The sequence below is a fragment of the Tachysurus fulvidraco genome, chromosome 23 (assembly GCF_022655615.1).
Source record: "Tachysurus fulvidraco isolate hzauxx_2018 chromosome 23, HZAU_PFXX_2.0, whole genome shotgun sequence".
Classification (NCBI taxonomy): Eukaryota; Metazoa; Chordata; class Actinopteri; order Siluriformes; family Bagridae; genus Tachysurus; species Tachysurus fulvidraco.
This window is the reverse complement of record NC_062540.1, coordinates 10561570-10633658: the sequence shown is the minus strand read 5'-3', so window position 1 is coordinate 10633658 and position 72089 is coordinate 10561570. Positions and strand designations below refer to the sequence as shown.

Below are 72089 nucleotides of genomic sequence, written 5' to 3'. Positions count from 1 at the left end.
GAGCTGTTACAAGCTTAAAACCTGAACATTCAAGGATTTAAAAACAAATAAATCTAATAACCTTCTAAAGTAGGTTTTGTCTCCATCAAAACAAAACCTTGTTGAAAAGTCCACATACTTCAGCTCTAACTTCTGCTTGAACAAGAATGGGTAAAGGCTGATAGTATAGGCTGATAGTTAAGCTATCCTTAAGCTTAAGCAAGGATAAGCTATAAGCACTGTTACTGTGTTGCTTTCTGACTGAAGATTGTGTATAAAGGAGGATATGTGAGTGAACAAGGAATGCACAAAAGCATCAGAGACTCTGCACATCAACACAGAGCATTATGTCTGAGTTGAAAGAGAATGCTGAAATGGTAAATATATGAAACATGAAATATTTGTAACCATAGTCTTCCCACCTTTCTGACACGAGAGCCACTGTGACTGGGACACTTGGTGAAGAGCTAGATATGATTAGAACAATAAAAGTGTGCTGCAGGAATGAGTCCTAAAACCTGGAAATAAGTTGACCTTGTTGCACTTAAGTTGACCTTGTTATTTAAAAACCTGAAATAAGTTTAATGGTTATAACAAGCTAAAGATATTTTCACATTTTATTCTACATCAAAAAATGTACCAGCAATACCTTGTAATTTTTAAAAGCTTGAAAAGATGGTTGCTTACAAGAGACTACAGAAACCCAGGGACAATAAACGTCATCCTGCTGAACAGCACACAGTAAGCCATCTTCTATAGTCTCTTTGTGTCCACACTCGCCTCCTTGCAGTCAGCACAAAATCATGTATTATTCATTCAGATTCATCCAGAAAAAAGCACAATTGATCTTTAACAGTGAGCATGTTTATTTCTTTTTTTTTTTTTAATAAGAATTTTTGGAAGCAATTTGCAATATTGTAGCTTTTTACTGATTCCAAAAGAACTCAGGGTTCAAAAATCATAGATACTCATAAAAGTTCCTTCGTAAACAGTATATGTAAATCAGATTACTGTATATGTGTAAGAACAATACACGTTTGTTGGTCACAGAGCATATTTTCTGCAGTAATACAAAAGCCATTAAAAATCCTATTGTCTTTTTGTTGAGGGAACCAGCATTGTTCTAACTTCTTAGTTGGCTTAAATATTATGTCATCCCTGAGCAAGATTCTCCCAATCATAAATCTATGCAGCCAAATTTAAGTCCTAAAGTAACAAAGGAAATGTTTTAAATGTTTGAATTACAACGAACAGTTTACTGTATGTTTTTATTTTAAAATACACATTGTTGTGGTCTGTAAATCGCCATAAAGCCTGATGTATAAAATACAATACAAAATCATTGGAATGGTTATCATTTTTTTTGTATTTTGTTTAAAGGTTCAGTAAACATTTCAATTAAAAAAATAGAATTTTCTGTTCATTATATCAGGATTCATGGAGTTAGGTGATATTGCGTGGGATGTACTCACTAATGTTCTCTACTTTACATTCATTTATCAGTGAATCCCACATCAGAAATTTGGATGTTCAAGTTGGCAAAAGGTCAAGTGAATAAAAATATAATGCAATGTAATCCACACTTAATCCCCTTGTGTCTGAAGGAATGAGTGTGTTTTCTGCCCCTTTTCCTATTTTGAACCTTAAAGACTTCTGAGAATTGTTATGATGTTTCAATCTTCACCAAACATCCAAAAGCCATTTATCATCCAAAATCATGTTATTGCTTAGACTTTGAGGTTATTCAAATGATCAAAATCATATAGAGTGTCTGGTTGTGTAATGGCCTGTGGAATAGTGTAGATCGTAGCGAGAAAGAACTCATTATGAGGTAATGATCAGTCATGGTGTATCCGTATGGTGAGATATTTATTCTCATACTGAACCCCTTATTCAGATGGTCATTCGGCTCCAATGGTATACCAAAAAAAGACAACATAATTTCAGATGTTTCACAGTCTAACATTTCAACGTTACACACACACACACACACACACACACACACACACACACACACACACACACACACACACACACACACACACACACACATACATGCAGTTTTGATGTGATATTTAAATTACATTTTATGTCTTTACATGAAAGAGGAAACAGAGAACAAGATTTAATAATTATTATGAGCAGACATCATAATTGTTATTGTATCTTTGATTGTAGCAGATGGCAGCGAGCTGTATTATTTGAAGGAAACTCATATGGACATGGGAAGAACATGCAAAAAATCTATTCAGTTCAATTCAAGTTTATTTGTATACAATTGACATTGTCTCAAAGCAGCTTTACAGAACATAAACATATAACAAAGGGTTATTGTAAGAATAATATAAATATTAATAGAATAGAAATTCAAGATTAATATTAGATAGATTTAGTTCACAATGTGTATGTATTTATCCCCAATGAGCAAGTCTGAGGTGACTCAGGCAGCAGTGGCAAGGAAAAAACTCCCTTAGATGGTAAGGATGAGAGGAACCAGGCTCAAGGGGAACCCATCCCCATATGGGTGATACTGGAGAGTGTGATTATAAGATGCAAAAGATCACATGGAGTTCACATCTTTTTAGTATAGCAGAATCTAAGTGTAGCCGGTAGATCTCTGGATGCCTCAGGGTTCGCTGGGTTGGCCTCATCTCAGTGGTCCAAAATGACTATGCTACCCACATTCCATCTGTATTTGACTCTCCATTATTGCTTTATAATTAATTGTTATAATCTTTATCAATGATGGAAATGCTAAACACATGCAATATGCTACCTCACATTCAAAACAATAACATGCCCTCGAATGCATATCGTTTCCCCTTTGTGACCTCCATTCCTCATGGTCAGTTATCTCCAGCACGTCTTATTTAAACTGTATAGTCTAACATTTTTATTTATAAAACTGATGTTAGTGTAAATTAAGAAGAGCAGCTTGGACTGTTGCAGATTGTAAATAGCTATGTTGCTTCACCATGAGAGATGGGATTCTATATTTGATATCTGATGGCCTTTCAGCTTTAGCACACAACCTGAATCTGTTTTTAGTTTCATCATTCGCTGAATGCCACTGTTGTCCCTTTTTGGCATATTAGCAAAGGAGTCATTTTCCAAGTGAAGGTCAATATATGCAAGAGAGTGGTAGGAGTTAAAGGTCAGAGATATGGAATCAATGCTACATGCTGTCTGATTCACATAAATCACCACCCCCCAAAAAATAAATAAATAAATAACCAAACAAATAGATCAATAAATAAAATAAAAATAAAAGATAAAATAAAATAAAATCTATTTAATAATTTTGTTGTTAAAAATACTTTTGATTGACAAAAAACATTTAAAGGCTTCTAATTCTTTGTTTAAACAGTAGCTATATGACAATGCTATGGTTCCCTTAGTGCTTCTGTAATACACTGTTTTTTATTTGTTTGTTACTTATTTACAGAGCCATAGAGCTGCTATTTATCATTTCCAGTTTAAGGACAACAAACATTTCCCTTAACAAGAGAGATATGGCACACATTATCCACAGATTCTTTCTTCTACTGTCATCCATTTGGGCTAGTCATATTTCTACTGCTTCTTGAGGCACTTTTCGAAAATCAGCTAATTGTGACTACAGAAAAAAAAAGAGAAAAAAGAACAAACATTCAAATTCTCTCCTTTATTAATTATACCACATAAATAATTCACTTGCCATAATGCTCTTTGACTTTTCACCAATAAAATGAATGGCAAATGCAAGGAGCAGCCCGGTGAGCATTATCCCTGAATTTATCATCCATACTTGAAATGTCATCTACAGTGCTATACACATGCATTAATCACAAGTATGATAAAAAAAAATGTAAGAGGTGTCCTGCACTGAACATCTGAACTTGTTTCAGTAGAAATTTATTGGTCAGTACTTTCAATCATTTAAAATTTCAATTATTTCTAAATCCTTAATCAAAAATCTATTTCTTTCTGCTTTTTTCGTTGGGGTCGCCACAGCAAATCATCTGTTTCCACCTAACGCTATCCTCTGCATCCTCTACTCTCACACTAATTACCTTCATGCCCTCATTTAACACAGTCATATATCTCTTGACCTCTTACCTGGCAGCCTGTCACAACCAGGCTGGTTCTCCTGACACAGCCCCATCTCCAAAATACTTCTACCAATATAACCAGCTCCCTCCTCTGTACATGTCCAAACCATCTCAGGCTAGCCTTTCTGACCTTGTCCCCAAAACAGCCAACCTGAGCTGTCCCTCTGATGTGCTTGTTCCTAATCCTGTCCATCCTCGTCGCTCATAAAAAGAAACTCAACATCCTCATCTCTGTTACCTCCATCTCTGCCTCATGCTTTTTCCTCAATGCTTCAGTCTCTAACACATACAGCAGAGCTAACCTCACTACTGTCTTGTGCACCTTTCCTTTGATTCAAGCTGACACTCTTCTGTCACACAACACTCCTGACACTCTTCTCCACCCACTCCAACCTGCCTGCACTCGCCTCTTTTCCACACTCCCCGTCACACTGGTCGGTTGACCCCAGATACTTAAACTCCTGCACCTTCTTGACCTCAGCCCCCTGTAACCTCACTGTTCTACTCCCCTCCCTCTCATTCATACACATGTATTCTGTCTCACTATGACTGACTCTCATTCGTCTTTTTTCCAAAGTGGATCTCCACCTTTCCAGGTGTTCCTCCACCTGCTCCTTACTCTCACTACAGTTCATAATGTCATCCTTAAACATCATTATCCGTGGAAATTCCTGTCACCATCACCATAGCAAACAAGAAGGGACTCGAAACCGATCTTGATGTAGCCCCACCTCCACCTTAAACTCCTCTGTCTGACCTACAACACATATTACTGCTGTCATACTCCTCTCGTACATATCCTGAACTACTCTGATGTTCTTCTCTGCCAATCCTGACATCCTCATACAGTACCATAGGCACCCTGTCATACGCTTTCTCTAAATCCACAAGGACGCACTGCAACTCCTCCTAACCATCTTGGTACTTCTGCTTTAAAAAGGTTAATCAAAAAATAATCCCCTCAATTGCTAGCTCCTAATCTACACATATTTACCAATGGTCATATGTATCAAATATTATCTTACAGATTTTAACATTTGAGCAAATAAAACACCCTCTATTTCTCCCAGGTCCCATATACCTCACACAAGTGACCATATACTAATTAAAAAAATAAATTCAATAAAATCTCTAAATGTAATTTGCATCCATCTCCTACTCCACAGCATTACACCATGGATTTACTTTCATCTTTCATGCTTTTACTAAGCAGATTGGAGTGTTCAACAGTGTGTCCCAGATTGTTCATTTTCATTTAGAAAATTCAGTTTTATTTCCATGCGGAACACAGGGATGATAAAAGATCTACCACAGCTTAATTCAAGTTGTCACAGAGGTGACTGTGGGTATGAATGTGTAACATTACTTGTCATTTGAAAGTTCAATTACAACAGAAAATTAGGTAAAGTCCACATTTGCCTCTCAAGAGCACACAATTGCTTGATTGAGCAGATGAAGCAGGGCTGGCACAGCCTTAAAAATGATTTTATACAGTGTTAAACAGATACATAATGTGATTTAAGGATCTTGGTAACGATGCTAATGACAATCGATGAAAACATCCCAAAGCAGTAAGAAGTTGCCTGAACATTCTGTACAAAACTGGTTTCTTTTGATAAGTAATAACTCTTTCAGTTGGAGACAGAAAACAGAAAATTCAGCAGATTGAGGTTTTTTGTAGGTTTGTATTGTAGGTTACATATCTGCACCTGTAATTACTTCAGATCAGGAGGTATTTGAAAGCTCTCATTGATTTCTGAGCTCACACCTGCTGAATCCAAAGCACAACTATGTGTATCACTACTATCTCTCATCATTGCATTTGGATCAGACACATTCAGATTCGAAAGCGAGCATACATATTTCAAAATGTTTTAAAAACCTATGTGCAATACTTACAGAGAGGCATCAGCATCTCAGGCATACTTAAGTGCTGGCAACATAGTTCCTCCTCTGATTCAGGTTAGGAAGTTCCAGGAAGAATCCAGAGATGGTACAGCAAAGGAGCTCTGACAGCTTTTAGGTCCTATGGACTATGTTGAGTAAGATGTGAGTAAGAGTAAAAAAAAGGAGAGCAGTGTCATATTCCTAGAGACTGTATGGAGATGGTTTGAATAATTGTTGATAAAATGAAGACTTGTTTAGCTTTCTACAAGATCAGACTACCTTTGTTGCCAAAATGGTTACATGCAACTGTTGAATGTTTTTTAATACAACAACATCTCACACTCTGTGTCACCTCACACAGCTCATGGAGATATTTTACTACCTACTTTATGAAGTTTTACAGCAAATGATTGCATTGTATTTATTAGATTCCATTTTTTCTGATCCCACAGAAGAGCTACTGTATCACAGATAGCTGGAAAAGTAAATGCTGTGCAAGATAAAAAGGTGTCAGGACACACAGTAGGTCACAGCTTGCTTTGTATGGAGGTACATACCTGCAGTGAGTGTCCATGAGCATCAGAACTGGACCATTGAACAATGGGAAGAAGGTGACCTTGTCTGATGAATCACGTCTTGTTTTACATCATGTGGATAGCCGGGTGCATTTGAGACGTTCATGTGGGGAAGAGATGGCACCAGGATGCAGCATGAGAAGAAGACAATCTGGCTTTCAGATCTATTATAGTGTGTTTTTTCATTTTTATTTATTTATTTATTTATTTTTTGATTTTGCAAACTGATCACTGGGCCTAGCTTTTGGTTTAAATGTTCTGGGAAAGATTTAACTACAATATAGGTAAGTTTAGCAAACAAGTGTATAAGTAGTTCCTGCAGTTGTGTTTTATATTTTGACTCTAATGCTTCTTTTCAGGTAATGTTTAGACTTTGCTGGGTGAAAAAACATGTCAATCGGTTACAAAAGTTGTTTAATCCAGTGATGATCAAATGTAGTCATGTAATCAACTCATCCAGTTATTTAGGACCTTCAGGATCACCTTTAGCTATAGGCATGTTGGTATTAATATTTGCCAGGGAATAGAATAAATAAATAAAATAATAAAATAAATATTAGTATTTGTCTGTATTTGAGTTTAATGCTTTTTTTGTAATGGAAAAATTTTTAAAATCCTTAGCTACTATAAAAATAACCGGTTGTGTATTGGGTTTTGTGTAAACGTAGAAGTATTTATTCAACTTTTCAGTGTTAAAAAAGCTTTTCAGTACTGCCTTTTTTATGATGACATAGATGATCTTACATTCGTAATAATACATACAGTATGGAATAGTTGGTGTTTACAGGTACAGTAAATACTGTGATGAATAAATTTACAGCTAGTTCTTGTAAAACAGAATTGCAGCATTATAATGCATTTATAACTAACCATACTTACTGTAAAAAACAGTAATATGTAGTTTGTTTACCAATACTTTGTTTATTATATGGTAGTACAGTGTATGTTTCCTATTTCTATATTGGCAACATTTTTGCCTTTAATTTACTGTAAAATTTCAAGAAACCCTTTTCCACTCTGGCAATAAACAAAGAAACAAACAAACAAAAATAAATAAATAAATAAATAAATAAATGAAAATGTGTGACCACTGCTTTGGTGTTGTGAGCTTTCCTTCAAAGTACACAAAAACTCTGCTCCAGGGAAAATGATTTACCCTGGGCCTTTAACTTTGTTCTTTTCTTTTTCATGTGAATCTAAACCCTCTCTCTCTCTCTCTCTCTCTCTCTCTCTCTCTCTCTCTCTCTCACACACACACACTCACTCTGTTCACATCTGCAAAAAAAGATGACAACATGATTGAATTTCACACTCAAAACCAATAGAGAGCTTTGCTGTTTCTCTGTACATTTTTGCTCTGTGAAAGCTATGTTTAAAATAAGAAGGACAATACTAACCGATTCATTACATTCATTAATTGCTGCTTTGATTACAGTAAGAGCTGGTAATTGTCCTTGACAATGAAAAAAAAACAATAATGTTTTATTGCATATAGTTCTGATTACAGAAGAGTCAGATGGTAGTGGAGCAGTGGGTAATATTGCTGCTTCACAACTCCAGGCTTTCCAATTTCCCCCAATGTTTACAAATTTCCCCTTGATTTTAATGAGTGTACATGACGGTAGGATAAAGTGGTTAGGATAAAGTGGATATTAAGGCTGAATTATAATTAAGCACAATTATTTATATTAATATAACCTATTTTTTTCTGTGACCTCTATATAATTACATCATTATATAATTATATAGAAAGGGGATAATTAGGAAAATAATGGTTGGCTCTTTGGTCAAGCTTTATAATTGCATGCAGTCATTTGACACACAATGGATGAAATATAGTGCTAATATTCAGAAGAGCTACAAAAAACATTTGTCCTTGTCAGGGTTGCAGTGTTTATTACAGTGCACCACTTAAGCTCAGTTTAGAGTAGCCAGTGAACCTACTGACATGTTTCCGGAAGTGAAGAAGAAACTTGTTTACCCAGAAGAAACACACGGAAAACATGCAAAACAAATACATAGATCACAAACGTGAAACACTCAAAAAATAAAAAAATACTTCTATAAACTATAAAATATCACCGTTTACTGTGTACTGCATACAACACCAGTGTGGTAATATCCAGAATTTAAAGTAGTGACCTCACAGTTTCTGCCTGTGACACTATAAATTGCACTTATTCTTGTAGCTCACGATGTCCATCAGACCAGTGCTTAAAATGATTCAGAAATGTGTCAGCTGCTAGTCTTTACTGTGGTTTTATGATTACTAACTCCAAGTCTCAAAGTCAACCAGTGTAGAGACCTATAAATATGTTAAATAATGAGAAGCTAATGGACTGAGAAACAAGATAGATTGGATGCTAAGCATACTCTAAACCGAGATAAAGGCTTATCTCAAGTGACTTCTCCTTCAAGCTCTTTCCTTAGACATTTATTTAAAAGGCTTTAATATGGTTTTCACCTAATAGCACATACGGTTAAAACAGCTTCTTTTAGTCCTTTCTTGTTTTTTTTTTTTTTTTTTTTTTTTTTTTTTGAGAAACAGACTATTACTAATAGATAGAATAAGTAATAATACATTTTTGAACAAAATTAACAAACTTTAATTATGGCAATTCAAAACCTCACAAAAATAATTCTACTTGCCCATCATTTGAGTTTGACACAACTGATATGCACAATAACTGGAGCGATGAGGCATGAACAATACCTGCTGCACCGCTCTGGTATCCTAATGACAATATTGTTGTTGTTGCATTAATTTTCAGATTATTTCTGTATAGTTGACTCATAATGGTTGCTGTTGGTGGTCTCAGTTTTTCCAAAAGTGCAGGAAACTACTTTTCTTTGTTTGGTATGTGATTTTGAAAACAGGAAGATTATGTCTTGCTTGCTGCTGAGAAAAGAGAACGGTTTCACAGTGTGAATCATTTGCTGATCACTCTCTCGGTTATGTTGGTGCGGATGAAATATGGGGTGTCGTGTGTTATTTTGCTAAACAAATCCATGGGCTCAGAAGTACAGTGAGTGAGTGAGTGAGGCCCCATTGCTTTCACAAAATTTCATTTTCTTGTATCCAAAAAAATATACTTGATGTGTAAGCACAGTAGCTATTACTCTGCTTTGATTTATCCACACATAAACACTATATACACTACATGCTTTCGAAGTGACCCACAGAATTATTGACAACATTCATGGATAAGAACATTTCCTCTAACAAAATCTTTCTCATAGAAAATGTATGTATCTAATAGTATTGCCCCTCAAATACATATATGACAAATACAGTGTAGGAGCCAAAATGGCGCAATGTTTATTTACTGTATAAATAATACTGAATAATTTTCTTGTGTGTTTAACCCCATCTAGTGGATGGCCGGAAAGATAAGGTCTGTTTACCTTGTGGGTGTGGTCACAACAGGAAGTGAGTCTTTCAACTCAATTCTCCATATGACTCCATTCTGCTGTCTGCTATTTTACTGGAAATCCACCATATACAGTACCTTTACGTTCCTTATTTCAGTTTAGGCAAACTAGTTTGAGATTTATTTTACATTTTAACTGTAATAAATGGCACTTCAGTTTTTTAAAACCTTGCGTATCCAACACCCATAGTGCAACCACCTTAATGTCTATCAATAAAATAAGAAATAAATTAATACCCACTACAGCACACCAAATACAATTGGAGATGATTTATGATTTATGATTTTTTGGAGATATTTATAAACACTTGGTCTGATTGGTTGGATTGCAGGTAAAACAAGATGATATCACAAAATAGGAGTAATGCCAAATACTGCAACAATAGATCGCTCAGTGGAAATGTAGTCCATGTGTATTATATATCATATGCTTTATCATTGTTTATACATGGCCTGTATTAGGAAATAAAAAAAATAATGAAAAGGGAAGTCAAGTTCTACCTCTCAAATATAGTTATGGACTCAAATGAGAATGAATATTTATTTAAATTAGGAAATACTTGAAAAACAAAGCTTGCACACTGAACCAATAGAACAAATATCATTCTTGAGTTTATGGAAGATGCTACATGTGTGAAGCAAATAAAGGAAAATTAGAGTATTTTCTAGTTGTTTTAAAATCTTTACATGAAACAAAACAAAAACGTGTGATAAAAAGAGGATTACAAAAGAAGATATATCTGAATGTTTTAAATCTGAAAGGTCAGACTTTAATACTTTTCTCTCTTTGGAGGCTGAATCTCTGTCTGGAGTATCTAAGGTTACTGAACTGCAGGAAATCGAATTTTGTGGAAACCTATAGACTGCATATTTAAGGTCTAGTGAGGAATTTAGGTCAAGGACATTTTTATTTTCATCTGTGAGGCTACAGGTGGAAGTGGAGTTTAAAGTGGGCATGGACATGGCGGCTGCACTGAAATAAAAACATGACCTTGAAGCTAAGAGAAGGCACTGAATGAGGAGAGACACACAATAAAATAAAAAAACATGAAGTTCAGGAACTGAATGCAGAACTGGACACCTCTTCAGTTGAACTGGCAGTCTGTTCTGGAATATCACAGAGCCCCTGCAACAAACCCAGCTGTAAAGCCACTTACTGTGAACCTTTAAAGCAAAGGTAAAGAAGCCACAAATACCTATTTTGCTGATATATCAATGAAAACAAATACTTTTCTTTCTTTAGATGAAATCTTTAATTTACTATGTCTAGTGTTCGCTTCCAGGATACTATCCAGTTCAATCCTTTCCGGTGCTGTCAAAAAGCCACATGTCTGAACAGCTTCCTTTTCAGTCCGATACACTTAAGGATAGTATTGGAAAAATCCTCCAATACCAAAAAAACATTTTTTCTAGTGAAGCAGCAGCAGCTTTTTGGCCTTCCCCAGAGAGAAATCAGGATCACTGGCTATATTTTAAAGTACAGTACATTTAGAATAGGTTTAGGAGTATGGGCTTGAGCTTCAAACTGATAGCAGTGCTGATAGGCTTTACTTTGTTCGGTGTTGAGTTTATACAGTATGGCCCCAGACAGCAGTTATAAAAGGGCAAAAGCTTTGCTACAAGAGCACTTTGGGGATTTTTTATTATTGTTATTTTTTTACTTTTCTTTGTAGTTTTATAAATTTTAGTAGAATGGCATTAGAATGACCTGCAATTAAAACTGAGGATTCTTAACGAGTTGTAATTGATATGCACTTACCTGAAATTAACTTGTCATCCAAACTGATACTCCTGATCTTAAACCTTCCCTATATGCCGAGTAAGAAATTGGAGATCCCATGTGAGGGAATTTAATGAGAGGAATTTCCAATGATCACTGTTAGTCTGCAACCATGTATAGAATCTCTGTTGCAAGCCTAGAATAATTACTGATTAATCAGTAAAAATATTTTAACGAAAATGCTTCAGAGGAAAGATGTGAAATGTCACTGTTGACATGAAGTCCCTTAACATTTGAAATAAGTCCAACTCACTATTATATGAGCATTGTCAATTAAAATTAACCTTTAATAAGGTGAACTGTTAATGCACAATAACTACTACGTACATTGCTATGCAATGCCTTCTGAGTTTTAAAAGGAAACTTAAGAGAGAGGAATCATTCAACTAAAAGTACAACGAGTACAAAGAGACCCATCTTATAATAAATGGATAGACTCTGGTATCTAGAGGTATTTTGAGTATTATTTAGAAATCACATGTGGTATGACAGTATTCCATATTTTCCGATTGAGGGTTTCTGGGAAAGAGATCTTAATATTGTGATTGATTGGGACAATGTCTGGGAAAATTGTTTTGCTCATTCAAAAAGCCCAGCTTACAAATTGATTAATTATAAATTAGAGTAGAAGGCATATGTCACTCCCTGTTCATTATATAACATTAAAAGAAAGCCTAACCACTTATGTCACAAGTGTAGCAGCTCAAGCCAAGGTACAGTACAGATATGCATATGCTCTAGGACTGTTCCTGAATTACGTTGCTCTGTTCCTTGGTGCAGGACTTACTGTTGGATTCTTTGATGACTCAGATCCAAAAGGACCCTCTGCTTTTTCTTTTGCTGGATTATTCATCACTGTCCTTTGCTAATCAAAAATCATTGTCTGCTGGTCTTACTGCTGCCAAAAACTTTGGTTGGATCTATTGACTCTAGTTAGATTTACTTGGATGTCATAAAAAAAGACTTTCTCAGTGATGTAACAGTTCACAGATATGCTGATGTGGTCTTACAGGAAGAGGTTAGATAAGCTGAAGAAAGAACCTGGTATATAGTAACAACACACTCAGAGTGGTGTTTGAATGTAGTGCAACTTTACAAGGTATGATGATCGATGGTAAGCTATTTGTTTCATCCACTTTGCACACTTTGCATCCATTTTGGCACCTCTCACTCCCAGCAAAACAAGTGTTACTACAGCTGTGTAATGAAGGATATGTATGGGATGACGCAATATCCCCAGATCAATATAGGTGATGGCTTAATTGAACACCGTTCCACCTGTGGAACACTACCGCTAGGGGCTGAAGCTGCATAATTTCATTGTAACTTTTAAGCATTAAATCCTCTAAAAACACGAAAAAACTTATGTTTCTAGTAAAGTTTATACTCTCAATATTTTTTTAAGCCCACGCACAAAGCATAATATGATTCATAGCCGTCATACTCTTAGAAAAAATTTTTGGGAGAAAACTGACCTAGGTGGCGCTAGACCAGTTTTTCCTTACCTTTAGACGCATCCCTTTCTTCACTGGGGTAATATATTCCAAAACAAATATTCCACAAAAATCCACACAGGTCCAAGGAACTGAAATCTGTAAGCCTTTTAATCCAAAACGCTTTGGTCGCGCCGCAAATATTCCGAAAAATTGGAAACAGTGGTGCGCCACCATCTTTGTTTCGGCTCTAACTTCTCATTGGGGTATTCAAAAATTCTAAATTTACGTCATATTTATAGCCCAGGGCGTAACGAATCAAACAAGCCCTCACTTAAGCCAATCGGTGCTTGTATTGCAGAGATAGACGGCTGAGAAGCCAATGAGGTCAGACATCATTTTTGGGAACCCGCCTTTGACTGACAATTACTCCTTCCAATAGCAATGAAATTGGCCGGGACCTATACAGCTCTTTAGCCAATAAGAAGACGATTCCAACGGTATGCCACGACCCGCCTCTCTAATGCTGGCTTCTGCGCGAAAATCGTGCGCGATGGGTTTATTGCGCAATCCTTGAACTTTTCACACTCTCACAGCTCAGGGTGTCAGGTTACAGGCCTCTTTACACAGCAGAATAGTAGAGAGAGAGGCTGTGCTGGTTTTTGGCCATTTAAACTGAGCATGCAGTCTTTTAATTCAAAGTTATACAGTAAACAAGTAAACAAGAAACACATGACCGGATGGACATGTCCGTAGAAAAATAGTTTTATTGAAGCCATTTTTGGGTCTTTTGACTTGATTTTTTTTTGGTGAAAGCCAAGACATGTGGCTATGACCCTCAGGTGTTAAATGTTACCTAACATGTTCCAGAGAAATAAGATAAATTAAAAACCTCAGGCGAAAATCAAAATTTTCCATTCTAGCCTCTGTAACTTTGTGTCAGTAAGGCCTAGAATCAATCTGACACTTGTATCTGAAACTAGAGAATCACTTCTTTCCAATGAGACCAGGCTCACCCCTGTGTGTTAAAGTATGTGGGAGCTGTATCACTTTTTGTTTTGTATACAATTTCGTCCGATCGTTCGTGTGCGATAACAGGTTAAGCCAATTTTTTGAACATGACCTTTCCATGTTGCAGACTTCAGTTTATTATGATGTGATTAACCATACGCTAAATCAGAATATCCAATGAGCAAGGTGAGATACACATCATCACATGTTCATGATAGGAAAGGCAACAGTCTGAGCTGCAGCTCCCTCTAGAGAAGTCCATATTCTGGACAGACAGACAGTGAAATTGCAATGCTACAGCATGCAAACACAAACTATACAGCTGTGTGCTTCCATGTTTGTGGTAACAGTTTGAGGAAAGTCCACTACACAAATAAAATTGCAATAAACAACTGGGAACATCAGATCAATGCTATGTGCCTGTCTAGATTTTGAACACCATTTAAACATGTGGTGTAATATAATAGGGTGGTGAGAGAAAACGAAAGAAAATAAACAAACTTCAATTGTTCAATTCAATTCAAGTTTATTTGTATAGCACTTTTTACAATTGACATTGTCTCAAAGCCACTTTACAGAACATAAACATAGAACAAAAGGTTATTATAAAGAATAATATAAAGATTAATAGAATACAAAATTCAAGATTAATATTAGATATATTTAAATGTGTTTGTATTTGTAATTGTTCTACATGTACGAGCGGTATAACATCTATTTAAAAGTGTTCTCTCAACCTTGTCAAAGTGCCGTAATTCTCTAGAACCGGCTTCAACAGACATTAATTAAAAACATCTTGATAATTTTTTTAATATATGTATCATATTCTTTTTAAAAATATAAAAATATATTGCACATTAACCATTTTTTTTGCCATTAAAATTGTGCATTTCTGTTTGTGATACTTATATAGCATTAGAATATAGATGACTTGAATGGAAAAAGCACAGTGATGTTTGTGTGCGTAAATTCCACCTAACTGATAAGAATATATGGCTTGTTAATGAGTTTATTCACTGTAGATTAATCTAACCATACATATACATTGTCCATACACAGGTCACCCTTTGGTTAATTCAGACATACACTGTTATTACAACATTTTTTATTTACCGACATTTGAAGCCCTCTTGAGATGGGCTTGTGCAAGGTTTTATGAGCTTCAGTTTGATCATGACTCCTGGCATTACTGAATAGCACAGATAGCCATATTAACTACAAGCATGATTCTGGCTTTAAGATGCACCTGAAAGAGCGATTGACTGTCCTATTACATCTGACAGCTGGGCAGTGCTGTTTATACTTGCGGGGGTGTAGTCCAATGAATTCATCACACAGCAGTCACATCCATCACACCGCAGGCTCCATGTAGGGACTAATTCTGTTGAGGACCCTGAGATAAAGGTCAAACGTGCAGGCTCACTTGCATTGTTGGCATGACTATTTCAGATAGATTGGGCTTTACAATAGATATATTAGAGCATTTCAGAGCATGTTTAGTATTTTATCTACATAGTAATGCATCAGAATAACAAGAATAATTTCAAAAATTACATGATTGAAATTTAATGTCTTAAATTTGAACGTCTTTATAGATTTTTTTCTTTATTGATTGATAATATACAAATATACTATTCAAATGTTTTCACACATTTCCCCCAATAATCTATCAGTATTTTGCAGTTCTTGTAGTTTTAAAACCAATATTGAATGCATGAGGTCAAAGTGCAAAATGTCAATTTTTATTCAAAAGTATTTACATACTCACTGAAATAAACAAACAATGTTGTTAAAACCCTTTTTTATGCCATAAACAAATTGACACTTTGCTGCTCTGTTGTTTCTTTGCTGGGTCTCTGCATCATGAAGTTGAACATATAAAACATATAAAACAAATTTATATGAATGAAAAAGAAACTTCTTTATTGTGTTTTGCTCAATATCTCATTTTTCTAGTAGGTTATTAAGCTTTTGTTATTTGCTTATACTTGTTACTTATATAAAGCAGCATACATGACACACTTTCTCGAAATATTATTTTTATTATTTCAGCAGTTGCATTTAAGCAGCTCCCAAAAGTCTATCGAGGCAAGTTTCCTAAACTTTATGTAGGCATTAGTTTCTACTTCATGTAGATAAATTATTATGAATATATACTCTAAACATACAACTTTACGCTTATTTTAGTTTTATTTCATGTATCAATTCACCAGCCTAATTAAATTCTATTATAATGATATAATTATTATATTATTAAGATCTATAACTATTATAATGATTATATTTGTCTTAAAATTTATATATAGCTGTAATTTTTATTACTTTTCAACATGATGAGCTGTTACTAATGCAGCTTTCTTATACAATTTTCTGTTGGCCAGTATGATACCCTGCATGAGTAATACAATGGTACTGTCTTATATTCAGTGTACTGTATAGAGAACATTGGCAACATGAGATTAGGCACAATTCACACAGCTACACCTACATAAAGGTTACAAATGGCTATATCTACACAAACGTGTAGGACGTATTTCCAGGCTGATAATAACCTGCGAGATGCATCCATAAATGAGTGTAGATCAGCTTCTATCAACTGGCAAACACCACTGATAGGCTTTAAACTAGTTGTGACAGCTCCCTTCAATAATGTCTCGAATGGAACTGAATAGTGATGTGTAACCGGTGGCACTGATTATGCCGTTTCACACAGCGCTGGTCTCAATGGACTTCACCATGCTATATTGCAAGCATTATTCTAAGGATATTTATCAGTAAAAGATAACAAAAACAACTGTTGAAGAAATTCTTTAGGGAGTGGGCATAAGTGGGTCTAAAAACAGGCACATATTTGCACTTCATACAAAAGGATAATGTTCCAATGAAGCAAAATAAAGATAGTCTTTTTCCAGTCTAGTTTAACAATGTGCAGTTGACTGTAAAATTGCCTTCTATTAAATCTACTATAAAATATATTCAGACTAACATTTATCCTGACTTTGTGTACCATCTGCCTCACTGATGTTTCCACTGCTCTGTCTGGTTTAGTAGTGAATGCATTCTATATGCACCACTATCTAAATGTACAATAAGGAAAATTGTGAACTAATAAGTTTTGAATTTAGGTTATATATTCATGCTCTATATTTTGCATAACAAGGTCTTAAAAAGTGAGAACTTCATATTATCACTAATTATGCAATTACTAAGACAAATAAAAACTAATACATAGTAAATAAACCTTTTAAAATGTCTAATTTGAGCTTTATTTAAGAATATACATTATCCCCAAACATGTATTAAAATAAACATTTACAGATTGGATCAACATTTAAAGAAACGCTGAGGTTCTGCACTTTAACATCATAAATAGTTCCTTGAAAATATTTTTTTTCTTGAAATTGAGTAATTATTTTGCATAATGCAAACACCCAGACAGGGTAACTACATGTTCTATTTATTAACAAATCAAGCATGCAGCATAAACACCACTGAAGCGGTTAATTGTCTTAGTGTAAAAATATGTTAATTACCAAGTCCAATTTAAAAAAAAAACAACAATTTTTAATCTTTTAACATTTTCACTATTTAAAGGGTTTTCTCTACATTAAATTGAGCTGAAATGCATTATTCCAAACAAATGTATTGTTTCTCAATGACATGTTAAATACACAGTAAACAACAGTAGAGTTTAGATTCAGTTGCAATTCCTGGTAATAAAGCATCTATTCAGGTGACAAAATGAACAAGAAGAACATAAACACAGCAAAATTAAACCAACTAACCTACCAACCAACAAACAAAATAAATTAATTTGCCAGAACACATTCAGTGTGCCTTGTAACATATATAAGATTTATTTTCCTGCTTAAAAATGTTATATTACAGTTAATAATTCTATTTACTTCCTTTGTCCCTCAACCCCCAATCCCCCAACTACATAATGGAGCCTGGCAGGGATTTCAACCAAATTGTGTTAATCTTTTATGGTAAATTTTTTTAGATCCAAAATAGTTAACCAAATCTACACACTTTACTTTTACTTACGATCCATTGTGCTGAAGTACATAGACAGAACAGCAAAAATGGTTTCCACAGAGAAGACATATAACATAGTAATCCTAAAGGAGATTAAACACTTCATATAAAACACAGAAATATGCAAAATATAAAAGGTGAAATACGCACACAGCACAGACAAAAGCTTTTTGGAGATATATAATGTTTGGTATGTAGTAGGATTTGGGCTTTCTTCACTGCACTGAGTCGCTCAACATCCATTTACTTAATGGTTAGTTGCATAAACAAGAATGCATTTTCCTTCTAGTACATAATTAATAGTATACTATTTAGATAATGTTAAATCATTGCCCACCTACAGATGCAAATTGCAATCAATTAATAAGATTAGCTCTATTTGCCTGATCTAATGAATCTAATGGATTGCCCGATCTCAAGAATGAAATTGAATTAAGTGAAAATTAAATGAAAGCACTAAGGATTTCACTCCACAAAGGCAGCCACTATAGCTAGAGTGTAGCAGAATAACTGAACATGATCTAAATGGCCTTAAACAGATTTATATTCAATAGGTATAGTACAATACAGTGGATATAATCTAGATCTAATTTATAAAATCTCATTTTAAAATGTTTTAATATTGCTATGATATACCAGTGGTACACCGAGCCACAGAGTCGATTGTCATGATCTGATGTAGTCCAGGAAATGAAAACAGAAAATCTATATTCTGTTCTATTTGTTAGGAAACTGAAGCAGCCTTTCACACCAGTTGCCTGTAGGAACAATCCTTTATTAACAGTTACACATGTTTGGTCTGTTGTCATTAAGGACATATTGAATGTCACACAGCCTCTGAGTGTTATCCTTAAACATAGTTTAAGCAGATACATGGATCTGTTTGTTTATTTTGCTAATGAATTTCACATAAGAAACATCACAACATTGATTTCTAGTCGTTTAAAGCACACACTGTTCACCAACGTGTGATTGCACTACAATTAGCTTAGTGTGAAGGGAAAAAAACACACACACACCCAGCACAGATTGTTAAGGAAATACGATTCTTACAGTACAAATATGGCCAGTCAAAGACTTCATTTAAAGATGTCATCACTGCATCAGGTTTCATTGAAGGAACTCATTGTAATAAACATGATTTTGTTTTGTTCACATTTAGTACAGACAGACAAACACTCATACATTCAGTGACACACTTTCACAAGACACACACACACACACACATTTATGAACCATGCTCTCATATCCTGCTGATACTATTCCTTCTTTTACCCCTAATCTAGCAGTCTGTCAATACAAGCAAGAAACAACCTTTATTAGAACAATATTAGCTTTCTCACAGTGGCAGTCTCTTAGCTCTTGCTTTGTACCTTGTCCATATCATGCCTCTCGTCTTGACTCATTCATTCTACACTCTTCCTATAACATAAAATACGCCCGACACAGCCCATATGTCGATTTTAATGGCAGCTCTCTTCTTTACCACACACCTCTTTTGTCCATTGCTGGAATAAATCCATATTATTTTTGGTTAATATATTTAATAATTATGTTGCAGCAGAGGCTTAATGATGTTTTACTTTGCTCTCTGCAGCATTCCCTGTGCACAGCACAGATTCTATAAAGAAGATCAAAATTTGATGTCCACATTACTTACCCCAGGGATTTTAAGTGATCCATAGCTTTTGCTGAACTGCTAAAGAAAAGCTTTTTTGTCCTTTGTTCTCTTTTTTTTCACCGCCACAAAGCAGCAGTGGCTTGAGCCATGCGCAATTGAATGGAATTGAGTCAGCTGAAATATGGCTGCAGTAAAGTCACTGAAACTGGAGGATTTTCCTTTGATCTCAGTCTAAACCGTCCTGCTGCATTTGAACCGTTTTGTAAAAAGCTATTTAGTCTTCTTTAAGTGTACTTTACTAATGGGGGATTTCTAATGGGCCATATTTATTATTCTCACAGTGACGTATCAGACTATAACTCCGCAGTGGGGTCAGTGCACATTTCAGTTCTGTTTTTAAACTTCTACTTTTAAAAAGTTCTGTTTTAGATCTTCCATAAATCTTCTAAAAGAAATAATAGGGGAAAAATAAGTATAAACATTATAAACATACAGCACCAAATGATCCTCCCTACCTTTTTTTTTTCCATTTCTAAAGTAATCTTTTGTGTCTTAGAATTAAGATATTGAACTGGATTTGCATTTGAATTGTACAAATATTTTATAATACAAAGTACACTCTACAGTGCACAATATATACAGTACTTTCACAATGTTTTATTTGATTGATTTATTTTTTATTTCATGGAACATTTAATAATTGTCATCTTATCACATTTGTATGTTTAGTTCTGTAACAACGCTGCTAACCAACAATCTCTTTCTTTTAGCCACTGAGGCTCTGATGTTGAGAATTGAACCTATAGGAAGTAAACAGTAACATTACCTCCGCTAGGATTTAACTGTGATGGGCTGTTGCCGTTGATCAGTAGACAGTCTCTTTAATGACATTGGAAGAGAAAGTGTGGTTACTGCAGATGCTGATAGAGTGCCTGGTGAGCATGTGCGTTTGCTTCTTACGTCGGCACGGCAGGCAAAAATTGTGCAGCGTAGAGAAGAAGATCTGACGGTAGTTGGTCGAGACCAGGTTGTACAGGACAGGGTTGATTGCAGAGCTCACGTAGAACAGTACGTTGGTGACCATGTAGAAGTAGTGATAGAAGTCATAGAGGGTGCTAAGACACAAAGAATGACAGAGACATACAGACACATGGTCTTGTCATTATGCATTAATCTATCCATCCTATTACATCTATAACTACAGGTAAAACATTTGCCATGGTTGTCCAAGAACATCAATTCTAACATTTCAGAACTCCATGTATAACAGTTAAACCCCAGATATCAAGAGGAGACTGCATAAAGCTACAAGACAGGGCAAACAATATGTGTTTCTGGTAAAATTATTTTAGTCCTTGGGCAATGGTGAGATTTGCTTGAAGACAAGGATGCAGTGCATATGTGAGCCATTCACTCCCTGATTGTCTAGAATGGATTAATTATGGGTAATATATGAATAATCCCATGTTCCACTATATGCTGTACTGAGATTGAATGGCTGATAAAATGACTGTGTAATCAACAAGTCCTGAAGTCTTCCTTTTCCTAGATTTTTGAAGTGCAATCGATGCTCCAAGTTCTCTTCTTTTGCAACTCTCAGCCAATTCAGAAATATCTTCAAAAGACTTCATGTCTGTTATGATCCATCTTCTCAACCCAAGGCTGCCTTTATATGAAGTGTGCTCTCTCTCTCTCTCTCTCTCTCTCTCTCTCTCTCTCTCTCTCTCTCAGATATTTCTAAGAAAAAATTAATTATTAAAAGCAAGTCTTGATAATTAAATTATGAATTCATGCAATGAAATACAATATATTACTTAAAGTCTATAATATTGATATTTTCAGTTTTTTTTTCAAATCCTGATAAAACTTTTGAGATATTTGCTCAAATTTAACTAGTCAAATTCAGTTTAATAATAATAAAAAAGACATGTCAAATTAATGTAATTACCCTGAATTCAACAATGTTAATTAAATTAATTAATTAAATTATTTCAAATCAAACCTCTTGTTTGCTTCCACACCTACAACATTATGGATTATCGCGGTATTTTATAGAATTTCAATATTTATATTTATTATTACATTACTGATTTGTTTAGACAGGATAAAACAATGATCACAGTCATTTAGCTTGCCTGCCAAAATGTCCAAGACAATGGATGGACAATGGATGGTGAGTCAGTTGGACTCTCATCATTTGCATTTATACAATAGGCGATTCTTTTTTTTTTTTGCTTTGCTTAACTATCCTCTCAGTCTGCATGCAGGCTTTAATTGAATTGAATTTTATGAACATTAACTTGTTTTAAGTGCACATACCTTGACTCATTTGGCATGTTACAAAGAGTTAACTGGAAGAGGAAAGATGTCTGTGAAAGTCAGCTAGGCTGATGTTTATTTCAGTGGCCCACCCAGTACCTTGCCTCAACATTTCACAAGGAACAATCTTCAGAAAATGAACAAGAACCATTTATCAATAGCTGTGCATGCCACCACAAACAGGCAAACATATATCTCTGTTTCTTTTTTCCAATTGGCTGATTTAGCATTCTGACACTAATCTGTCTCTTCTCTCTGTCTCTATCACAGCAGAGTTCTGCCAAATGATCTTCCAATATGTCTCTGCTGCTTTCAGTTTGATGAACGAAACAGTCAGACTCCAATTTAAAACAAGCTCAATGAGATAAAAGACCAATGGTTCTCCAGAATATTTCATCTGACCTTCTATATTGAGCATTAAAACCTTGTACTTGAAAGTATTTCTGCACCATATTAAATGTATTTAAGGTGTTAGACATTTATATCTCATCTTAAACAAAGCTTATTGCGCTTTCTATATCTATTAAAACATCCGTCGTCAGAAATAGCTCACTCAGCCTCATAAATCTAAGGATAATAAAAACCGCTCACTGCAAATGTCAAAATAAATCCATGTAGGTGCTGGCATTGATCAAAACCGGTAACCTTCCATAAATCCGCTAAATGATCCACATTAGTATGCAGTTGGCGGTAGGTGATGTGATGTATAGAGTGCTCACATGGCCAATCTGTTGTCAGTGGAACACTCCAGTAACGGATGGGAAGAAACCGTAAAGAGAATTCAGGAGTTATAGTCCAGCTTCTAAATGCTGTTAGGAAAACTGCCAAACATCTGTTAGCTACCATTCAGTTCATTCCGTGCCCACATTTCCTGTTACAGAAATACCAGAAAGGAGATGATTCACAGTTCTGAGGCTGTCATCTTCTGGAGTGATAGATGAGCTTCCTGCATGTGTAGGGCCTGTAATAAACTCAGTGTTGAATATGGCTTAGTACATGTTTGATGTTGAGAGCAAAACACTGTATCTATGTGTGACGATGAAAGTAAATAACCTCCTTGCTTTACAAAAGACGTTTTTTTTTTGGTCAGGCCCTGCTGATTCCATTTGCTTTGAAGATGCCTCAATGCACATTCGGGGCTTCACCCCAAGTCATAACGATTCTGTTCCTCGCTACTTAGACTGTTACAAACAACACCCAGGCTGGGCTTTAAAAATAAACATGCTTATACTGTATCTGCTCTGTACAGTTGATTACATACAGTAGTTATGGTTTTTCTGCTGATTCCTTCAGCGGGATATAACTCGGCAGTCCTTCAAGATGTTTGTGATGTAGAGTTTTAAACCTAATGTTTAGTGCAGAGCCTTAAAATACTCACTCGGTCCAATCAGTGACGTAACAGTACATCAGTCGACGAGCATGATAGGGCAGCCAGCAGACCACAAAAGCAATAACTACAGCTCCTATAAAGAAAAATGAAACAAATAAACACTGTTATTTATTATTTAGTATAGAACTCTGCTGGTACAAAACACTTGTTATGGATATTCTTATTGCCAGCCAAATAATTATCATCAGGGATGGTAAATTAATTTTATAGCACTGCACCCATCTGCCCATTCTAGCTAGCTCAATGGCACATTTGTCATGTTATTTTTTTCTACAGTAATGTTGTATGCAAAGCGATTACTTTTTGCTTCGGTGGACTAATGCAGGCAATAGTAATGACATCCAGTATGTTATTTTAAATACTCCAAAAACGTAGACTACTAGTGACCGTGCATCATCTGATAAATAATCTAAATGTAAATGCAAATCTCAATGCCATTGTGTAATGTTTATCTTCATGCATACTACTCTTTTACTACTATTATTTTGGACCGACTCACTTTTTTACTCGCTGTTTTGGTTGTGTACATGACACAAGATGTGAATGCGGATTATGATTGGATGATAAGACAGGATGTTCCTCACCCACATTATGAAAACTATACTGAGTTGTGATGATTTGTGAAATCAGGGCATTAGCAACAAAATTCTGTGACTGATACCACTTTTTACGAGAAGTCAACACGGTAGAAAAATGCTATTAATCCTTGTGTGTTATTCGACCTTGAGAGCCGAAGCAAGTCTGATACCTTCTCCTGCCTTGATTGCTTAATTTAGATGCATAACATGTCACATCAATAGATCAGATCAATAGCTATGGCTACTGTGACAAAAACTGTTACATTGACGCATTATTTCCAATTTACACATTAGTATACATACTAATATTCAGTGTATTATACTATACATATTTATTAATTATCTCATACATATTCATTTTCATTTCTTTGCACATATTGATTATTACACATTACTTATGGCATGCACACATATTTACAAAATTTATATCAGATATTTCCGAACATAATCTTTTACACAGGAGGTTTTTTCCTCCTATTTTTCATGCAGGACTTAAATATTGTTCATATTTATACTATACACATTCATCAGCTAATCTGTACATGGATAGATAGCCTTCAAAGTTAGCCTTCATAAAATCTTTATATTATGAACAGCAGCTACGTTAATTCCTCTCCATGTGTTTCTCTTTTTCTACCCATTCCGAGGCATCCAGAGACTGTACCAGCTCCAGTTGGATTCTGCTTCATGAGGATTGAGATGCCAACAACACGTGGCCTCTGAGGACAACAACCTCCTAATCAGTACACAATAGTCGGGGTGTATCTGATTGTAAAAAGGACATTATTCATAATAACAGTCTCCTCTGTTTATAAGAATTTTTAATCACACTCTCCAGTGTCACCCAAATGGGGATGAGGTTCCCTTTTGTGTCTGGTTCCTCTCAAGGTTTCTTCCTTTTCCATTTAAGGGAGTTTTTCCTTGCCACAGTCACCTTAGTCACCTCAGGCTTGTTTATTGGGGATAAATACAATCATATTTAAATATTAATCTTAAACTTTTGTATTATATTATTCTTTTTATAATATGAAACTTTTTGTACTATGTTCTGTAAAACTGATTTAAGACAATGACCTATGTTTATAAGTGTTATATAAATACATTTGAATGAAATTCTATTGAATTCATTTTATTCTAAACAGAGATTAATTTTGAAAAAGCAATATGAGATTGAATTAAGGACAATTTTCACTGCAGCATATCTTATCTGACTTTTGACTATCTGACCTTGTACTTATATCTGAGAATATCTGAGCCATAAGAAACGCATTTGTGTATCAAAGATTTATAGCACATACAACTACTGCTACTGCTAAACTCTAAAGTTCATCTTACATCAAGCTTATTGCACTTTCTATATCTCTTAAAACATATCTTCATCATCCATCAGTACTAACTCACTCAACCTAATAACTCAGAGAATAATAAATAAAAAAGGCACAGTACAAATGTCAAAATAAATCCAAGCCTATGCTGGAACTGATCATAATCCCATCGATCTATCATAATCTAAAGTGTACACATGGTCTCTAGGTATTTTTATAAGACAAATAGCCCAGAATATAATACAGACCAAAATAACCCCAACACAAACAAAACACAACAAACAGAAAGACCATGATATCTGTTCTAGTAAGAAGAGGCTTAATCACATTAAAGGAGCATTACAAATACACTTCATGCTCATCTGTGGTTTCTCACCCAGATCAGGTCAAACACACTCTAAAATTTAATTCTTTTTTGTGTATTTTTTAAACAGGTACTACATTACGTAACTACATAACACATAAAGAGTTGCACCAATGTTCACTCCATTCATTATTGTGTGCCTTTCTTAAGATGTAGTTTTTGGAGACAATACAGAGTCTGACTCAGCTACTTTCCCTGCTTGTTAAGTGTCTAGTTAAACTAACAAATGTGTCTACATTTATCTCTTTTACATATCACCATTGTGCAACTTCTTTAAAATGCCCACATACACTGCCATCTAGAATTACTGAAATAAAAATAAGTAACGCACAATAATTCCACACAATTAATAACTTTCTTTACCAATCTCTGCCTTATTTTGCATGTTTTTCTCTAGGCCACGCTCTTGCTATTTTTTAAATGAGGAATTTAATAAGGCTCGACAGGAAGCTTGGGATATTTTTTCAGAACCTTGTGATCGTGTGAAACAACAGATATTAACACAGGATTGTTAACCACATTTGAAGCATGAGCAGTGTGAAATGTGAAACACAATAACCCAGGATTCTTAGCAAGGTATTAGAATAACAGTAGAATAAGGGTTAACTATTTCAAATGTGAAAAAAATATGTGTTTAATTTTATCCTAGATACTTTGCTGAATCTGCTCAGTTTCAAATGTAGTCATTATCTATCATGAAAGAAATCTAAATGGATCGACTGAACTGCTTTAGTGTTATACTGCTGTATCTCGGTAGCTACGCAACACCGTTGACGCACTCGGTCAACCATCATTTGTGTTAACCACAAAGCTAGATTTCTATCCAATCGTTGCTATTTTGTTATTTGGTCTTAGAAATAATCTTCCATCAGACATGACTTGGACAGACCAAACTGAAAAGGTAAAGTAAGCAATTGAATGGAAATGCATCATAAGTCATAGAGATAAGAGTGGTGAAAGTTAATTAACTGAAAAGGTTAATAAGTCATAGAGATAAGAGTGGTGAAAGTTAATTAACTTCTCCAGTCTCTTTTCTGGAACACCCTATAAACCAACTATGTATTAACATATTAGTACATTATCAGAGAATTATGCAAAACAAAGATGTTGTTGTTCTGCTTTAGTTCAGTAGTCACTGTGTCTACAATATCACTAATATCAAACTGATGAGCTTAGTGTCTTGATGTTGTGTCCTTAGTGTCAATATTAAAGGAATGATTACAGTTTTGTTGAGTGTTACAACCTTTAAAATTGGTCTTGTCCATTTGTGCTCCTCTGAATCACATAAAATCTGTAAGTTCAAGAATAACATGAATAATTCATAAAGCACTTAAATTAGCTCTCGGGGGAAAATAGAACAAGGATATTCAAGCTAAATGGATTGGAATTGTGGCTCTTTGCATGTAAAAGGGACTTAAGGTCGCCTGCTCTCTCTCTCTCTCTCTCTCTCTCTCTCTCTCTCTCTCTCTCTCTCTCTCTCTCTCTCTCTCTCTCTCTCTCTTTCTCTGTCTCTCTCTCAACTTTCTTTGTTGTTTAATCGGAATCGTTGGGTTGATTAGTACCTTATAGTAGTAAATGAACTAAGTGCCCAGCACTTGTGGGATTTAAGACAGTAGCATAATTATGCATACTATGAAGGACGTTTATAACTAAAAGTGTTTTAGAACTGAAAAAGAAAATGTTTCTTACCTTTATACATGTGTATACCAAGCTTCACTATATCTATTGCCACAAATATGGAGATCTCTTTATAGTGTGTAAGTGTCTGGAACCAGTTCAGCTCTGGGAGTAAACTTTGGCTTACCTGGCATGTGGGGGCTTTTACAGAGCTTTTATGCAGTCTGAATTTAATTTAGGGAAACATTGAATAGATGGATAGCAGTGTTGTATAAAGTATTAGAAAGCAATACTTGAGTAAAAGTACAAGTATCGTACTAGAAAAAGACTTTGGTAGAAGTGAAAGTCACCTTTTAGAATATTACTCAAGTAAAAGTCTTAAAGTATCCGATATTTACTGTACTTAAGTATCAAAAGTAATTTTCTGATATTTAATGTACTTAAGTATTTGAAGTAAAATTAAAGAGTAAAATTTCAGTGACTTTCGGTAGGCATAAGAGCAGGGGCGGTTCTAGGATTTCATCCTTAGGGGGTTTTAGCCCTCAGTGAGAATTTAAAACAGGAAGAGTTTTATATTATATATTATATGACTACATAGTAAGCCAAAAGTTATGGTATTATTAAATGGCAAAAGTGGACCCCAAAATTTTATGCATGATGTAATGATGCCAGTCTTGAATCAAATCAGTTCATGTATGTGTGCATTCTCTACAAACAGTGTGTCCAATGAATGCAGTCATTAATATAAAAATATTCACAAGACAAAGACCAAATCAATAAATGTTATTTTTATTTTGTATTGTATGGATTGTTAGCATTAATATTTTGTTTGTGTCTATCAACTCTGGTAATAAGGATAGTGAAATTTCACTGCTTTTTTTTGCCGTCTTTGCAGCTTTCAGCCGATTAATGTTATAGATAAATGCCTCCAGCTCCGACTGCTCGTGCACCCTGCGCGTACCTGTGCTTCTCTGTAGAGCGTGCGTACGTGCGTAATACAATCTAGGAGCAGTGATTCGCCAAAACCTCTCTTATTGCAGTCACACACATTTCTGCTGATTTTATTTTGTAGTAACGAGTAACGAAGACGCAAATATAACGGAGTAAAAGTATACATTTTATCTAGGAAATGTAGTGGAGTAAAAGTGAAAGTTGACATAAATTTAAATAGCGAAGTAAAGTACAGATACGTGAAATTTCTACTTAAGTACGGTAACGTACTTCGTTACATTACAACACTGATGGATAGAAACATCTCCAGAACCCTGCAAAGGACAAGTCCTCTCCATGGATTGCCAGTAATTACCAGTCACTGGCTTTCAGATTTACATTGCTGGAGATCAGTGCATCAGTTTGCTAGATCGCAAATCTTTGTGTCTATGTGATCTATGGACTCAGAAGTGTTTTTGCCAGAGCGTGGCACCTCTACCCTGTTGTGAAAGCTTTCACCACTGCCCTCATGCTTCTCACCTCAAACTTTATTCCCTGATACTGAATTTCCTGATTCCTGAAACTGACTCTGTGCCTGTCTGTCCATGTTCCCCCTCAGTATCATATCTATCTATCTATCTATCTATCTATCTATCTATCTATCTATCTATCTATCTATCTATCTATCTATCTATCTATCTATCTATCTATCTATCTATCTATCTATCTATCTATCTATTTACCAATTGTAAACTAATAACATTTCAAAATTACAATAACCTATTCACTGCTTTTATTGATTTCAATCCAGTTTCATGGAAACGCACCCCACCTACATTCACATACATACAAATAATTATCACCTTTTTTCCACCTCAATTATTATCACAATTATTTGGCTTATCACCTGAGACAAAGGTAACTTGTAGCCAACTGTAGGCATCTGGGTCAAAAACAGGACAGAAAGCTCTTGTTCTGAGTGTGTTGTGCTGCCCTGTGACTGTGATGTAGCATGAATAGCAGTTTATAAAGATGTGCAGGATGGCTACATGTGTCTCAGATGAAGTATGTGTTTGCTCCGCCCTGCCCGGCTGAGTGGTATTAGTATGATCTATGAGAGTTAGATATTTGGTAGCATGGAAGAAAGGGTTAGGGGACTTGTGTATGAAAAAAACAATTGGCTAGAAAGCCTTAAGACATCGTTAGGCAGACTGACATTTAGAGAATGTTAGAAAGCAGTCTAGAAAAATATGAACATCATTTTATTAAAATCTATTTATTCTCTCAGAGTAGAGCTGGCAAAGTACAATATTAGCAAAAAAAACCCCCTCAAAATTAAGGGATAAATAATTTTGTTAAACTTAGCTACATGCCACGGGTCTTGATTTTCTTAATAGTAATTGCAGTTAACCCTATGCAGTTACAGTAAGTCTTCTAAATCTCCTAAAAGCTTGTGGAGGAACAGCATAGCCTGACAGCAGCACACTGTTCTTTTAATGAAGATTTCAAGCTGTTGACCTCAGCACAATGAATCATACATTAGAGAAGTGGATACCTTCTGCATCTCTGTAAGTGAAATCACAAAATGTTGAACTGTTGATATGTAGAGTGCCGTCTTAACATAAAAGCTTTGCAACTTGAAGGTGAAAACAGAGAAGACTATTGTCGAATTTCCTTCTTTCTTTCTTTCTTTTGTTTTTCTGAAGTTATGTGGTGAAAGATGTCATGATTTAATAATTTAAGGTCAACTTAATGTGTTTTTTTTGCTTACTTATAATTTGTCTCATGATTTGAGACCCCCCACCCCAATGCTTTTCTATTTTTTTTACTCTTTTTTACCTTTAGATGTAACCTATATGGCCTTGACTCTGTCCTTACACCTAAATAAGGTGACTGTTTTAAACTTATGTTTAGATTATGGATCTTTTGGACTGTACTCTGGTTCTTAGTCTGACGATTGGTCAATTATCTTGCTTCTGTGCAGTGCAGTGTTTTGTTTTATATACTGTAACATTTTATAACACCTCTTAAGTCATTACAAATCACATAGTGACTAAAATACACTGCAAGATTTTAACATATACAGTAATAAGTTATGATTAATAAGAGAAGGTTAAGAAAATATGAATATGAATATGAATGTTCAATATGGAAACTAAAAATAACCATGTGCAACATCTTTGTAACAATCCTTTAATTTCATCTGTGATTCTTCTCTCTCATACGCTCTCTCTCTCTCTCCAAAAATGTTTTGTTGCATGCTTAAAATGTCATTCAATTTAGTTTATGCTCAACCAAATTGTTTATTTAATATCCATTGTAGATGAAGCATGGTTTGAATGCTGATTGCCTGTCTGGGCTCTTTTTTTTTGTATGAAATATTAGAAAAGCAGTATTCCATCTAGACGGTAAAAGGCAAGGTGCTCAGGTGGCTCAGGTTTTCTTTTGCCTTTAAACCCACTGTAATAGATGGCAGCAATCTTGCCAATAACTAAACTGAACCCCACATTCCTGGTCTTTTATGATCTGATATATCAGCTTCGATCTTGCAGGATCTTTATTGGTGCCTTAAGACTATTGCAGGGGGCAAAATATTTTTCTACAAAGCATCCAGCTATGCAACAACCCTTCAATTAGAGTTCGAGTTTCAGACACATTTTAAGTGTCTACCCACCAATACCACCCATCATCTCCCAATGTTATCACACAGATTTGTTGATGGTAGAGAAGCAGGATGATTTACGTCCCATTGTGCCCACTAATGCCTTCTGGATATTCCTTATAGTTACGCTTACAATGCATAACCCTTTTAAACCACAGTAGGTTAACATAATCTAATGAATCTGATAAATTCCCTCTCTTCCTCCTCTAGCGTTACTTGTTCTCCTGTTGCCTAATGTAATGTACGCCTGATCATAATACACTTCTACCTCTGTGGCTCCTCTTACCTTCACAGGAAGCTGAATTATTTTCACATCTCTGCACGAAGACTCCCCCTGTGCTGCTTTAGATGGTCTCACGTGAATGAATTAAAGTTTGCACTTTCCCAAATGATTTTGTGCCATAAGTTTCACCCTTTCTTCAGTAGCTAACCTTTGTTTGATATGTTGATAGTGTGTAAATTTGGAACAATAATGATTCTAAACCCTCTATATAGTGACACCCAAAAGAAAAAGAAACAACTTTTTGAATCTGGCTCACCTCAAGATTTCTTTACCATTGTTGCCATTGCCTTACTCATATGGGATCTGAATATAAATTTATATGTAAATGTTTGTACAGCTCATTTCCTGAAAATGTCTTGATAAAGGCACTATACAAACAAAATGTAATAAATTTGCCTGACTGAAAAATGGAAAAAGTCCAGGCGCCACCCCACCGCGCAACACCCTGAAACCAAACCTCCAACCTTCAAAGATTTGTTATTGCACTTGATTTTCTGGAAAATCAACGTTTGTCACTCTTTGAAACAGGATTTTAATTTGTTTTGAACTTATCCCATGTGCTTTTTTTAGCCCCATAATGAGTCTGTTAATTCGGCTGTTATTATCTTAAGTGTACACCTGCTCATCCCCTGATTATTTTGTCTTTATGTACCATTATGTTGCTTTGTCTCATTCTGAAGTCCTGTTTTTTGTATTGTGAGTTACTGAGCCTTAGTTTCCTATGTTCCCTGTTTTTTGTTTCCAGTTTTAGAAAGACAAATAAGACATCATTTTAATGCATTTATATCCTGCCTCTTCTAAAGACAACTTGCACTTGTCCAACAAAAGATGTGGTGCATTTGAATTTTTTTCAGTGACTGTAGCTTTTTCCATTGTCAGCATCATGTACATTCTGTAGACATTTTATCGTTACTTACGCAACACCATGACACCATGGCGCAGGGACTGGGTGCGGTTGGGCTCCACAGCAACGCTGAGCATAGTGGCATTACCACCGACAAGGCAGACACGGTTGTCCTGAGCTGCCTCACGAAACATGCGCAGAAGTTGACTGGCAATGATTCCATTCAGCACTGAGATCAGACCCATGGGAACCACAAATGACAGGAATGCATTTACCTGATAGGGCAGAAAGCGAAATGTAATAAAAGATACGAGTTTTTTGATCTGGAAAAAAAAATGTAGTTTTTAAGGATAATTAGGTTACTCAGTCACATTAGATAGAAAGCTTCCCCAAAATGTCCAATGACAAGACTGATGAGACTAATTATGAACTCAAGTGAACCATCCAAAAAATGAGAAGTAAGAGTTCAACAGAATTGTTCTTTGTTTTTTACACCATGAAAACATTAGAGCCTGTTGTGTGTGACAATCTCAGGCAATCTCAGCTTCTGAAATACTGTACTTCAAATTAAACTGGAATACAACAAAAATGCTACCATTATAGTCACAGCAATCAGTTGTACCTATTCTGATGTTTGATGTGATCATTAACAGTAGCCCTTAACCTGTACCTGCATGATTTTATGCATTTCCACATGACTGCTTGACTGGATGATTGCATAAATGAGCAGATGTAGGGGTGTAAAGTGAGTACAGTATATGTGGTGGGATTATAGCTAAATATTCAAGAGGACAAAGTGAGGAATTTTCAAAAAGTTTAATGATACAAAAGATGGAAGGTTACCAAAGGATAGATGCTTACTCCTTTACTTTTATACCTATTGAGGGTTGTATATGATTTATAGATGAGACAAAGTCTCAGAGACTCTGATTCAACTCAAACAGCTTCAAATCATATGTAGATGCCCTTGTTTCAGCTCTCTATTCAAAGACAGAAGAGTAGCATTTACAGAAAAGTATACAGTCCAGTTTGAAGGCACACTGTATATCACAATCCTATATTATTACACTCATTCAAGCAGTTTATAATTCGATTATTTGCTCATTCACTCTTTCATATATATGCCGTTCTTGTGACATTTGCTCCAATGATATTTCAAGTACAGTCACCATGGCAGCTGAGAATACAAAGGAAAAGTATTTTCCACATTGACTGCACCCGTGTCTCCCTCTTTCCTTTTTAGCTAACATATTGGTTATAAGAGCTTAGGCACATGACTTAAGAATCATTTCGACAGCCTCAATAATGGCTCAATCCATTGCTAACTGTCCTCTAGTCAACAATCTCAGTACAGTCATGTGGATATTCACCATCTGATGAAGATAAAACAATGCAGAGGTAACATTAAATGTATTTGTATGATTATTTTTTTTCCCAATAAAAAAAAAAATTAGCATATTTTTAGGTTTCATTTTGTGTTGTATGTGGACTTGGCGGTTCTAAATAAACTTTACTCTCGTCTAATAATTTAGTAAGATTAAGGCAAATCAAATTATTCTGAGCATTGTTTTAACGTGTCTACTAAATCAGTAACTTTTGTATACTATAGCACTTTCCTTTCACTCTACTGTATGCCCTTGTGCTTAGGGCAAAGAAAATGAACACATGTTTTTCCAGTGTTGGAGTGAAAAAAGTATTGTGTCCTCCACAAAGCCCTGACCTCAAATACATAGCAGTGAACTTAAATTGAATTGGAACGATGACTGAACCCCAGGACTCTTAACCCAACATCCTTAAATTTGTGCCCAGGTCATTTTTCAAGAACATTTACAATTTATGAAAAAGTCAGAAATTCAAAAAAAGTCCTGGGGATATTCTATAATATATATAAATATAATATAATATATATAATATAAAATAATACCTGCTTATACCTGCTTCCTGGAACTATAATGTGTAGCCAGACTGGACCTAATTTATATATACACACACATACATACATGTATACATATATACAAACATTACATATATACATATAAATTCATTATGAATGTCATGACTCAATGTCACAGCAGTAGTGGCAGCTGCAGCAGCAATGATACTCTGAATTCAATGAACAGTTATGCAACAGAATACCAATAAGGAAGATGTACAGTATTTACAGATACAATTATCAGTAAGTAATTATAGTACAAATGAATATTTTATTGAATGTATTCAAATATTTGAATTCCTTTCCTTTCCCAGCTGTCACTCACTTTGATTCACAATTGCTCTTTGAGTAATCTCTTTGTTAACATGATTTTCTTGCTCATACTCTTTTTTATTAATACAAATAATCTCTAATTAAATTGTCATAAATAGATTAATTGTTTGTTATAGACATACCTACAGTTATTGTTTTACTATTCAGTGTAAAATACATGGCTTGTAAGTGTGTGTCTTTATAAAAATAAAATACAGTATATACTGTACATGGGTAACAAATTAACAAAAAAAAAGTGACCGCTATACTACGGGATTTTACCAGCATGGTCCTTTAAGATGAGAGTAGTTGATGAAAATCAATACAAAATTATTCTGACTCATTGAAGAAGGATGTCTATGCTGATTGTGATGGTAGTGGTCTCTCAACAGATGTCAATTTACCCATCCACAGGATCAATGAATAATTTAAAAATGATGTAAATCATATGGTATTGCCTTCACAACCACCAAATCTCAACCCAAATATTCACCTATGGGACATTTAGGACAGATATGTTACACAGTGTTCCACCACAACCAATACCAGTACTTTGGGTTTAACACCATTGTTTACTGTGGATCAATGAGGACTTCTCTTAAAGGTGACTTGAGAGCTTAGAGATTGTTCTTGTGAATGTTTTATTTTTAAATCTCTGTATGTTGTTGTGTGTAGCCTCCTTGGTTTGGAATTGTTTGTCAAGCAAAAAGCACAGATGCACAATTGAAATGAGATCTGGGGAATCTGAAGGCTTAGTCAACTTGAAAACCTTTTCAAAGAAATATCATTCCTGAATATTTTTTTTTTGAAAAGCATGGAAAGTGATGCACATGCACTTTACCATTCACATGATTCATTCAAGAAAACATGAATCATTGGACCTGTTGCTCAGTTCCTATACTCACATCATCTACAGGTGTTTTTAGCAGTGGACTGTGCACATTACAATGCACATTAATGTGTCTTGGTTGCCCATGACCAGGCACCAATATTTGGTGCTTGTAAAGGTCACTAAGGTCCTTACGCTTTTCCCAGTTCGGACACTTTGAAAATTGGCTGTTCACATGCTGCCTAGTATATCCCACCCTTTGTAACATACATGTAACAGATAATTAATGTTATTCTCTTTAACGGACTGTGGTTTTGTGTTGTGTAATTAGAGTAAGTAAAGATGACTCTGGAGCCCTGTCTCTTCTCTTACATCAAAATGGATGCCATATAGACATCTTCAATCATTGATAGCTAACGGCTAAATAAAGGCTGATCATACACATATCACATACCACAGCTGCAAGGCTTAAAGAGATGATGGATCAGAACCTGGATTAGCTGAATCTATAATCATGGTCCCCATAGTCTCCACCAGGCTTAAGTTCAGTAGGTTATCATGCTGGGATCACATGATGGTCCATCTGCATGCTAATGAGGTGAGCAAATTATTGTCTTCTCATGCTAAATCTTTTCTTAATAATGCTGTATTGCATCATTAATACACCAAGTCTGTCAGTTCAAGGCTCATTGACATGGCAGCTACAGGGAACATCACAAATTATGATCCTAGCCACATTCATCTTCAGCTACAACTAATGAAATCACCCATGCATTTTCAAGACCTAGAAGATTGATCCACAGGAGATGGAGTCATTATTCACCACACTCCACTGATGTGTCTGAAATCTTTATAGAGCCAGAGTTCTTCAAAAAATATTTTGCAGCCATAGACCCATTTAAACTGTAAAATAAATTTCATGACCTTGTGAGCAGTAATATTGTTTACATTCATGGTGCAAGATTTCAAAGTTCAAAGTTCAAAGTGTTTATTGTCATATGCACAGACAGAAAGCATGTTTCCCTGCACAATGAAATTCTTACTTTGCTGTCCACACTAAATGTCATACAGTAAAGTAAAAAATAAAAAAAAGGAATTAAATAGAATAAAAAAATAAGAGCAAAAAAAAAATAAGAGCAATAAAAGCCATAAAGGTGAGGTACAGTTCTTAATAGAGGCAATAGTGCAGTTCTGAAAAAATGAATGTGCAAAAATGTAGTTCAATGTAAACAGTTAAGCAGTCCATGGTTGCAAAATTTTGTCAGCTGTTTAGGAGTCTGATGGCAGAGGGGAAGAAAGAGTTCTTCAGTCTTGAGGTCCTGCATTTCACACTTCTGTACCTCCGTCCTGATTGTAGAAGTGTGAACAGTCCATGTTGGGGGGTGGGAGGGATCTTTGAGGATGGAAGCAGCGCTCCTGTGAACTCTGTGGTGGTAGATACTCTGCAGAGAGGGCAGTGGAGTCCTGTTGATCTTCTGCGCAGTCTTCACCACTTTGGCGACATGCCAAACTTCCTCAGCCTCCTCAGAAAATACAGCCGCTGTCGGGCCTTCTTGACCAGCTGCGTGACGTGAGGTGAGCAAGTGAGGTCCTCACTGATGTGGACACCCAGGTATTTAAAATTGCTCACCCTCTCCACTTCAAGCTCCTGGATGAACAGTGGCTGATGCATTCTCCTCTCCTTTCTCATGTCCACTATCATTTCCTTCGTCTTGTCTGTGTTGAGGGTGGGGTTGTTGTCACCATGACACCAGACTGGCCACCTCCCTCCTGTAGGCTGCCTCGTCACCGCCAGTGATGCTTCCTATCACTGCAGTGTTGTCAGCAAACTTCAGGATGATGTTGTCCTTGAGGGAGGCAACACAGTTGTACAGTAGGTGTAGAGGATGGAGCTGAGTACACAACCCTGTGGAGTTCCACTGTTTGTGATGATACTGGCTGAAGTCCTATTACCAAACCTGACAGACTGAGGCCTGCCAGTCAGGAAGTCTAGGAGCCAGTCACAGATGGTGGGGTGCAGACCAAGTGTGGACAGTTTGTGGGGGATAACCGTGTTGAAGGCAGAGCTGTAGTCGATGAAGAGTATCCTTTAGGTATGAGTCCTTATTTTCCAGATGAGAAAGGGAATAGTGGATGGCAGCAGCAATGGCATCCAAGGTGGACCTGTTGGGCCGGTAGGCATGCTGCAGTTGTCAGGCTTTTTTTTCTCTTTGGACTCTGGGCTGTTCTCCATATTAGTTATCTTGCTAAGCTACTGCCAAAACCGTTTAGATCCTAATGTTGTTTACAAGCCCATAAGAAACTGTTTACAAAAATGCAGTTTTTGACCATATAGTGCACAACTATAAAAGGGATATGATTTATAACCATACTCTCCAGAGTCACCCAGATGAGAATGCGATCCTTATTGAGTCTGGTTCCTCTCAAAGTTTCTTCCTCATTTCATCTCAGGGAGTTTTTCCTTGCCACCATTGCCTCTGGTTTGCTCATTAGGGATAGATTTATACATTCAAAATAATATCCATAAATGATATATTCCTGTATATTTTTTTGTGACAATGTCCAAAGGCTATACAAATAAAACTGAACTGAATTGAATAGATTCTGCATAACTCAAAAGCTATTGGCTGTTTATCAGTCAGGAACTTGGCCGTGCCATCATGCCATCATTATGACTTTCTAGTTCAAAAGGAAACAAACACCAACAAAAAGAACTGAATCAAAGAACGCAACACTTTACAATAAGCCTATATTTGACCTTCCTCCACACTGGAATGGTATTTGTATTTTAATAAAGGTTGCATGTGATTGTAGACCAAGAACAAAGAACTGGAGCTAAATGTTTGGGTTATGGTCTTGGGGAGGAAATTTCTGAAGGAAAAAATGCAATATCTTACGTTTCTACTCCACAGCAACTACTTTTTTTCTCACGATTACACATGTTGTTTAGAAACATCTGCCACCTTGTTACATTAGATGAACCTGAAAGCTTGTTTAGTGATAAAAGCATCGGCTATGATTTATATTGTATGAAAAAAAAAAACTAATTATATTTACATAATGTCACAAAATCAACCCACAATAACAGAATATTTTAATTGCTTCTGTTTCTCTAGAAACTAACTCAAATTATTTTTTTTGCTCTTCATTTTGAAATGAAAAGAGTAGCAATCCCTGTAACAGAAAAGCTTCTGTGAGCTTTTAAATAATCTGTAAAAATGTGTTTTTTTGTCAGAGTGTGACCATTTAAGGCTGTCACCTTTATTTGGCTATTCCAGTTTTTTAGCTCTTGATGTTTTATAAAGCATCTATCAGTTCATATTAGTCCTATCATGTTTCTATTTCAAATTCAGTTCATGTGGACTAAATAAGCATCATCAGACATGATGAGAATCAGCTGCGGCATGACAGCCTCGAGATGGATTGTGGTGTGACTGCACTGAATTCTACCCCTGGACTATACAGTGGATGTTTAAATGTGGGAGACTGAGGACCACTTTAAGGGAATTGTCTGAACCTCTCACTCAGACATGGAGCTAATCCCAGTTCAGAGAGTGCTGCTCTCATTCCTGGTCTTTTCTCTGCAGCATTGTGTCTTATGGGCTTATGTTATCCTCCTAGCAGGCTCTGCAGCTGTATATGCGGTTCATGCCACTCCAAGCCACAAGATTTGTTACTTGCCTCTGCTACATGCCAGTTTAAACGATAGGTCAAATGTGCCCTCCTATATTCCTCCTCAACCATTCAAAGATTAAATAAAACACATAGGTTTAAGCTTTCAGTTATGGCATCCAAGTCAGATTATTTGCTATTAACAAATGTCAGAATTATTTTTTGAAACTGAGCATAAAATCACCCCCATGGGTCCATACAAACAATATAGAAAAATTATATGACATCATGCAGGAGCAAAGCTAAATCAGCTACAACAACGCAAAAGCACTCTCTCCATTTGGACTGATATAATGTGTGCTAAATTTTGACGTATTATAATGTATTCCTCAACCTCAAGTTTCAGTGCAGAACTAGTAATAGATAACAGATTGTAGCCTCATCTGATATCACAAGCATCCACAGGTAATGATTCCAATATTAAAAATACACAAATTTTTGCAATCACAATAACTCAGTTATCAAAAATCAGACTAGATCACTAAACCCAGTGTCTCAAATCCAGTTCCTTCACTCCTTTAAAAAATAATCTTGGAAAAGTTAAGTGTGATGAAGCATGGGCGATTTATAGGCTGCAAATTTGAGGTAACAGTCATGAAGTGATGATTTAACTATAAGAACTTGTTATGTATTAGTTATGAAAGAAGCTGCACTGATGATCCAGAATTATAGTAAGTAGGTCTCTTCTTAGAAAAAAAAAATATTTTTTTTTACATAAATAATTTTGGTAGACAAAAATCAAACGTAACAAAGAAAAAACCTGCAAGTTGCCTAAACAGTCTTCCAGGGAGCATTATTACAAAACTGAAGAACAGCATACTTAAGAGTATTCATGTAGCTTTAAATGTAAAAACTTTACAGGGCTGGAAAATATTTGCAGATAAGTTATCCTTTTCCAATTTGCTGAGGGCCCAATATACATGAAATCACACTTACACAGCTATATTACCCACAATTGAACAACCAAAAACTTACAACATCCAAAATTCCAATGATATACAGTACTAAGGAGATAAAAAAAAGAAATAAATAAGTGGCATAAAGACATAAAGAGGTCAATGAATGGATCGATGGATGCATTAATGGATGAATCAATAAAGGAAGCATAAACTATCCTAACTCACCTGAAGAACAGTTTTGGCCGTGACCGAGGGCACGATGGTTGTGCATATGGGTTCAGTGTCCACGCTCCTCTGGCCCATGGTGAAGAGCATCGGTGTGGCGAGCAGAAAGGAAGCGGCCCACATGGCACTGATCAGCTTCTTGGTGCGGCTGCGAGACATCACACTTTTCGCTTTAAATGGGTGGCAGATGGCCATGTAGCGTTCTGCACTCAGGCTCGCCACATTGAAAGCCGTTGCATACGAGCAGCCGTCGCGCAGAAAGTAGTAGCCCTTGCACGCGGCTGCGCCAAAAGCCCATGGATGGTGCACCCAGATGAAGTTATAGAGCTCCACGGGCATGCTGAACAGCAGGATGAGCAGATCAGACACGGCCAAGCTCGCCAAGTGGTAGTGCACGGTGCTCTGAAGGTTCTGAAGAGACTTCTTTGTTAACAGGGTGTACAGCGTTATGGAGTTCCCGAGACAGCCGATAGCGAACAGAAACACGTAAATCACGGTGACAAGCAATTTAGAGTAAATATCTGTGTTCACATCCAGGTCCTCCTGCTGTCCTCCGCCTGTCTCGTTATGGCGAAGCAGCGCGGAATTGTTCGCGCGCGCCACAAGTTGCTCCGTCAACAAGAGCAATTTTAGGGACTCGAGCTCTGTTAGTGTTCCGTTTAGATCCATACTGTCCGAACGCGGTTTCTTACTTTTACAAGATTGTGGAATTACTTCATACCAGACGAGTCGTTCACAGAAAACCTAGTTATTATGCTTTATCTGAGCGTATAAGGTTTCTGGAGATGGAACGGATTGTTGCTTATTGCGCTCTGATGTCACACGCGTGAGCGCGCTGAAGTTGGTGCGCGTTTATATCCCAGGAGGCGTGTGGCTTCCCAGACAGTGAGTGCTGACGCATTTACATTGATTGACGTCGATTTATTTATTTTTTTTTTCTACCATTTCCCCTGTCAGGCTATACATTTTGCGTACTATATTTTCTATTAATGTTGGAACAATTTCTGGAAAATCATTTCAGTTAACTTGGACTCTTTAGAAAATAAAGATTCATTGGTGTCTTATTTAAAGCCCTATGTTTCTTTATTTACCTCCAAAGAACATTTAATTCCGAAAAGGTTTTGTAGTGACAAAGAACCTTTTTGACACAAAGAGGTCTTTGGGCACAATTTTGTTTTATGCATGTATTTGCATTATTCTGCTATGTTCTGTAATTGTATTTTATGTGGCCAGGTTGCACAATAAAATAATTTTGCATTCGTCCTACTGTATTGTATTCTATACTTTTGAGTCAGAATTTTTAGTATTATGAAAGAAACAAACCCAACAAAGAAGGAAACAAACAAAGCTGCATCTCAGCTGTATAGCAATGGGGGGGGGGGGGGGGGAATCCTTTTTATCTGATAGAAAGCTGTATACATATATATATATATATATATATATATATATATATATATATATATATATATATATATATATTTCCACAAAAAAAAACCTTAATTAATAACCTGGTATATAATATGAATTAACTGAATAATTGTACAAGATGTTAATATATATCTGGATGCTACATATAATGGCTATTAATGTTTATGTGAAATAATTTCCTGATGTTCAAAAATTACTCAAAGTATTAATTCATTATATACCATTATTTGTGAACTTTATTGTAAAGTTCTACCTAAAGAATGATCGCATATATTTTGCAATTTCCAAAAGGTTTCATATACTCATGGATTTGTGTTGCTCAGAGCAGCACTTATGAATGAAAATGACATGGTATTGGTATTCAGAAGCCAGATACATCTCATCACAATACCTTATGTCTAATTAAATCAGTTTGCCTGACCACACTCTCTGGTCTTACTTAAGTTTAACCACAGCTCTTGTACAAAGCCTCAATACAATATATCCAATTATTCAGATAATAGACTTGGCATGTGATGCACATCTGTTATCTCCAGTTCCACCTTAATTTAAAGGCATTTTGTCCTAGGGTGAAATTACATTGGAGATGTTTTTTTGAGATACATTTACTGAGGACAAATATCTCATTCAGTGATGAGTCCTTGAATATTTTCTGGCAGAAGGAAACAGACTGCAGCCTTGAACAACAAAAAATACCTGAACTGTCTACTGATTACATGAAATATGTGTTGTGTGCAATAGCAATGAATAGGCCAACCTGAAGATAAAATGGGCATATATTATCTGTCATGAGAGCAAGAGTGAGGGAAAGAATATAATGTTTAATTGAACTGCCTAGAGACAAAAAGATGGGAAAAGGTTCAGACATCTGTGGAGAGAACTAGCAACTTCTGTACAAAAAAAAATAAAAAAATAACAACCTGCCAACAACTTGTCTCTGAATGGTGACAAAACAAAAGAGATGGTTATTGTCTTCAAGAGAGCACAGAGCAACCACTCTCCACTGAACATTGACAGATCTCTGAGATCGTAACATTCGGGCCCTCACGACCAGACTGTGAAAGTTTCTTCAAGCAAGGCATCAGACTACTGCACAGGAACTGTACAAATCTAATCACTTACTCAATGTGCTGTTTTGCACAGCACATTTCAATACCTCATTAAACTGCTGCTATTACATAAGTGTACATATGTTTACTTAAACCCCCCTTTTTTACAATCCGCTAGTTTTACATAATGTACAGCCCTAGATTGTGTAATTGTCCTGTAGTATTTTGTATGTCTCTCTGCACTGTTTTTTTTGTCTCGCACTGTTGCACATGCACTTTGTGTGACCAGGACAACTTACTTTAAATCCTTAGCTTTATGTTGTTTTTATGTAGCTTTATGTTGTTTTATGGAACATCATGGAGAAACAATGTTTTATTTCACTATGTACTGCATCAGCTATATATGGTTGAAATGTCAATAAAAGCTTATTGACTTCACTTGAAATGTGTCATTTTTGGGGTATTCTTAAAGGAAAAATCCATGGCTTCTAAAAATATTGGTCTTCTACATTAACCCAATGTCATTTGGCAACCTGCTGATAGTATTTCTCTGTACTCTCTACTCAAACAGATAAAGGTCTAAAGCTTTACTTTTATGCTAATACTACCTAGCACTACCACGCTAATATAATTATTATAGTTTGAGATGCAAACACAGTATTGCAGTCCTGTAACTTTGAGTCCAAGCTCTGCTACTACTTCTACATTGGATTTATCCTATTTGTATAATGTTGAAAACAAAAGGAAAATCGTGAGCAAAAAAATAGAAGCTATTCTCCTGACCATTATCCCTTAATTTTGAGATCATAATTTTTCCCCCCTCCTAATTCCAGCACTGGAACTGCATGAGCAATATCCTGCTGTGATGTCAGTGCAGCACACAACAACTAATCTCACAGATGAATGACAAAAATACAAGCAACAATTGATCACCAGAGTCACTAAGCACTTCACAAATATTTCAATATAAATGTGCTTAATGAATTGCATGGAGGATGATTCCTTTAAATAAAAAAAGGCTATTAAATTCCCTTCAAGCTTTGCTGAGAATAAATTAACACAATGGTATCAGTCATTTGTTTAAACCTGGCATGTAAAACTAATTCATATTTAAGTAAAAAAAAATCAATAGCTTAAAATGAAACATTTAACCAACAAATTCTCCCATTGTAATATACAGAGGCTAATGATCCTCAACAAAAGGAAGACAATCCTCTACACAACAAAGCACTGGGCTCTTAATGGCAAAGGCACATCACAGCCAAATCTGCTTGCAACACCCTCAGGCTTGGATCCAACTAGTTGTCAGTTCAGTGGAGAAGTCTCTAACGTGTCTTGTTCTACAATAACACTTAATCCTTCACTCTTGTGGCAGCCTTTAATGTTTGCCTGCCTTTTTTAATATGTGGAGGGGAATAACAAATAGATACAATATCACGTTCCATCTAAATTTATCTCCCTGGCTGCTTTTTTCAAATATAAGACTTCAGTGCTCACATAAAAAAGAAAGGCACAGAAGATGGGTGAGTTGATTAATAGAAAAAACATCCCTCTTCAGAACATTCCTCTTAATGAAAGTCTGCTCTGCATCCCCTTCACTTAAATGCGTGATGAATAGGATATATATATATATATATATATATATATATATATATATATATATATATATATATATATATATATATATATTGCAGACACTATTATCCATGATCCCCCTTTTAAGTGCTTTTAAAACTTCTATGAATTAATACATGAACACTGGTTCATTACCATCAGTCTAAACCTGTGTTGGGAGGTAATATGGCAAGAAGATCATACAGGCATTAAAAAAAAAAAGTGCTAGTTTAAGTATTTTAGTCATGTCATTTGAAGTCTGCCAGTGACTCAGTGCAATAGGAAGTATTCACTGGCACAGATGTGAAATTGTAAACAGGTTATAGGAGAGCAATTTAATGTTTGACACATTAGATTGGATTAAATGCAGCCCTACAGAATAAATAACAATATTATTCACTCATATTTGGTACATACCTGCTTTTTCACTTGTTGATCTACATCTTCACCATCAAACAGGCAAATATTGACAACACCACTGCTGCCATTACTGCCATAAGTGGGAAGCCTCATCATGGTTTATTAACTGGAGCTCAGTATTTTTCATCAAATACCACATCATAAAAGGTTATAAATAAGCTCATTCACCTGTGCCCTTGCTCTATTTCTCTATGCTCTTTGCCTCTCTTTGTCTTGTTTGCCTTCAAAATGGCATGATATTTCCTCCCCCCTCAATAGCTGCATGAATAATTAAGCAAATATTCTTTTGGCTTTTGAGAGCCAGTTCATTTTACTGTGGCAACAAGTTGGTCAATTCCCAGTGTCATGTCACTGTTACGCCCACATTGTAAGCTTTTGAATATAAAGAATATTTCATACAGGCAACACAAAATATACTTTAAAGGAGCCTTACCGGATTAGGCTAAATCACTGGTTAGATATTTACTTAGATTAATGACAATATATCCTCTAACATGTAGAGATTAGATGACACACACTATTTCTATTTAATTTCTCACGACAACATTATAATATGATTTATTTTTAACTGGACTGCAATGACTTCTGGGTGAGCACACAATATATTGCAACACATATACTGTATTGTTCCATAAAGTTACAGGACATAGCCAGAGGGTTAGAGTGGAATAAAAAAGGTCAAGGTAAAAAAAATAAAGACCTTCAAGGACTTCATACTGTGTGTTAAAAACCGCTATTACAATCAAGGTGAGATTCATGAAACATGAAATTAGGATGATTGTTTGCACTGGGACTTTTAATCACTGCATCATACATCAGTTCACAAGCACAGTAACACTATTTTTCCTTTCATTGCTGTGCGATGCAGCTCACCTGCTCAGAGTCTGATAACCTGAATTAATGTCAATCATGGGGAAGAGAAGCTAGCATCAGGTTCCCTTAAACATTTATAGAATCCTGATTCTATAAGAAAGTAATTTCACCACTGTGCTTAGAGCAGATTTGATGAACTAATGCACATAAGAATTGTAAAATAAATACATGCAACAGTTATGAGCCAGATGTGATATTGAGAGAATAGGTGATGTATGAGGCTGTATGTTTATTTATTTTGACATTTTGAATCACAGTATTTTGAATCACAGTAAGTCTGCTGGTCCTGTATATTATCCATTCTATCTCAGTTTTTGCCAATAAAAACAACAATAAGCAAATTACATCATGATTAAAAGAAAAAAGATGCCTCAAGCTATATGTCAATAAGACATTGAGTTAGATCGCCTGATCTTTAGATATTGAAGGTGTCTAGTTTTAACCATTTCTCTATCCATTTATCCATGCATCCATCCATCCTCTACACCCAATGGGTCAAAGTGTCCCTAAAGTTTATCCTCACACACTAAAGACAAATTTGAGATGTGAATTGGCTTTCAAATGTGGAAGGAAATCAGAGTACCAAGAGAAACCCCAGGGCCAGAGGGAGAACATGCAAATTCCACACACATACTGTATATGGTGGAGGCAGGAACCAACCTTCAACCCTGGTGTTTGAGGCAAACGTGCTAATCACCACCCACCATGTCAGCCTTCAAGGTTTAACTTCATATTAAAAATGTGGGCTAGTTAGCTCATTGCACATCATATAAATTCCTTCTTCAGGCAGTTCCTTCTACCTTCTTATTTGTTTTACAACTATGGTTATATCCTCTGTCTTACACATTGTGTTCATCCATCCATTTCCTGTTTTCTTTTTCATCCATATTCAATTACTAGTCCATAATGGCTACTACCCCACCCCATTAATCAGTGGCAAACAGTGCAGCCTTGTATTCATTCACTGTTGTGCTTCTTAACCCCCTCCCTCTTTCTCTTAATTTGTGTCTCCTTATAATTTGTTTGTGGTCCTCATCTTTCAAAACCCTGTGTCACCTCCCCACAACCTACCCCTCCTCCTTTAATTCCCTGCTGAATGAGCAACAGTAAAGAAGAAATGACAACAGGAGGATGTAAAAAAAAAAATTGAGCAGTTGTTACAATACAATGGGAATGTAGAACTTACTGAATTTGGAGCATTTAAGAAGTGCTTTTTGAAGCTTTTTTTAGCCCATAGTTATGATATTAATTTTTAGAAGATTTTTAACCCATTTTTTCAATCTTGCCAAGTACAATGCTAACATTCTAGCATTTTAAAGCCTGGTTACCTTTAAAAGAGACATGGGATTAAAATCCATGCAAGGAATTTGGATATTTAAAGATTCCATTCACCTTCCACTCTCTGGAATAGACCAGATGATTTTTTTTCAACTGTTTAGTTTCTGTGACCCTTTGCTCATGTTCTTGGAAGACATGAGTGGAACTCAAGGTGGTCTTCTGCCAATCCACCTCAAGGTTCAATGTTTTGTGCATGCTTTGCATTTTCACTTACCGTGGTTTAAAAGATTATATGAGTTGCTACTTCCTGGCAGCACAGTCTAGTTTGCACATTTTCTATTTTCCTCAACAACACATTTCCATCTACAATCTGTGTACACTACACATGCTATAGTTTGTGAAAATCCCAGGAAATTATGTTTATGGAATTCTCAAATCCTCTGAGCCCATCTAGAGCAAAACAACCATACCACAGTGGAAGTCACAGAGGTCACACATTTCCCCATTCTGGTGTTTGATGAGAACATTAACTAAAGCTATTGAGCTGTAGTTTCATGTTTTTGTGCTTTCTGTTCTTGACACATGATTGGCTGATTGGTTAAACAAATGAACAATGGACAAATGAACAGATGTACATGTGTTCCTATTAAAGTGGACAGTAACTGTAAAGGCCCACTGTTTAAAATTCATAAGTTTCAATACCTTTTCATCCATTTACATCTGCATTAATTATTTATAGATAAGGGATTATGATAATTCTGGTCATCACACACAATAATCCATATTTATGAGGAGGAAAACGCTTGTGAGATATATGCCTTTTACATATGGTTAACGCTTGGTAATAGGTCAGACTGTTAGATCATTAAGGAGATGCTAGGAGAAGCTTGAAGAGAGCAGCTGCGTATAAACAATAGTGATCACAGTGTCTCAGTGACAGTGGCAGACAACATGAGAAGGGCTCTTGTACACTGAAGTGGAGACACAGAGTTGATTATGAGAGACCATACCTACATGCTTTCTATGACTCACCTCTCCTACACTTCTCAAAATCTCTTTCTCTCCACCCTCTTTTCCTGCACTTCACTTAGATTTAAGAAATGCAAATGAAAATGCAACTGAAGTACTGAGTACAAGACAATTGCTCCTTTGATACTTTTGTTTGTGTGTTAGGTGCCCTGAGATAATGTTAGTGGACATGTTGGAGTTTATCAGATCTTGTGTCTGACACAGAGGTCTGTGGAGGGAAAAGATAACTGATGAACTTCTTTGGGAACAGGACAACAATATGTTTCACCCAGAATGATACACGTACACTTCCCTACCAATGTGTGAGTGTGTGTGTGTGTGTGTGTGTGTGTGTGTGTGTGTGTGTGTGTGTGTGTGTGTGTGTAAAACACCTTGAGTGATACATTTGCTGTGTTTTTTATCCGTTAACATTTCCTTCAGTATCTTTTTAGGCATTGTGTTATTAAAGCCCTCTGAATGCAAAGTCCACTGAGAATGCATGCTGAGACCTTCACCAGAGTCACGAAGTGTGTCTAATTCAGCATTGGATATAAATATCACCGTCATACTGCCGTTCAATCGTTCTGCTTTCGTACCCGTGTGCACCTTGGAACTATATAGCAGCTGTCTGCTTGGTTGAGTGAATCTTCCTGCCATTACACACTTTACCACTGACTTTGTAATGTTAAAAAGATTTGGATCCCTTTCCATAGTGCCACTGATCACTGTTCAGCTAATTACATTGCAGACTGCTATGAACCATTTATGCCTCTGATCAATCTTCCCCACGGCGGACAAATACTTGACAGGTTACACAGGTAATCACAGTGAAGCTTGATTCATTTAGAATGCTATAGACAGACTGTCACTCCAGTACCATCTCCAAATGAAGATACTAGATTTTTAAAACCTGACACTAATCTCTTCAACTATGGGGCAATCTGTTTGAATTAATGTGTTATGTCCCTGGGCGTAATTCCTTCAATTTTGTACTATGCAATAATTCAGGATACAGATAATTGTTTTTTTTGCCGAATTTCAGTTCTCTCTCTCTCTCTCTCTCTCTCTCTCTCTCTCTCTCTCTCTCTCTCTCTCTCTCTCTCTCTACTGTGCTTAATGGATACTAGCTGACTCCGCTTGCCATTAACTGCTAGACTGCTCCGATTGGCTGCTGAAGGTGGAGCAGGGGATAAAGCTGGAGAAGAACCATAGTGCCAGGAGGCTTTTTGTCTCCATGTTGCTGATGCTTGGGTTTCTCCTTCCCCAGAAGTTTAGCAAGCTATTGCTGCTTTTGGACATTATGTAGTTGTTGCCTCAGTTTGTGTACAACTTCTTCACAATATTAGCGAGTGTCAGCCTGCTTCTTTCATTCTGATTGAGTAAGAGAATGAGTAAAAATTTTGCAAGAAATCTGAATAGAACTTAAATTACATTAGTGTTTGCTGAAAAGCAGTAGGGAGGTGGGTGCCATTTTAGGTCCTCTTTGTTCATTTTTCTTGTTTTTGGTTTGAAATGAATCCAATAATGAATGAGGTAAGAAATTTGTAAAATAAAATAATTTCCATTAATTTAATTATTTATTTTGTAAGCATAGGTAGAACCTCAAAAATGTCCTCCATAAAATAGAAAAAAAAACCACTTTGTTGTGTTGTAGCAATTTTGGCTTGCGAAGCAAGGTAAATATTTATGAGTAATTATAACACGTTATAGTGACTCTAAATATTTTAACCTAAGTTGAAATTAACGGTAATGGAATTAACGTTACACTTACTTGGTCTATTCATCCGGTGAACAGTCCGTGTAACCTTTATTAATTCTATGAAGGTGGTATCTTCCCGGCCAAGAAAGATTCGCTTCCCTTTTACTTTATACCGTAATTTAAATTAAATTAACTTAATAGAGCATGTAGTTCAGATCAGATGTTGCAGGTACCTTAATTTGTGAGCGATACTCAGAGACAATCACTTATTTGGCACAAAAATATGGCATTTAATGAATGAGACAAACACAACATAAAACTAACTACACAAACAAACAAAAGAAATAGGGAAAACGAAGATGAAAATAAAATAAAACAAAAGAAATTAAAATTGGGGAAAGGGAGGAAGAGTCTGGAAAGAAGAAATTAGAGAAAGGAAGGAAAAGAATGGCAAGCTTAGACTCAAAAATTAATCACACCCTAACTGGGAAATCGTCACCGGAAACTTGAATTCACCTCAAGATTCAGTACAAGGTTCATACTTAAAATATGCATCTAAATTGATTGGTAAAGGAAACGGTTACTTGCATTGGCTTACGGCACAAGAGTCCGGATGCAACAGAGAAATTTCTGAAGAGTCAGTTAGGGCGGGGTCAGATGTTCTTCCAAGTTCTCCTGAAGATCAGAGCAGTTGTCGTTCTTGGAAGTGAAGCTTGCTGGAACTTCTTTGAAGGAAGATGGAGTCGTCTACAAGCTGTTCCGAAAGTCTGACCACGGATTAGTGGTGTTTGTGACAATTTAAAGGTCGCGAACTCCACCCATCTTTGGGGAGATGGCCAAAGCTATGGCCTTAGATTTTGGAGGGAAAAACTCCCTTTGTTTTCAGGTGTCTGTGGGCGTGGTTTAGCTATCAAACTTTTAGATGACATTAACGTTTTATCCAAGGTGTATTAAGACGTTATGGTGCCTTTCGTGCTCAATTAAAATACACCATTGTTTGTAAAATGAGTAACCGATAAATTTTGTGGTCATTTGGATAATAAACATGAAGGGTAATGACGGTATAACGGCAGCGGTACATTACATACACAGATCAGTAATCGAAGGATAACTGATGTTAATACAATATTGTGTTCTTATAAAGGCAAAGAAACAAAAATTAAACACAAAACAAAATGCACTTTCCTTAGGGAAGTAAAAAGAACACGATAGCTTCGTATATACATTCTGAAATCAGACCTTAAAGGGGCATATGGCATTAGAACAGCTATACATTAACATGCCATGATCAGTAATTAGAGTATAACTGATGTTAAATATAATGTTGTTTTCTGACACATGAATAAAATACACACTTGTCAGGAAAGTAAGGAGCAAATAATTTTAAGTCAGGCAAGCCTTAAAAGAAGAACACATTACAAAAAGGGTTATAAGAATGAGAACCATAGAGTACCTTATCTTCGGGTTTTATTAGTAAAAGGAATGTCTCATTGTGTTTTGTGTGTGTGTGTGTGTGTGTGTGTGTGTGTGTGTGTGTGTGTGTGTTCTGGTTGAGGGCCCCTATGAGTTCAATCAGAGAAGCCGCATGGGGTTATCTGGTCTTTGTGTAGGCTCCAGTAATTCTGGAGCCAGTTGTGTGTGTAAAACTGGGTTGCTCATAGGTTGATTGAAGAGTAGATGTTGAAATTTAGGGTGCCTGGGACATGAAATCTAAAATGACCTGTAGACATCATCGTCTGTGTCTTGTTTTTTGAGTTTCAGTTTTCTTTTTCCCTAGTGTTTCCCGGTTTTGTTTTTTTAGATATCCATGCATTTGGGTCTGAATTTTATTTACGAAGAAACCCAGGCTTTCTCGACGTGGTTCTGGCAGCGGCTTGTCGTGGTTGTGTCTCGGCATTTCTGCTTTGCTGTGGACGTTGCTCGGCCCTTCTGCTCGGCTGGTCCTCAGCTCCCCCAACCTGCCTTGCTGTGTGCCCCTTCTTGGATCTTACCAGGATCATGGTTCCCTCAGATATTCTGAATGATACGGGAGTTTTTTGTCTGCCTGCCCTTATCTTTTCCTTCTCACCTCAGCACACCTGTCCCTTATATGTCTAATTGTCTTTCTTATTTATGATGGGGCGACAAGTGGAAACCCATCTTTCTCACTTCTGGGAGCCACTATGAATATCTTGTTATGCCATATGGCCTGACTAACATGCCTGCTGTATTCCAAGCATTTGTTAATGAAGTTGTCAAGGACTTTCTGAATGACTGCATGATCATCTATATTGACATAATCCTGATTTACTCCCCAATGTATGAGTCCCATGTCAATCGTGTATGGCCAGTCTTACAATGGCTCTTATAACACCAACTGTTCATAAAGGGTGAAAAATGTGAATTCCACTGTGATCCTCTTCCACTGTGATAAATATTTGATACACCGTCAATTTTAAAATTTTTCCCACTTACAAAGAATGGGCAGATCTGTCATTTTCATCATAGGTACATCTTCACTATGAGAGAACAAATCTAAAAAAAAATTCCAGAAAATCACATTGTATGATTTTTAAATAATTAATTTCTATATATTTTATATATATAATTTTTATAATAAATTAAAAGTATTTGATTATCTACCAACCAGCAAGAATTCTGGCTCTCACAGACCTGTTAGTTTGTCTTTAAGAAACCTTCCTATCCTCCACTCATTACTGATATTAATTGAACCTGTTTGAACTCATTACCTGTTTAATAGACACCTGTCCACACACTCAATCAATTAGACTCTAAACGCTCCACTACAGGCAAGAACAAAGAGCTGTATAGGGACACTAGGGACAAAACTCTAGACCTGCACAAGGCTGGGATGGGCTACAGGACAATAGGCAAATAGCTTGGTGAGAAGGCAACTACTGTTGGTGCAATTATTAGAGAATGGAAGAAATTCAAGATGACTGTCAATCTCCCTCGAACTGGCTCCATGCAAGATCTCGACTCGTGGAGTATCAATTAAACTGAGAAAGGTGAAGGATCAGCATAGAACTATATAGGAGGACCTGGTCAATGACCTGAAGAGAGCTAGGACCACAATCTAATTGTTTACAATTAGTAACACACTACACCGTCATGGATTAAAATCCTGCAGTGCATGCAAGGTCCACCTCCTCAAGCGAGGAAGAAGAAGGATCAGTACAATCCCAAGGACACCATCCCAACCGTGAAGCATGGGGGTGGAAAAATCATGCTTTGGGGCACCGTATTGAGGGGAGAATGGATGCGGCCGCATTTCATGAGATTTTGGGCAACAACCTCCTTCCTTCAGTAAGAGCATTGAAGATGGATAGTCGTGGGTCTTCCTGCATGACCATGACCCCAACACTCACAGCCAGGGCAACTAATCCCTGCTGCAGTGTGTGCAAACCTGGTCAAGAACTACAGGAAATGTCTGACCACTGTAAATTGCAAACAAAGATTTCTGTACCAAATATTAAATTCTATTTTTCTATTGTATCAAATGCATATTTCATGCAATAAAATGGAAATTAATTATTTCAAAATCATACAATGTGATTTTCAGATTTTGTCTTTAGATTCTCTCAAAGTTAAGGTGTACCTACGATAAAATTTAAAGATCTGTCCATTCTTCATAGAAGTTGCTTCTCAGTCTGGGATTAAAAACACTAGAGACAGAAACCCATGCTTGATCGGGACATTGCTCAATGGAAACAAGACTTTTCTATTAAAAATCTTCTTGTCACAATCCAACCTCTGCAAATCTGCAAGACTTGTTTTCAAACTTCCCTAGTTCTCATACATCACCCTTTTACTTCAGTATATTCTCTGACTGCCTACTTGTAACTGTCTGCCTCAGGTTTATTGCACTTACAAAGCCAATAATGGAACAGCACCCAACTACCTTATGACTCTCTGCAATGCACTACACATTCTCTGATCCTCCAGTACTGCTTGACTGCTCTTACCCAGGATATAGGATGTTCTTGCACCTAGATGGTGGAATGAACCTTTTAAATTGTGAACTAGTAAACCAGTATCAGGTGGACCTTACTGACAGAGACGGATAAGCTCTTCTGTTAGTCAGGTTCTGTGACTGTTGACTAGTTTAATAGCTTCAGAAAATCTGTGAAATCTGTGTTCATCACTTTGCACCTTCTTAGGGCTCTTCAAAGTTAGCATCTTGATGGTGTTCTCATTGTGTAACTGCACTATTACTCTAAACAAGTATGTTGTCCTACCAGTTGCATTGCAGTAGTGATCACGATCTTGGGATTTTAATCAATTCTCGTTGACATTAAATCAGCTATTGGTGAGTTTATCCACACCAGCAACTCAATCAAAATATATCACTTGCATAGAGTTACTTCCTTTTTACGGTCTAGTTTTTTAGATTTTGCCTAGACTTTTATTACCAAATTCACCTTGAGGGTTTGCTTGCCGTTTTGGAGTGTTTCTATTCTTTAGTAAATATGAATTTTAATAATATAAATAAACTGAAAGAGATTTTGAGATGCTGTGCACTCAAATCATTCGTATTATTATTAGAGGAATTGTTGACCCTTCTGGTTTTGAGTAATAGTTTTGGTCTAACTGATCAGTTAAACTTTTTGGCATTCATTTTTGTATTTGTTTCACAGACGGGAAGATTTGTGCTCAATTCTCAGTTTCTCCAATTCGTTTTAACTTTTACTTAGTAGTGACTTTCTTACACTTACTCTTGACATGTAGTACACAAGCAAAACTGCTAGGTTTCTCACACCATATGAATGTATTAGTTAAATATGAAAATGAAACTGTAAGTCCTGGTGGGTTTAATGAAACCCTTTTGCTCAGTTCTGAACTGAAGGAAAGAAATGTATTAAAAAAAATTCAATTATGGAAAATGTCTTTTTTTTTTTTACTTGGGTGAAGGTCCTATGTTGAATACTGAAATTTCAATCAATTAAAGCACCTTAAAACATACATGAAGAACCCCATTAACAACACTATTTCTAAAAATGTGATGCTAGACCAACATTTTTTTTTACTTTTACATTTCTTAATTTGCAAAACCAATAAAGGTTTGCAAATGCAGAAATTCATTATTAAAACAAAAGTGATAAATAGTAGACCTTTAGTAGAATTGGGAGACAGGGAAGACTAAGGAGTGCTTATGTTTTGCATGGAATTGAGGAAGCCCTGCTCACTGAGAAAAAAAGAAAAAAAAACAGCATTTAAATAAGCATCTACAAATAAGAGGCAGGTGTGCCACTTAAATTTGCTCACTCCCCCCACATTACAGCTGCTGACTGCCTCAATTTTTTGGGCTAGTTTCAGATTTCTTGAATACTGGATGTTGTCTGCTCTCAACTTCATATTACAGGGCTACAAAGTGAAGTACTATATTTTTTTAACAAGTTTTAATTGATCTTTTGATTTGCACAGGTTTCCAGCCCTGGTCAGAAGCACCATATGTCCTGTTCACTGCATAAACACAGCCACTACAACCAGGGAAGTAAATGTTAATTAGGTAAATGGTTGATCAGATGTGTTTTTGGAGCAGGTGAAATGCTAAAATATGCAGTACTCCAGAGCTAGGTTTAGGACCTGTGAAATTATGCACACAATTATAGATACATATGACTAGCCTTTGACTGTTTGTGCCACTAAAATATTTACTGTTAAGTTCATTTCAATAGTCTTAGTCTGTCATTCTCTTCCTCATTCTATTACTCTGTTGGTGGTAAATAGCATACAAAACTGATAAAAGAATAAACAGGGCTGAAGCTTTGTATATCCTTAAATAGGAGCTACAGTCTAATACAATGCATTGATAATACTGTACCAATAGCTATACCTAATAAAGTAGCTGTAATAAAGTGAAAATTATAATAAAAAAATAGTGGAAAATCATATGGAGTATGTAAAGACATATAATGAATATGAATTAATCAGATGAATAAAAGTGTGAACTTTATAGAGTAAACTCTTTGACTTTTTTTTTTATTCAATTCCAGGTCTTTTCATAGATGTGCATTATTATTTTATTTGTTTTTAATGATATTTTATCAAGGCAGGTGTGCAGCTGCTTGAAATCCTGAAACTGCAGTAACCCTTTACAGGTAAGAACATTAAGGAAGTACAAACCAGGATTACCGGACACATTATAGTAATGAAAAGTTGCAACATCTTAGTTGAAACATCTTAGGATGACCTCAAGAAGCTGCTACATGTAATGAAAGAAATAAACAGCATTTTAGAATTTTGAGAAATCGGTATATAGGTATACCACAATGGGTATGTTTTCATCAGAAAAACATTCAGCCCAGTTTCTGATTCTTTGTTGCTGATTCTACTGTATGTACCACAAACCCTGCCATCCAATTCAAATGTGTGCATTATGTATATTCTGAGCAAACTTCTGTGTCTGTCATCACAATCACACCACTGCACTGTGCATATATGCAAGGTTTCAAGCATTTATGTTGCTAATTATCCATCTTTTTCCTTGCCTCAGTCACCACAGGTTTGCTCATTAGGGATAAATACAAACACAGAATAGACACAAGTCTAATACTAATCTTTTACTTTTGTCTGATATTAATCTTGGACTTTTTGTACCACATTTCTTATGTCCTGTAAAGCTGCTTTGAGACGATGTCCACTGTTCAAAGTGCTATACAAATAAAACTGAATTGAATACTAACAGGATTTACAAGGACTATTTCAGATCTAAACCATTTCTTTCAATCTGATCAAAATTTTATTCAGATTGAGCTCAACTGGATTACATTAAGATGTATACATGAGGACTTTTCATTTTATTGAGCGATAAATCTATATTATAAATATTATATTATAATATTATAAATATTATATTATATGTATATAATAGTTTACTTGGTTGCATTTAAATTTGTACAAAGGTCAGATTTTCGGTGTATTCACTAACATGCCAATGGACTTGCTTTAACATAGATGATCATGTTTTAAACAATCGCCATGACAACTTGAGTAAATGCTGTTATTAAAGAGTTAAAAAATGGATAATCATTTAAATATTTTTAAGATTTCACTTTTCCACAAGATTCTAAGTTGCTGATTCATTGCAGTGTGAACATGTATGTTAATTGCGTAAATTAACTTAAACATTTATGCTAATGGTCTCAGATGTTTGAACATCTCTACTCTATACAATTCTGAAAAGTAATAAATAAGAACACTATCAATGCATTTAAAAAATGTTTATTGTATTTACTATACTTTGCACATACATTTCAATCTTCTAACAACTTCAAATGTCTCTTTAAAACATATGCTGTATGAGCAGACATGGTGTGTGAAGTTTCTATTATGAGTTGGAACATAACTTAAATTCAGCTTAAGGATGTGTGTTTACATTTTTGTTACAGGTATAAACCTGCCAAAATTACAATGCAAATAGTCCAATATTTTAAGAGGAATGGTTCTGCCACATTGAACAATAATAATCATTTCAGTATAAATGCATATTATTAAACTTTCTCCTTTAGTTATAAAAATATAGAAGTAACAATCATACTATATAATCATAAGTTATAAAAAACAACAACATTTTATTCATTTGAAGCTGACCTCTTTGTGTTTTGGGATCATGGGTGTAGCGTCTGGTACAGGTCATTTTAGATTTCATGTCCCAGGCACCCTAAATTTCAACATCTACTCCTCAATTAACCGATGAGCAACCCAGTTTTAAACACACACCTGGCTCCAGAATGACTGGAGCCTACATAAAGACCAGATAACCCCATGCGGCCCTAAACGACTCATAGGGGCCCTCAACCAGAACACACACACACACACACACACACACACACACACACACACACACACACACACACTTTCCTGACAAGGGTGTATTTTATTCATGTGTCAGAAAACAACATTGTATTTAACATCAGTTATATTCTAATTACTGATCATGGCATGTTAATGTATAGCTGTTCTAATGCCGTATGCCCCTTTAAGGTCTGACGTCAGAATGTATACGAAGCTATTGTTTTCTTTTTACTTCCCTAATGAAAGGGCATCTTGTTTTATGTTTAATTTTTGTTTCTTTGCCTTTATAAGAACACAATAATTAACATCAGTTACCCTTTGATTACTGATCTGTGTATGTAATGTACCTCTGCCTTTATACCGCCATTACCCTTCATGTTTAGTATCCAAATGACCACAAAATTACTCGTTTTTCAAACACTGGTGTATTTTATTTGAGCACGAAAGGTGCCATACCGTCTTAATACACCCTGGATCAAACTTTAAAGTCATCTAAAAGTTTGATAGCTAAACCACGCCCACAGACACCTGAAACAAAGGGAGTTTTTCCCTCCAAAATCCTGACCGAAGTATTGGTCATCTCCCCAAAGATGGGTGGAGTTCGCGACCTTTAAATTGTCACAAACACCACTAATCCGTGGTCAGACTTTCGGAACAGCTTGGAGACGACTCCATCTTCCTTCAAAGAAGTTCCAGCAAGCTTCACTTACAAGAACGACAACTGCTCTGATCTTCAGAGGTTAAAATATTTAGAAGTCACTATAACACGTTATAGTGACTTATAAATATTTACCTTGCTTCGCGAGCCAAAATCGCTACATGGGACTCTAAAGTTACCAGGTTTGTGTGTCAAAAGTTAAAGAATGATTTAAACCAGCTCAAAAAGTTCTATAAAATCAATCAAAACAATGCTATATAATAATAATTGTCTCTAATATACAAATTATAGTATATTATTGTTAGCTGCCTTGATGGTTTGTTTTATGGTTTCATCCCTGTTGTAGTGTGTTTTATTATTTTAGAGTTGAAGTTTTATCGTCTCTAAAAATTTCTCTTATTTCCTTTGTAAGAATGTTTTATTGTACATTTTAGTTTTTTAAGCACTTTGTGATTTTATCTGTTAAAGGTGCTATATAAATAAACTTTACTTACTTACTTTTGTTTTGAAGCTTCTTGAGCCTCTGGCCTCTAGTTAAATCACAGCTTGTGTAGCTTTTGGAAATTGATCAATCACAGGGTACCTGTGGTGTTATAAGGTAATGAGAGACAGAATGCAAGCATGTAAGATGACTTGCATCCAGCTGTTTTTTAAGAGAAATCCATAAAAAAAAAATCATTAAGGTCAGTGGCACAGGCAAACAACAAACCAAAATAATCTATATCAGAGACTCAAACACAGGCAAGGGTCAAAAGCAGTTAGTAAAAAACAAAACACAGTTAAACAACACAAAGATGAAGACAAAGACACAGGAGGGCTTAAACAGACAAACTAATCAGAGTTGAATTGAAAGCAGGTGAGAGCGATCAGTGAACACAGTAATTACAAGACAGGGACAGAAACAAAACACAAATCAAAGCCAATCGCACATAATGTAAACAATTTAGCAAATGGAGAATAGAATGAAATCATGAAATGAGAGTAGGAAATCATTTGTACAGCCATTCACACCTAGGGGTATTTCAGAACAGCCCCACTACTCGCTGGTTCAAGGTGGAAACCAGAAGAAAGTCAGGAAGAGCATGCAAAACATGAAAATGACAGCAATTTACAGTTAACTCAGAACCAAACCAGGAACCCTCGAACTGAGGGGTAGCAATTTATGCCACAGTGCTGCCTGATCTGTCATTTATGGTATATAAATCTCAGGTGCCTACTGCTTGCATAGTTTAAAATCTGTGTAACTCCACCAGGGTCTTAGAATTTTTACATAACACTGAATAAAAGATATTGCTTACACCAATGGCACTAGTCTTCAAATTGTTTCATGCATAATTCACTTATTCTTTGAATGAGTATTTTGTGATTCCTTGCTCCCCAGATTCCATTTCAACCATTTGAGGCCAAAACATTCATCTTACCTTAACCTGTGAATATTTTCAGAAGTACTTCAAATGAGTTCAATAATTTTGTTGTCAAATTCTATTTGGGATGAGTACCTGTTTATCAGCCTGTCTGCAGCTTTCTCGCTGTTGCCCTTCCAGATAACCTAATCCACCTGAGATCTCAGTTATGATTGTTTTCTGTCTCCAGTGATGCAGGCATTTGGGCTGAAGGCTCATTCTTGACTGTGAATTTCATCTCTTTAGCTGCAAATCCATTACTTGTGATCTTTTAATAACCCCCTTTTCAACATGCCAACATATTGATGGCTCATTAGTTTTCTCTTTTTCCCACCCCTTCATATTCTTCTTACATTTCTTTTCAACTCATTTTTTTTCTTGCAAAATAAAGCCATTGACCTTGTTTCAGGATGACATGACTGTCAAATTCTTCAGCACAAGCACAGACTTCCAAAGTAGCTGGTCAAAGCTGGTCGCATAACATCTTGTTCTGCACTCATCTCACACATTTATCTTAACATTATTGGTTGAGCTGCTTGTGACTGAAGCATTGAGACTCCGGAAAAGGTGTGATGTGCTAATAAGCACTCAGCTATTGTGGTACAAGCGGATAATCCAATCATCATAATGAGAAGAGAGTGGAGATTTCTGATGAAATGCCTTTTCATGTTTAATGTTCGTAATTGCACATTTAGGCATGCCTTCTCAGTAATGTAGTGAAGTGGTTCTGTCTAATGAACAGATAAAGCTAATATAAAGATTTGTGACCTTTAATGCCTAAAGACATAGCTGACACCTTCTGATGGCTATTACTCATATTCATTCATTTATTTTCAGGTCCTGTGTGCAACGTGGTGAAATTTACGTTGGATGGGTGAATCTTCAGGCACCATACACACATACAAACTTACTCACACCTAAGAGAAATTTAATAGAGTCAGCATCTACCTGTATGTTTTTGGACTTTAGGAAAAAAACAGAGAACCCAAAGGAAACCCACACAAATAAGAGAAGAACATGCATTTACTGTGCAGGTACAGTAACTTGAGCTGGAGGTAACATCACGTCTGGTTTTGGCCATGAACTCCAGTTCCCAGAATTCACTGAAATGTTCTGCCTCTTAGTTTGTTTGATTATACAACTGTGAGGAAAAATTATATAATTTTGAGTGTGTAGCAAAAAGAGTACATACACTTAATGCATAGTTTAATTACACAAACTGAGACGCTGAACCCAGTTACACACAGTGTCAATATAAACTCAGGTTTTTTTGATTCATTATTCAGAAAATACTTAATACTTACATTATTTAATTTGTAATTTGGTATTTTTCCACCATATTTGAAGGTTAAATTCAGCAAAGCAATCCATCACAAGTTGTGGGCATTATTAGCTGAAAACGTGTGTCCATTGAGCCACAGTTTGAAAATCTATCAGAAATAGTTGACCATATGGGTACCTTTGGGATAATTTCAACATACTACAATACTTATGACACACTAATTCTAATTTTGGATATTATTTAGAACTGATATTAGGCAAATTGGGACACAACACAACTTCCATACTACTGAAACACAACTTCTCATCAAGTCCAAGAACACTACAAAACAGGTCACATGATTCATTCACCTTCTCTAGCAACTAGTGTTACCATGTATCGTCTATGTTTGTCCTGCTTGTGTGACTTTGTGTTTTTAATAATGCTTTAGATCATCTGCCTCTTTCTGGAAATTCAAGCAAACTTATATCTGCATCTGTCTCTGCCTGACATGTACTTGACCTAAGGCTTGAAACTAATATCAGTCTTACTGAAATCAAAATTCAGAAATAATTTCAATCCTGCTGAAATACTTCTGCACCTGTGAATGTGTCCATTAAAAAAATGCATAATAGTCTAATACTATTTATTTTTTAATTGATCATGCATTAAGTATTGAGGATGAAGAAAGTAACATATGTTTATTTTTCTCTATTTTTAATTTCTATTTTTAATTTTTAATTACTTATTCACATCTTTTAGTGAGTTAGATTGACCAGCTAGAAGGCATTGTTCTGTTGAAATAAACATATGTATGGTAAATTATTGTTTGTAACCATTGTAAATCCTTACTTGGGCTTTGATTAACATCTTGTCATTGGCCCAGACATCCTTCTTAGGACTTGCAGGTCCTTCTGCAGCTCTTCCTCCATCTTCCTCCTCTAAATCTGAGCATAGTAAAATTTTATATCATTTGTCCCTTTGTCTTTCTTGACATCCATCTGAAATCCATTTTCACCAAAAGGGAAACCAATGTACTCATTTATTCTTTGTCACATGTAGCTGAATGAACCACACAACGTTTAAATAGAAAATCAGATAAACTGTTTAGACATGACAAAACATTTTAAATGAAATACTGAAGCACCGTTTGAAAGCAGCCTTAATCGACTTCCCTTTGTGTAAATCACAAACCAACATGTTTTCCAATTTTGTTTTCATCAGGACATGATTTTTCTTTACAGCATCACAACAGAGAAAATGAAACAGAAAAGGAATTGGGAGATATTTATTTGACCTTGTATTAAAACCAGTTCAAAAGAATTTCAGGAAATAACTTGTGTTAAGTAGAACATTGTACGAAAAGCTAAAATATTTTAAAAGACTAATTAAACATACATACAGGCTAGCCTAATAGTACAAGTTACTTTTCCCAAAAAGACTAATTTCCTAAGTAGAAATGATTTTAATTAAATAAAGATCAGATGTTTTGACAGAATTTGCTTCGCATTCTTTGTTTTGTCTGCCTACTGAAACCATGATTCAATCTCACTGTCTAAAGTTATCGATCATTTGATGTACCATGGAACACTCTGAAGGCCTCCATCAAGAAGTGAGGAAAATAGGACACCACAGTGACATTACCCAGTGTCCTTCCAATTGGACAAATTAAAAACTTATCAAGGAGGCTGCCAAGAGACCAAGAGAGGGAAGGGATATCTGCCGTACTACAACAATCTGTTGTGTTCATCTGGGCTATGGGCTAGGGTGGCTGGATAAAAGCTTTTCCTCAAGAAAAAGCCCCACACATTTAAAGACAACCAATTATTGCTAAATCATAGCATTTATGTTTTGATGATTCATTTGGCATACATCCAGAACAGTTTTTGGCAAAAAAAACCAAAACAAAATTACAGTAGTGAAGAATGATGGAGGCAGCATGCAGCACGTGGGTCTGCTTTTCCAGCTGGAACTCCACAAAAACCTGCGGGACTCTGTTAGACAGCTGAAGATGAAGAAAATTTTAATCGTCCTGCATAACATTGACCCAAAGCACAAATCCATGTCAACAGAGGAATCTTCTCAGATGAAGATCGTCAATGTTGAGAATGCTCCAGTCAAACGCCAAATGTGAATCCTATTAAAAAACTGTGGGATCATGTGATGAAATAAAATCATCATGAATGAAATAAAATTGACAAATCAAGTTGCATGAAATATGTATGAAATCGGTAGACTCTAAAATAAATTGATGAGTGCTGTATTCACAACCAAAGGATGTTTGCAAAATGGAAAAACTAAAAATGGAAAAGATCTGACAATTTTTTTTAATCTTTTTTTCACTTTTCACATACTGTAATAAAAAACTTAAAAAAATAAAAATTTTATAGCGTTTTCATATCCACTGTACATGCAATTATACTTCTTGTTCATACACAATTGTCACACTGAATATGACTATTGAAAGGATATTATTCATAATAACCCTCTTTGGTGTTTATAACAATCACGCCCTTCAGTGTCATTCAAATAAGAATGGGTTCCCTTTTGAGTCTGGTTCCTCTCAAGGTTTCTTCCTCTTCCATCTACAGTAAGGGTGTTTTTCCTTGCCACAGTCACCTTATTGATCATTGGGAATAAATACAAATACATTTAAATATAAGTCTAATATTAATCTTGAACTTTTGATTCATCCATACAATACAGGTGTTCTGTAAATGGAAATTTCAAGATTAAAAAGTAATCACTTTAAAACCACTTCAAGTAACAGCCAAAATATTAAAATAAAAATATTACTGTACACATATTTACACATCATGAGCCGGATGTTTTAATATTTGGATTATGTCTATAAAATGATTCAACATAAAGAGATTCTGTGAACTTCTGTGAACTTGAAGTTTTTAAAATTAATATCAATCTTGGCTGCAAAGTTTGAGAAACACTTACTACTACACATCATAAAACGTGACCATAAAATGAAGTCTGTACAGCAGACTGAAGCGGTCTAGTGAGTATGAGAACTATAATATCTCACAACTGAAAAAGCCAAGCCATCTTATTGAGGGCACCAACAGAACCCCTGTAGGCTTTTCTATTGTCACTTGCAATTTCGACTACATAAGCCTGAAGAAAATTCTCCCTAAACATCACAGCATGTTTGCTGACTACACCATGTTTTCACTATATTGACATGGCTAATAGAGAGGGGTTGATATCAGAAAGCTAAAAAAAAGATATTTGACACCAATGCTGCTATAGTACAGTTAAAAAAAAACACATTTGAAAGTGTTTAGAAATGTGTTACCCAGCGTTCTGTACATATCTGTTTGTTACAGATATGCTAAAAATGTTTTTGACTAGACATTAGGGCATAAAGTTGCTCCTAGTGACATAATTCTCAGAAAATTCCATCTATCTATCTATCTGTCTGTCTGTCTGTCTGTCTGTCTGTCTGTCTGTCTGTCTATCTATATATTTTTTTCCTTTTCCCCCCTCGGTATTACAGTCACAGGAATAAATGCATAATCAAGCAAACTATTTGGTGCACTTTGCAATTTTTCCAAAATACGGCGGATTTTTTGCATATTTGGACCAAGACTTCTTGTGTAACATCATTACTACAAACATTCAGCCAAAGCTTCTTCGACTGACGTGTTGAACATTAACATGAAATTAAACACCATTCATGTGTGTGCAATAATAGCTTAGAAGAAGAATCATGTGCCTGGAATTTTGCCACCAATTCAAGTAGTTTAAAACACACACACACACACACACACACACACACACACACACACACACACACACACACACACACACACACACACACACACACACACACACACACGTTGCTTCTCAAAATTTGAGTATCAAGGACTCCTCAAAATTCTGAGGGGGCTGATAATTAAAAATTACTATTCTGAAGCACCATTAAAATAAATTGGATATCATTTGGAGCTTCAGTATTTGTTTTTACTTATTTTTATATTTAAAAATAAGAGTTTGTGAAGCATGTTTGAGGCAAAATGAAGAAAAGATTTTCGAGATCTTATGTGCTTTGAGCTTGATAGCCATGGGAGTCATGAAAAAGTCCTGACAGCTGCATCCACTTTCGCAATTTCCAGCTAAGTGTCTGTTAATGACACTGAACACTGTCAGATAGCAGACTCGGAATGCATTTGGGCAAATGTTTATTATTGCAAATCTTCTGCTTTGTTCTTAATTCCTGGCGTTTAAATAAATTTAAAGGACAGTTGACCACTGGAATTGTCCAGTTTACTTTTTTGTTTGCATGGACAAAATTACTTAAAGAATTTTTGTTCAAATGAATTTTGTTTAAACCATTTTAAACCTCTTTAGTACCAACTTAGGGCCAATATTCTTTGTTAACTTGAACCAACCTGATTGACACAGATGTGTAAAATGTATCGTCTTGTATAAAGATACGGAGCTGCTCTACTCTGGTTACCTGAGTTTATGAGTCAAATTTTTTTAAATATTGATCAATGACTGAAGTTTTGTTATTCTATTAAATACATATTATTTTAGCAGTGGTGCTCAAGTGATCTTGTTGATCGAAAGATCAGGGTTCAAGCCCCAGCACTGCCAAACTGCCACTGTTGGGCCCTTGAGCAAGGCCCATAACTCTCACTATTACAGGAGTGATCATGGATGACCCTGTGCTCTGACCCCAAACTATAAAATTGGGATATGTGAAGAAAAAATTTCACTGCTGTAATGTATATGTGACTAAAATAAAGGCTTCTATTATATTATTTTACTTTGTGGGCCGTTTAGAATGTGTATGTATGTATTCATACGGTTCAGTGAAAGAATGCTAGACTAGCAATGGATGCAGCAAACCTGCTAAAACTTGCGAAGGCTCAAAATGGTTTAAGCTACATTCAACACAGATTTTATCGCTGCAAGTCGCCAGTCGCCCCATGTGGTTTCCATAGTAATAAGGTTTATCAGCAGGTGGCACAAAAGTAATTCCAAATTTTTTTGCAGAAAAAACTGAAACGTTTTAGTTTGAGAGCTTCTGTATAAAAAATTCAGCCGTGTATATACTGTATGCATCATGACATACGAGATGAAAAAGAAGCAGTGTGTGATCTTTGCCAGTGATCAAGTACACCCTACTGTCTTCACTCCCAGTTATAGTCACTGCACCATCTCACCCCATATTTGCATAAAGCTAAACTTTTCTCAACGTGGTCACATCACTAGGCACACCCACATCTTGTCGCCAACATTGCCTGTCACTGTTGCCAGTTGTCATCAGCTTTCATTGAAAATAAATAGTCTCTTTGTAACTGCGATTAAATGGTTGCTTTTTCACTGCGAGTCACTGTATGTGTGAACGTATCATTATTCATGGAACAAAAGCGATTAAAAAACACACAATGCACCACAGAAACCAGAGTTCACTGTTCTCTTATTAAAAATGACAGGAGATTTTGTGAAGCCTCTCAGCTTGAAATACATCTACAAGTGTAAGTAGCTTGTTATCACTGTTGTAGCTCCCAAATGAGTACTAAAATTTGTGAGCATTCACTAACTAGCATTCACTAACCAATGATCCTGATTGAAGTACCAAGAAAGAAATACATATGATTAAGCTAACAAACAAATACATATTATACACAGTAGATTCAGAGAGTATTCAGACTTTCATTTTTTCCAATTTCATTATGTTGTACTGATGCTACAATCGTTCAAATTAATTTTTTCCCTCATTAATCTACATTCTGTACCTCATAATAACAAAGTGAAAATTCTGGAAATGTCTGTACATTTATTAGAAAAAACTGAAATAGAAAATGTACCTAAGCATTCAGACCCTTTGAAACAACACAGAATTTAGCTCAGATGCCTCCCATGTCTCTTGATTATTGGTTAGATCTTTCTACACCTTTGTTGGATTCCACCTGTGGTAAATAAAATTTAATGGACACGATATGGAATGGCACACACCTCTAAAAATAAAACCGACAACTGGCAATGCACATCATAGCAAAAACCAAGCTGTACCATACAGATTAGTAAAAAAATAAATAAAAAAACGGAATGAAAGAAGTATCAGCTGCAACACCCAATGTGTAGTAGAGCATAGAGTCCTTACCAGTGCCTGAACATGTGTACACGGTATACTGACCCATGCTCTAGGGACTTAGGGACATGATTGAGACACCCCTACTGTAAGAGCTGACCCTGGCTATAACCTCTCCCTGTGTTGTTTATAAATAATTAATTTGCATTTGATTTCTCACTTGGCTTGTTGCGACACCTGTTATGGATCGTAACTACAAAAGCCCTAATAAAGAGACAATTGGCTTAACAAAGTTAACTGTAAAATTCAGTCATTATAATTCTTTTTACTATTACTCATCATTATTGTATGTCTTCATGACATATATTGTGCTCACTCTCGTAATAAGACACTACATGATATTTGGGAAATCAGGTCATTTCTGCATAAATGGGATGACAGATGTTGGCTAGTGACTTGATTTAGCTGACCCAGAGTATCCTGTGTGTGTGTTTGGCCAGAAGCAATTAAAGGCATTGTAAATGATCTTTAACCTTAATCACTCAGAGTTGTGAAGTCTGTTTACTCTCAGACATGACCTTTAGAGACGGCTTCACAACTACCATAGAGGTCTAACACTGCTAACAAAGAACTTGTCGTTTACTCCTGTGTGAGAAGTGTGTTTGCGTGTGGATGCATGTACTGTACAGTAGGTGTGGTTGACTGTGGACATGTTTTTCTTATTCCTTAACAGGGAGCAAAATGCCTGCTAGGAGTTTTAGTAAGGTTTGACAATTCAGGGACATTTTACAAATCTAAATGTAATAAAATGAATTAAAACAGTTATTTGTGGTCATATAATCCTTCAGCTACAACAGTACACACATCAATGGATATACCATGTGAAGAGAAAAATTATGTGTGTGTGTGTGTGTGTGTGTGTGTGTGTGTGTGTGTGTGTGTGTGTGTGTGTGTGTGTGTGTGTGTATACAGGTGCATTCATTCATTATAAGTAAACGCGATAAAAACGATCTAAAGACTTTCCCAGAAACACATTCAAATAAATAGATTTTTGACATCTTTGAATTATACATTATACAGTGATGTATACATTCTTATTGTCCAATCATACTGTATGTACTCCACAATGTATACATTATAGTACATACAAGAAGACTTGTTTCTATTAAAAATGTGCATTAAACATTATTGGATATTGCCATTTTTAATCATGTATTTGATTGCTTAATGAGTTTTCGGTGGCTTGTTAAAGTGAAACAGGAATTGACAGTGGAAACAAACAGTAGTACAGTAGGTAAAGAATAAAAAAATCAAGCTACATTTATTTCAGATTAGAAATATTTCTAGTTAGTTCTATATTTAACTTTGTAATTTTAAAATCTTTAAAATTTAACTGAACATTCTCACTTTTCTCAGGTTTAAATTGTATGACAAACCTAATATTAACAAAAATCTAAAGTTAAATCACAGCAACATTACTCAAGATAAAGTAATAATTTAAGATGCATGAAAGAACAGATGTGTAAATTTAGAAGCCTCTGCAAAGTTAAATTATCTAGTTATTATCTAACCCATTAAAGTCTGACATGACTGTAATCATTTCAAAATGGAAAGAATTGGCATGTTTAAAAATGTTACTTATTTCACTTTGTTATAGAATGCTGTTCAGACCAGGCTACATCCGGTTTTGGTGAGTCTGTGCCCAATGCAGCCTTAGCTTTCTGTTCTTAGCTGACAGAAATTAAACCCAATGTTTCTGCTGGTGTAGCCCAACATCATCAATGTTCAATGTGTGGTGACTTTTCTGCTGACCTCAGTTGGCATTTCTCATCATCAAGGCTTTTTTGTTCGCAAAATTGATTCTAACTGGATGTTTTTTCTTTATTGCATCTTTCTGTGTAAACTCTGGAGGCAGTTGTGTATGAAAGTCCCAGAGAGCAGCAGTTATAGAAATACTTAAACCAACAAACTTTCTGGCACCAACAATCAGGCCACAGTAAATGAGTGAGATCACTGAGACTGTCACTGAGATCCCAACTGCTCGCCCATATCTACATGAATATATGAATTACACTGCTGACAGATGATTGGCTGGGTCAAGGGTCTTGCTAAAAGCCAACAGTGACAGGCTTCCAATCAGCAGTCCAGAGCTTTATCCACCAAGCGAGCACCACCATGTAAAATGCATCAAGTTGGAAAAGGAAATAAAGCATGCACATGAAAGTCCAACTATGTTTATGCCCACAGGCACATTTCAGAGCGTAATTTGAAATAAAGTGGCCATTCCAAAACCATCACTGAGCAGAATTGTGCAATCAAAATTGAATGTCATACAATCGCTTGTCTACTCCAAGTGCCTTACACCAATAGGCAGTAGACACCTGTGTAACGAGACTTGTATGTAATTGCTGGTTTTCTTCATTTTAGTGGCATCAGAAAATGGACTGAGTTATATTAGTCTCAAGGGTTCTCATTCTGTGAGCATGCAGCTGAATTGTGACAGAAATGTGTTGATGTTTTATATTAAATTTCCATCCATTCATCCATTTGTACCGCTTATCCGACACAGGGTCACAGGGAGCATTGAGTCTTTCCCAGTGGACTCGGGCACAATGCATGGGACACCCTGGACGGGGTGCCAACCCATTACAGGGTACAGCCACACACATTCACACACAATAGAGCTTTTTTTGCACACAGGGCGGATATGGGAATCAAACCCTCAACCATGGAGGTGCAACTATACCAACCACTAAATCACTGTGCTCCCAGCATAACAGGCATTACATTAAATGTTATGCAAACACAAACATACTGTATTAAACAGGACAACTCAATACATCTCAATTTGTCTATTGTTTAATCTACTTTCTGTATAGTTATGGTGGCTTCTTGTTTTTTATGGATTGGTCCTAAATCCCCCAAGATCCTGAACAAAATAAAGTAATGATTCAAAAAAGTTACAGCACAAAGCAGCTTATTAAAGTAGACAGTTTTGTCACTTAAGACCAAGATTAGATTAATTTATATACAGTAGATTAAAATATGTTTTTCTACTTACCATATCAGAGATTTTACTACAGAAAACAGTCTTGGCTTTTCAGTATTCAGTATGTGATTTGTAGCATGACCACTCTTCTAATTTGCAATTTATTTCACAGTTTAAAAATACAAAGCTAAACTACTTGTCATTATCCCAAATGAACAACACCACAATTGTAGGGCATATAAAATAATGAATATTTGTCATTTCTATTGTTGGTGTAAAAGAGAAACAGACTTAGGCAGATTGCTAAATCTAACTGGTCATTTGTTAGCATTGGCATCACTTATACACTACTTACATCATATACAGTTTGGACCAATTTAAATAGTGCAAGATGACAGAAATATAAAAACAAAAAGACACAGTCCTTTTACAAGTGTTAAATTCACCAGAGAATCTGTTAACAGTAAGAAGCTAATTGTGCAAATGAGCTTACAGAGGATTTAAGACAATGATACTGCTCACTTAAGACTTAATCAGATCTCTCAGCCAGTGTATAATCAAGCTAATTACTGTTGAAGTATTTCCTTGAGTAGGTTTCCTACAGTAGCAGCTGTTGAAACAGCTTCTCTTTTGTCAGTCTCCCGCTACTAGCTTGGATAATGTAAAAGGTCTAGAACACCTTTACCTTTAAGCAGCATCCTGCTTTAAAGTTTTTTTTGCACATGCTTATTCCTTTTTTCCCCTGAGTCATTACATTGCAATACATTACACTGGTACTGATACTAAAGAACTACACCAGGTTACGTATGTAACCCGGTAAACCTGAGAAGGGAACGAGACGCTGCGTCAGTGCTGATGCTATGGGAATGCTTCTTTGAGGAAGCTCTGTGTGGACACACGCCATTTAATGGCTCGGAAAGGACACGTGACGGAGTAATTACTCCCCAGTAAGTCCATATAAGGGCATCTACGTCACGCTGCTCCAGCTTCTATTTGTCTGAAGGAAGCGCGAACGCCAAGGCACTGGACGAGGCGATACCCCTAGTGGAGTGGCCCCTGATGCCGAGAGGTGAGGCATGACCGCGCACCTCATAGGCCTGAGTAATGGCCTCCACCACCCAGTGTGCCAGGCGCTGTTTGGAAATGGGATTACCCCTATTCCGGCCCCCAAAACAGACAGAAAGGGCGGAGGAGTTACGCCATGAGCTAGAGCGGTGGACGTAAGTCCTCAGGGCCTTTACTGGGCAAAGCAAGTGCAGCCTCTCCTGTTTAGGGACATATCCCGGCAAATTCTTGGCAGGCAGGGGCGATCGACAAAGCCTGCAAATCCCGACTCTCCTGAGAGAGGCCAAGGCAAGAAAACTTCTCAGAGGCTGACTCCAAGGGCACAAAGGGGGCTTCCAGCAGCCCCTCCTGGACCCAGAGAGATCCCAGGAAGGAAGGTCTGGTCTAGAGGAAGGCCTCAGCCACCTGACACCACGCAGAAAGCGAGAGACCAAAGGGTGCCTACCCAAGGAGGCCCCAAGGACAGGTTTGTGGTCCACGGCAACTGCGGCCACATACACCTTCAGAGTAGACGGGGACAGGCCCAGAGAAAAGCAAGACTGCAGGAACTCCAGCGCTGTACCAACTGGGCAGTGAACTGGATCCTGAGAGTGCTCGTCACACCAGAGGTGAAAAAGCCTCCACTTCAGAGCATACAGTTTCCTAGTGGAGGGAGCCCTAGCATTAAGCAGCGTCTCTGTCACCTCAGTTGAGAGGCCTGTGTCTAGGAGCTGGTCCCCCTCAGGGGCCAGACCCAAAGCTTCCACATCTCGGGGCGGGGGTGAAGAATTGCCCCCTGCGCCTGAGAGAGGAGATCCCTCTTGACAGCAATCTCCCATGGAGTGCCGTTCATGAGGGAGACTAGGTCCATGAACCAAACTCGAGAGGTCCAACGAGGGGGAAGGTTGACCTGGTCGTGGCACACTCTGGCTAGGACTTGTGGGAGCAGAGCTACCGGGGGAAAGGTGTACAGACGGAGCCTCGGCCACGTCCATACCAGGGCATCCAGGCCCAACGGGGCCGAGTGAGAGAGGGAGAACCACAGCGGACAGTGGGTCGACTCCTCGGAGGCGAACAAATCCACTTCCGCCTGGACGAAAATCAGCCCGAGAATGAGGCGTCCGTCGAAAGAGTCCTGCGATGGTGACACGTCCCTAGAATGGGACCCAAGGCCAAGAACCGGGGTCTTTTCCACAAAAGAAGAGTATGAAGCCCACGCCGCGTAACCCGTATAACCCTGAGTGGATGCCTGCGAGGATGAAAGCCCGCCCCCTTGAGCTAGAGCTGGAATGGCCTCATTTGAAGCAGACCCAAAGGGATAATGTTGGCTGCTGCTGACATAAGGCTGAGCACCCTCTGTGCCGCGGGGCCTAGCCGAATAGCTTTCACCGCTGACAAGATGGAGGCCACCCGAGTGGGAGACAGATGTGCCCGCATCGTGGTGGAGTCCCAAACCACCCCCAGAAAGGTGGTTCTCTGAGAAGG

At 36.4% G+C, this 72089-nt stretch overlaps 1 protein-coding gene across 1 annotated transcript; it reads right to left on the bottom strand.

The window, feature by feature from the left end:
- Nucleotides 1-18393: 18393 nt before the first annotated feature.
- ntsr1 (neurotensin receptor 1 (high affinity)) lies at nt 18394-40982 on the bottom strand. Its single transcript, XM_027144762.2, has 4 exons — nt 40029-40982; nt 32232-32433; nt 23544-23628; nt 18394-20961 (listed from the first exon to the last, which is right to left on the bottom strand). Exons 1-4 carry the CDS (start codon nt 40695-40697, stop codon nt 20712-20714), a joined length of 1206 nt encoding a protein of 401 aa, XP_027000563.1. The 5' UTR covers nt 40698-40982; the 3' UTR covers nt 18394-20711.
- Between the last annotated feature and the right edge of the window lie 31107 nt (nt 40983-72089).

Bases quoted from the DNA above. Each gene is read 5' to 3' on its own strand.
- ntsr1 (XM_027144762.2), bottom strand. From the start codon at position 40,697: ATGGATCTAAACGGAACACTAACAGAGCTCGAGTCCCTAAAATTGCTC. The intron at 23,629-32,231 runs GTAAGTAACGAT...TTTTCTTTATAG, and splicing joins CCATGGTGTCATGGTGTTGC to GAGCTGTAGTTATTGCTTTT. The intron at 20,962-23,543 runs GTGAGTATTTTA...TTTGTGTCTTAG, and splicing joins TACGTCACTGATTGGACCGA to CACCCTCTATGACTTCTATC.